The sequence below is a fragment of the Triticum aestivum genome, chromosome 4B (assembly GCF_018294505.1).
Source record: "Triticum aestivum cultivar Chinese Spring chromosome 4B, IWGSC CS RefSeq v2.1, whole genome shotgun sequence".
Classification (NCBI taxonomy): Eukaryota; Viridiplantae; Streptophyta; class Magnoliopsida; order Poales; family Poaceae; genus Triticum; species Triticum aestivum.
Window position 1 is genome coordinate 171,598,741 of NC_057804.1, and position 72,089 is coordinate 171,670,829.

The 72,089-nt window shown below is 44.0% G+C and overlaps 1 pseudogene; it reads right to left on the bottom strand.

Moving 5' to 3' along the window:
- Positions 1-41,008: 41,008 nt before the first annotated feature.
- Positions 41,009-43,102, bottom strand: LOC123094680 (serine/threonine-protein phosphatase 7 long form homolog; annotated as a pseudogene).
- Between the last annotated feature and the right edge of the window lie 28,987 nt (positions 43,103-72,089).

The window sequence follows — 72,089 nt, forward strand, 5'->3', positions numbered from 1 at the left end:
AATATAGATGGTCATAGCCTTGTAAATTGTGGTGGGTTGCGATGACTAGGCGCCATCTCATCAGTTTTGCCTATGTGTCATGTCCATGTGGCAGTTTTTGCCCTAGGTTGTGAAGCAACCTATATTTCTGTCATTCCCAAAATTCCCAACAAATCTCATAAATTCTTTGGGTCATATCTTCGTCAAATATGTAAAAACCTTCCTTTCCTAGTTCAAAAATAATTCAAAAATATTCGTTTTCCTATTCTGTTCAGAACAACAGTTTGTGAAGGAAGTACCACTTTGGCATGTCCAAATAATATCCATTTTCTACAGTGCTTTCCTATGCCCAAATAACCATCCTCCACCAAATGCCAGCTCAATCCATTCATTATTTTGAGCCGAGCTTCAACATTCGTATTTATGTCCAGTGTGGTGGTTTGCAAAGCAAGTACCACCTAGGCTCCTCCTTTTGAGCTGAAAATTTGTGAAGACGGTCTTCTTAGTAACTGATCATCCTCAGCCAAAACTCACGGCCATTAGCCATGTACATTTCCCGTACCGCTAATCAAACACTTGGCTGCTTATTCATGTTTAAGCATCGATCGGTCTCCTCGTGAGAATCTTATGTTGTGATTTTCTTCCTAGCACCTACCTGGGGAGTTCCCAAACCACTAGACATGCCTAGGCCGCCCAGAACACATGGCAACGCCACGGTCACGCGGTGACCACGCGGCGGGCATGCGAGCTTACGCGCTCTAGAGTTGGGGCCCTCGGCCACCGTCGAGACCTCGATGTCTCTCCATCAAACCATGTATTTCTGATTAAATAGGTACTTATGTAACTAGAAATGATTTTTGGAAAAAATAAATAGCAAACTATGAGGCAGCTGCAGTTCGAATTTGACCGGCTTCCAGCTGAATCGACGGGAATTTGTCTTTTTCACCAGAGGTGGATCAAAATTTTTGACACCCAACCATTTTGTCAATTGTGCATTAAATACGTCCTAATATTTTAGAAAATTGATTTGGTCCAATTTTGCAACAATTATTTGGTAGTTCCTTCACAAAAAAACCTCCTTTCGGGCACTCGGAAAATGAAAAATGGTTTTTTCGTCCAAAGAAAATGAAAAGTTCCTTAGGCAACATTGTTTGCCATTCCAATATGCACTCTTGTGCACAAATATGAGATCATTTGAATAAACTATGCCACGAATGTGGCCATAAGATTGATCATTTGGCTTGAAAGCCATGAATCTTCAGAGATGATATCTCATTTCTGAGAACACTTTTTTAAAATAATTGCCGTATTACAAGTTTGTTATTTTTCCTGGGAACTTGGCCACATATAATGACACAATGCGAAGGTTTCCCAATTTTTTGATTTTTTTTAGTTTTTATGCCTGTTTCAAAATGCGGTCAAAACGACGGGAATGACCGTTCCTAGCTAGTTGTTGAATCTTGGATTTTTTTTCGGTGTTTCTCTGGTTAAATATATACTTATGTACCTAGATATGATTTTTTTGAAAAAATAAATAGCAAACTATGAGGCAACTGCAGTTCAAATTTGACCCGCTTCCAACTGAATCGGCGGAAATTTGTCTTTTTCACGAGAGGTGGATCAAAACTTTTTACACCCAACCATTTGGTCAATTGTGCATTAAATTTGTCCTAGTATTTTAGAAAAATGATTTGGTCCAATTTTGCGACAATTATTTGGTAGTTCCTTCACAAAAAAACCTCCATTCGGGCACTCGAAAAATGAAAAATGGTTTTTTCGTCCAAAGAAAATGAAAACTTCCTTAGGCGACATTGTTTGCCATTCCAATATGCACCCTTGTGCACAATATGAGATCATTTGAACAAACTATGCCACGAATGTGGCCATAAGTTTGATCATTTGCCTTGAAAGCCATGAATCTTGAGAGATGATAGCTCATTTCTGAGAACACTTTTTTAAAATAATTGCCGTATTACAAGTTTGTTATTTTTCCTGGGAACTTGGCCACATATAATGAAACAATGCGAAGGTTTCCCAATTTTTTTATTTTTTTTGAATTTTTTATGCCCATTTCAAAATGCGGTCAAAACGGCGGGAATGACCGTTCCTAGCTAGTGGTTGAATCTTGGAATTTTTTTGGTGTTTCTCTGATTAAATAGATACTTATGTACCTAGAAATGATTTTTTTTTAAAATAAAGAGGAAACTACGAGGTAGCTGCAGTTCAAATTTGACCCGCTTCCTACTGAATTGACGAAATTTGTCTTTTTCACGAGAGGTGGATAAAAGCTTTTGACACCCAACCATTTGGTCAATTGTGCATTAAATATGGCCTAATATTTTAAAAAAATGATTTGGTCCAATTTTGCAACAATTATTTGGTAGTTCCTTCAAAAAAAACCATTTTGAGCACTCAAAAAATGATTAAAAATAGCTAGAAATATGAAAAATGCATACAAATTGGTCCTAATCCATAAAATGTGGTCTAACTCTAGTGAAAATTTGTGTGGTGCCCTTTTGCAAAATATTTTTGATAGCTACTTCATAAAATCTCTTTATTTTTAGTACTTAAAAACTATTCTACATCACTGATTTTCTGAACCAATCATAACTCTGTCCACGGATCGATGACATGGCGTCCATCCATCCATCCATCCATCTCTCCATCCCACATCCATCCATCCATCTATCTACAGAAAAGAAAAAAAAAGAAAAGAAAAAGAGATACCCACCACCCGCAGCCCAAACCCTAGCTCAGATCGACCCCTCCCCCGTCGCCCCCTTCCTCCCTCGTCCCCATCTCCTCGCCACCGCCCCCTTCCCGATCTAGCTTCTCTCTCTCTCGCTCTCTCTTGCAGCAAACCCCTCTCAACCCTAGCGCTTGCAGCCGCCTCCCACCGCTGCTTCCCGATCCAGATCCACCGCTGCTTCCCGATCCAGATCCACCGCCATCTCCCTGTCCCCTCGCCGCCGGTCTGCACCCTCCCATCCCCCACCTTTGCCGCCCATCCACCACCGCCGCCCCACCCACGTCGCCTCGCTGCTCCAGCCATCTTCGCCATCGGCGGCCGCCTGCCTCACCATCAACGAACACACCAACTACTCCGTTCGCCTCGCTGCTCCAACGAAGACGCCTGCCCGCGGAGCAGATCGGGCGAGATTCATAGGCAAGCGAGAAGAGGAGTCCCCCGACTACTCTACGCGTGCCGCCAGATCTTCAACGCCCAGCGCCGACGTCTTCCTCCTTGGTCCGCCCAGGCTCCCCCTCGGTCCGCGTCTCGGAGATGGTAAGCTGGTGCTGCGGGCTGGTTCGATGATTCGATTCGTGTTGGTACGAGCGTCCTGTTGATGATGTGCTGTTTGTTTGTTTTTTTACTCAAGCAGGGCGCAAGGAGACGACGCTCGACCTGGCAAGTTCGTCGACAAGGGCGTCCAGGTCAAGCTCACCGGCGGCCTTCAAGGTTGATCCGATTCGCACAGCCCAAATCCCCTCATTTTTCTTCTGTCCCTTCCCAGTGTTATGATAGATACATCGTCAGATCCACTAGAGGGCTCCCTATTTGTTTTACAAAATATGGTTATTTCTGGGTACATGTGCACTAGATAGGTTATGTTTCTTAGTACTCTGGACCTTGAAGATATGTCATGTTATAGAATGCAAGTCTGTATATCATGGTCGTCTCCTTAGTCTGCAAACAAATAAATCATTTCAAGTTTTTTGTCCATGTGTAGTCCATAAATATTAACAAAATTCAAATGATCAATTAATGAAAAGGATTAATCCCTAGATTCACTATATAGTCCATCAAGATTATATGTTTTTCCTATAAAAGAAGTATTTCATATCATAGGATAATTGTAGCTCGGAGACCACGGTTATGGTAGCTCATTTCATATCATTTGAATTTTTTCTATAAATATTACAATGACGCTAGATTGGAATGGATGCAGGTGGGTGGCCGAGGAGGACCACTAGCTATCTGTCAATCGGACCACCGTCCTTGATCAACTTCTCGCGGCAGTCAAGCCAGCCATGCATATACATGATGCTGCTGCTACAAGTATGGTATCTTCCATAGCAAGGTTGAAAGGATCCTTAAAACAAGCTAGCTAGGCAACATCTGATCTGAGAGTACATAGTTATGGGCATGCATGTATAAGTGCTGTAGGGAAGGGTTAATTAGCCATGGAGTAGTTGCCAGTAACCTCTTTCTGTTTATGGAGTGTAAACAAAATAAGAGCCCATATACACTTGCATCTTTTCTGAACATTCAGCCCGTCCTGTTTAGTCGAACGAAGAAAAAATGCAAGGACACCAAAAGGTGTGTAGATACACAGATAACAAATATGTGGTTCCATACTAGTTGGAACACTTTTCACTTAAATGATGTGCATGACAGATTTATCCAGCCGCTGCACTTTACTGAACAGTTGTTTCCTAGACATGTTGGGTTTTTCAAACCTTTTCTTGGGAGTAATTATACTTGTTAACTGCTGTCCTTTTGCAAGAAAAAGAAAAGCTGCTGTCCTGAATGAATGTAAAAATACTTTAACAAGCCCTTATTTGTTGCATTTAGGGGCATTGCGAGGCACTGCAATTACCTCGGAGATCTACTCTTGGCGCTGATTAGCTACAGAAGCAGAAGGCCATGTTGTATTGTTATTGTAGACCATGATGATCATGCAGAACTAAATGGCAAGTTCTTCTGTACATTGTTCTTTGATATCCAGTTTTGAATTGAAGTTGCATCGATCTCTAGCTTTGACGCCGCGCTGTGATCTAATCTGGTGCGTGCAGGCGCTGCGGGCCAAGGACCTGAACGAGATGTTCCCGGTGGTGGATGTAGAGGCGGCGCCCATGGAGGATGCCCCTCCACCACTGCTCCGACGCCATCCAGGTCTTCTTACCTTCAGTTTCTTCTTCTTCCCTTACCCTCCATTCCTTTGACTGAGATGTGATGTGGTTTCCTGCCATGAATGAGCAGTTGTCGCCGGATGGATGTAGGACGACCGACCATGGATGAGCAGCAGCAGCACCCCCATGGTGAGCCCCTCCACCCCTTTGTTCCCCTCTATTTTCTGTGATGCTATAGTTTGGCCTCGGTTCCATGGCTTATTACTTGTTGTACGCCACGTCGAGGACCGAGTGTTTGAGCTGATTTGTGTTGTTGGTGGTCATCTAGCTACTGATTTTCTGCTGCAAGTTAGAATGCCTATTGTTCTGTGCTGTAGATGACTACTAAATTATCTAGTTTGCATCCCTTTGATGTCATGTATGCTACTGATTAGTTGCAGGTAATTAGAATGTTGTAGGTTCAGTACTAACATGGCCTAATCCATTGGAATAAATTAGATGGGAATATATCTAGTTTGTTAATATAAATCTGATTAGTATGCTTGCTGCCATTTTGTATAAATTAGATGGGAATAAATTAGATGGGCATAATCTATAACAAGCCCTAATTGAACGAATCAATCTGATTAGTATGTTTGCTGCCATTTTGTTAGTCTGCAGAAGCATATCTAGTTTGTTAGTCAGCCACTTTTTTGCTAGAACCATAAATCCTGATGCATGCTGATTATGGTCTGGTCTGTTAGATCTGTTCTCCTGTTGCTTAAAATTTGACTGGATTCTGAATGTGTATCTGTTGTTGCCTGGATTCTGAATGAACATGTCACTATACTATATACCCAAAAAAACATGCTTACAGTTCTTTTCATTTCTATGATCAATTTAGTTAGAGTTGCACATGTCAGTATACTATATACCAAAAAAAATCCTAGCTAGTGAGAACATTTGTCACTCCATGAACACGTACTGGTTAGTGTTAGTCATACTATTTATCTACATGGAATTTGATGCCAATTCTTGCTTATAAGTTATTGGATCACTCCATGAACACATTCTTATTCTTATATTTTCATTCTTATTCTTTGCACAGGTGAAGTGTGAATCCAAGGCCGAAGCTGTGAATCATATCAACAAAGAGGAGCATATTATGTGTTGTAATTGTACGCATATCTGGGTTGTAGTATACTGAATTGTAATAGACTAATGTAGTCTTGTTTTGGACGAATTTCATTTGCTCTCTAGTATGTTCAAAACAATGATTGTGTATGTGATTTGAATACCCGTGAAATGGAAACATGACAAGAGGGTCCAAGTTATAATGGTTGTTTGACAAATTTCGAAATTTCTGACATGTGGGACATATTTTGAGATAAGCATGACATGTGGGGCTGGCTTACTAATGGTACCCCAATGTATAATGGCTGAAACTATAAAAATCAGTGGACTAAAAAGGCTACGGCCCAAAAATAAAATGGCTTAAATGTTGGGCCTGGCCCATGTAGTTGACCAAAATTAATCAAGAAAAAATATATAAAAAGGCAGAATTGTTGGGCTAGGCCCATGTAGAAAACCGAATTGGACCGGGCTGAATCTTGTGCCACATCAGCTTGCCACGCTGGATGCCTACGTGGCCTGGGGAGGTTGCTAGTGACCAAAACGAAACAATAGACGTATTTTGGTCGTAAACGTCTTCGACCATTCCAGAAGAAAGGTCGCTATAGTCAGTTTATGACGACCAGCTTTTGACCTTCTGTTTTTGGTCACAAAAAGGAAGCAAATGGAAATTTGTGACCTTTCAGTGACCAATAGTGGTGGTCACAAGTTGACATATTTCTTGTAGTGCAACCATGTCTTTCAAAATATCAACACTAAAGCAAGTTATCCCTTAGCCCATTATGCTCAATCATTGATCCATTCATGAAACACACTCGAATATTAGCTACACCCAATGCTCAAATACGATCATAGTGCCCCTTAGTCGGTGCTTTATAAGAGAAGATGGAGACTCAAATTCAAAATAAAAATTGCATAAGTAAAAGAAAGGCCCTTCGCAGAGGGAAGTAGGGATTTGTAGAGGTGCTAGAGCTCAAAGCTTAAATTGAGAGATAAATACATTTTTGAGAGGCATACTTTGCGACCAACAAAAACAACTTAGGGCTCCCAACACTTTCCATGCTAGATACATCATAGGTGGTTCCCGAACAGAAACTAAAGTTTATTCCTTTTTCCACCACTACTTTCATTTTCCATGGCTAACTGTATCCACGGGTGCCCTCCATACCAACACTTTTCAAGAAATTTATTATTTGACAACATAAAGTAAATTCATTTTTCATTTCGGGACTAGGCATCCTTAATACCTTTGTCGTACTCTCGTGCAATGACAAGTGAATAAACACTCATCGTGATAATAACACATCTAGCATGGAAAATATTGTCCACCATTCACTACCTCGCGAGTGGTAGAACACACATAAGAGAAATTTATTTCGAAAATTACAGATGGCACATGCAAATTTCCTTAGAACGGCATGGAAATACCGCATATAGGTAGGTATAGTGGACTCATATGGCAAAACTGGTTTAAAGGGTTTTGGATGCACAAGTAGTGATCATACTTAGTGCAAAATGAAGGCTAGCAAAAAGATTGAGAAGCGACCAACCAAAAAGCAAAAAATCTTGTACCCAAGCATTAAGCATAAGTAACATTGAATAATGCACCATAAGTATATAAATTTCATTGCATAACTATTGATTTTCGTGCTTGCATAGGGAATCACAAACCTTAACATCAATATTCTTACTAAAGCACAATTACTCATCAACATGACTCACATATCATATCTTCATATCTCAAAACCATTACTAAGAATCAAGTTTATTTTGTCCAATGATCTTCATGAAAGTTTTCATTATATCCTCCTTGGATATCTATCACTTTGGGACTATTTTCATATGTTGCTTTTGATAAGCTCAAACAAATTTAAGTGAAGAACATGAGCATAATTTGTTTCTTTCTCTCAAAATAATCTAAGTGAATTAAGAGAGAATTTCTGAAAATTTTACTAACTCCCAAATAAATCTAAGTGAAGCATGAGAGCATTTCTTCAAAAATAACAAAGCACACCATGCTCAAAAAGATATAAGTGAAGCATTAGAGCAAATCCATGGCTCTAAAAATTTAAGTGAAGCATAGGAGCACACATAACATAATTTTTGGCTTTGTCAAAAAGGTGTGTTCATAAAGTATTCAACACAACACAAATCAAAACAAGCAAAGACTCATATCATACAAGACGCTCCAAGCAAAACTCATAATATGTGACGAAGAAAAAAACTTCAAATAAAATACCGATGGTTGTTAGAAGAAAGCGGGGATGCCACTCGGGGCATCCCCAAGCGTACTTGCTTGCTACTTCTTGAATATTATCTTGGGGTGCCCCAGGCATCCCCAAGCTTAGCCTTTTGCTAATCCTTATTCCTTCATCCATCGTAAGATCACCCAAAACTTGCAAACTTCAATCACACAAAACTCAACAAAACCTTCGTGAGATCCGTTAGTATAAGAAAGCAAACCACTACTATAAGTACTGTTGCAAACCTATTCATATTTTTTTGCATTATATCTACTGTATTCCAACATTTCTATGGCAAAACGTCATCAAATAAAACCGTAGAATTATCAAAACAAGCACACAACGCAAGGAAAACAGAATCTGTCAAAAACAGAACAGTATGTAGCAATCTGAATATTTCGAATACTTATATAACTCCAGAAATTATGAAAAAATTGGATCAAAGTGAGAAATTTGTCCATTAATCTTCTGAAAAAAGAATCATCTCAAAAGCACTCTTCTGTTAAAAATAACAAATATTCGCGTGAGTGCAAAAGTTTCTGTTTTTCAGCAAGATCAAATCAACTTTTACCCAAATCATCCCAAAGGCCTTGCTTGGCACAAACACTAATTTAAACCACAAAAACACATATAACCAGAGGTATACTTGGGTATTTTATTGAAAACAACAAGAAAACCAAAAAGCAAAAAGATACAAGTTGGGTTGCCTCCCAACGAGAGCTATCGTTTTACGCCCCTAGCTAGGCATAACGCATAGGATCTAAGTGTTGTCATCTTTGGTTCTAGATCCATAAGATGCCCTCATGATTGATTCATATGGTGGCCTAATTCTTGTTCTAGGGAAGTGTTCCATACCCTTCCTTAGTGGAAATTGAAATTTAATATTGCCTTCTTTCATATCAATCACGGCACGAATAGTACGTAAAAGCGGTCTACCAAGAATAATTGGAAAGACCGATTGCAATCAATATCAAGAACAATAAAATCTATGGGCACATAGTTCCTATTTGCAAGAATAAGAACATCATTAATTCTTCCCATAGGCTTTTTTAATAGTAGAATCCGCGAAGTGCAAATTTAAAGAGCATTCTTCAATATTGGTAAGACCAAGCACATCACATAAAGATTTCGGAATTGTACAAACACTAGCACCCAAGTCACACAAAGCAAAACACTCATAATTTTTAATCTTGACTTTGATAGTAGGTTCCCACTCATCATGCAATTTTCTAGGAATTGAAGCTTCTAATTCAACTTTTCTTCAAAAGCTTTCATCATGGCATCAACAATATGTTAAGTAAAAGCTTTATTTTGTTCATAAACATGGGGTGAATTTATCATGGATTGCAACAAACAAATACAATCAACCAGAGAGCAACTATCATAATTAAAGTCTTTGTAATCCAAAATAGTGGGCACATCACTAGTTAAAGTCTTGACCTCTTCAAACCCACTTTTATCAATTTTCTTAACAAGATTTTCACCCTCCGAATCATAGGGACGCCTTCTAACTAAAGTTGACTCTTCTCCAGTCCCTTTTTCATCAATCTTAATTTTAATAAACAAAGAATAAATATAAGAAACACCAATCATTTTAAGATCTTCATCACTTTTATGAAAGTAATCACTAGAAAACACTCTTTCTAAAAAATTCTCTTTAGCTCTAAGCATAGCGGTTCTTTTCTTACTTTCATCCATAGAAACATAAAGAGCTTGAATTGATTCTTCAATTTTAGGCACGAAAATTTTCATCTTGAGAGTTTCTACATCATGAGAAATTTTATCAACACTTCTAGACAAATCATCAATTTTATTCAACTTTTCTTCTATCGAAGTATTGAAAGCCTTTTGAGTATTGATAAATTCTTTAATATTGTTCTCAACATCATAGGTGTTTCTATTATTATTATAAGTAGGATTACCATAGGAATTACCATAATTATTAGAGGAATTACTAGGAAAAGGCCTAGGATTAAAATTACCTCTATAAGCATTGTTATTGAAATTGTTTCGCGAGACAAAATCACATCTGTGGCATCACTATTTTGCTCAATCAAAGTAGACAAAGGCACATCATTGAAATCAATAGGAGAACTTTTATTAGCAACCAACTTCATAAGAGCATCAACTTTTTAACCCAAAGAATTTATTTCTTCTACCGAATTGACTTTTTTAGTAGTAGGAGCTCTTTCGATATGCCATTGTGAGCAATTCACCATAACATTGTCTAGCAATTTAGTAGCTTCACCCAAAGTAATTTCCATAATGGTACTCCCCACGGCGGAATCTAAAAGATTACGAGAAACAAAATTCAATCCCGCATAAAACTTTTGTATGATCATCCAAAGATTTAACCCATGAGTTGGGCAATTCCTTAGCATCAATTTCATCCTTTCCCAAGATTGTGGAAGATGCTCATGTTCAAGTTGCTTGAAATTCCTGATCTGGGTTCTAAGGGAAATAATTTTTGCGGGCGGAAAATATTTAGTAATAAAAGCATCTTTGCACTTGTTCCAAGAATCGATACTATTGCGAGGCAAAGAAGAAAACCAAATTTTTGCATGATCTCGCAAAGAAAACGGAAATAATTTCTACTTCACAACATCATTGTCCACATCTCTTTTTCTTTTGCATATCACATAATTCCACGAATGTGTTAAGATGGGACGGGGTATCCTCATTAGGAGTACCGATGTATTAATCTTTCATGACAAGATTCAGCAAAGCAGTATTAATATCACAAGACTCCGTACTAGTGGCGGGAGGAGCAATCGGAGTGCTAATAAAATCATTGTTGTTGGTATTTGAGAAATCACACAACTTGGTGTTCTCTTGAGTAATGATGACTTCACAACAAGATTGCACTCAAAACAGATCTGACGAGAAAACAGCGAACAAAAAAGAGGGTGACTAAAACGACAATTCTTGTGAAGTGGGGGAGAGGAAAATGAGAGGAAAATGGCAAATAATGTAAATTGCTAGGATATGAGATTTGTGATTAGGAACCTAGTTGATGTTGAAGATCCTCCCCGGCAATGGCGCCAGAAATTCCTTTTGATGCCTGCTAGAACTATGTCGGTATTTTCCCAAAGAGGAAGGGATGATGTAGTGTCAAGACCCCGACTCGATGTCACATCGATCTAGCCGGTAACACCTCATATCACTTTGCGGCCTCACGCATGGTATCCCCACGGGTGTCGCCTTACCTTTGCCCGGGACCGTTTGCGCCTTTTGGCTCACGTATATGATAGTGTCGCTAGCATCCATATGATAAGGAGCCCGGGCTGACATGACTAGTCGTAAACCCAAAGTGGCACAGACTTACAGGGACAGGCATCCATGACCCAGCTTCGAACGTGTCGGTCAGCAGCAAGTGGGTCCGGGCTGTAGCGCTGGGCTAGCAGGACTCCGGTAAACCGGGCTGTAGCGGGCTAACAGGACTCCGGTACTCAAAGCGTGACATTTCCCCGAAGGGACAGACACAGGAACGAAGAAGGACACATGCCGGCCAGCCTAAGTGTTCCAGAGCAGTAGCAAGCTACCATGGCTCAGCGGTAACACTAGGAGACATTTCCCGGTAAGAGAGGCTACTAAAGATAAACAACTAGATAGTCAGATCCCACACATACCAAGCATTTCAATCATACACACAATATGCTCGATATGTGCAAATACAACGAAGCATCACAACATGACTCTACGACACAAGTACTTTATTTAAGGCTCAGGGAGCCATACATAACATACACAAAGGTACGGGTCTCACGACCCAACATACAAGTCATACAGTCATACAAACCAGCAGCGGAAGTAACTTGTCTGAGTACAGACAACTAGTAAAATAAAAGAGGCTTGGAAAGCCTACTATACTACGTGGTCCTTCACAAGCTCAGGGTCACCACCTGGGCCTTTAGCCTACTCGTTGATGTCAACGTCTACATAGAACCCATCAGAAGGGGTTGCAGCGTCTTCTGTAAAATGTAAATTATAGCAACATGAGTACAAAGGTACTCAGCAAGACTTACATCAGATCCTACATACATGCATATTATCAAGAAGGGTTGGTGGAGTTATTGCAGCAAGCCAGCTTTGACTGTTGGCTAGGCTATCCTACGATACTTCAACTTGAAATGGTTTTGCGCACACGAGTCCACTACTCACCACTTAAATACACTACCGAGGATCCACCTCCGTCTTCCTACGGAAGAGCCATCCTCGACACTCACACTTATCTTGAGGCTTTTAGTGGTTTCCATTTACTTGTCTATGAACTGTATAGGCAACCAAGTAGTCCTTTACCGCGGACGCGGCTATTCGAATAGATCATGATAACCCTGCAGGGGTGTACTTCTTCATACATGTTTCCACCACTTAGCATCTGCACACGACATGTGCTCGGCAGACTTCAAGTGAAAGCCGACGTGGGTGTAGACCACGACCTACCTAAACACTTAAGCCTCTAGTCCAGGTTTATCGCCTATCCAGGTTCCATCCGCAGGGAGTCCGGCCGAGGTTTCCCATACGGCCCCGAACGATGTGAACAAGGTTCCCGAGATACCTAACGGGTATTCGGTACACCCGGCCACGTACCTACCGCATCACAGCCCACCCCTACGGTCAGCGCTGTCCATGGCCTCCAGTAGACTACAAACACCAGAAACTACTTGCAACTCCTGGACAGAGAGCTAGGGTGAATAAGAAGTCGAGCGGGGTCATATTTCAGGGCCCAATGCATGGTAGTAGTTGTATCTTAAATCACACATACAGATCTCAGTGCTTAGGGTCGGCTTCAATGAAACAACCCACCATGTACTCCTACATGGCCTCTCATCGATACCTTTACCAAATCGTGTTCACCACACCACTCTCATTACCGACATAACCATTTCACTCCAGCCCATCACCCAGATGAACCAGACCTGACACGACTCTAAGCATAGCAGGCATAGCAAGGTAGGAACAACACATACATATGGCTCACTCAACTCCTACACATGCTAGTGGGTTTCATCTAGTTACTGTGGCAATGACAGGTCATGCAGAGGAAATGGGTTCAACTACCGTAGCACACAGCAGTTTGAAACGCGTTGTCTTAATGCAGTAAAAGAGAGCAGGAGCGAGAACATGGGATTGTATCGATATGATCAAATGGTTGGTTGCTTGCCTGATGGTTCGATGCACTGATACGGTTCTTCGTTAGGGTAATCACGGTACTCCTCGGAGGCAGAACCTGTCGCAAAGGACATCGATACACAACCATCACCAAACAATGTGCAACAATATGATGCATGCATGAAACATGGCAAAATGAGTGTGTTGGGCTAATGCAACTAAAACCAGAAGGGTTTGAACAAATTTGAATCAAAGATTCAAATTTCAAATTCAAACATGGCCTTTTAAAGTGCTTTTCCTTGTTCTGCATTTAACATCAATTTAACTTGTTTGATCATGCATGAAAATAGTACAGATGGATAGATTGGATTTTTCTGATCATTTTTCATATATAATTTGTCTGATTTGGAGTTACAGAATAAAAGTTATGAATTTTTGAAGTTTAAATAATATTCTGGAATTTCCTGATTTAAATTAAATCCAGAATATAAATATTGCGCCAGCATGACGTCAGCATGACGTCAGTGGTCAACTGCGGCTGGCTGGGGTCAAACCTGACGTGTGGGGGCCACACGTCAGTGACAGGGGGGGTTTAACAGGGTTAAATTAATCCTAATTAGGGATTAGTGGCGCTGGGGCCCACTGGTCAGTGTCAGGGGGGTTAACTAACAGTGGTTAGCGCTAATCCTAATTAGCTACAGGGCTGGGCCCACCTGTCAGGGACACAGGGGGGTCCTGCCGTGGTCAAGGTGGGTCAAACCCACCGGCGACATGACGCCGGCGAGGCCCGAGACGGCGGCGCGGTGCGGAAACACGCTACAGGGCACGGGCGAGGCCGTGCTTGGGCTCGTTGGAGAGCCCTTGCTCCCGCGCGTCGAACGGTGGTGGTGGCCGAGCCTGGGGTGGCCGGTACCATCGACGGCGACGACCGTGGCGGCTGCCGGAGCTCGGTTGAGCTCGGGATCGAGGCTACAACGGCTGCGGAGATGCGGGGTTGGCACCTACGGCTTCTACGCGGTGCGGTGAAGACGTGGGTGTGCTCGGTTGGGCGCTACGGTGACTGTGGCCACGACGGCGACAAGGCACGGCGGCGGCGAGCTTCGGAGCTCAAGGGGGCGGCAGCTACAAGAGGCTAGGGACGACGGGGCAAGGGGGAATCGAGTCAGTGGCTCACCGCGGAGCTGCAGGGATGGTTAGCGGGCTCGGGGACGACCGGTAGCTCCCGATTCGACGGCGACGGTCTCCGGTGGCCGAGGAGGGGAACGGCGACGTGGGCGGCGATGCAGGGCTTCCGGAGGCTCGTGGAGCGGTGGGGAGGAAGAGGGAGTCGAGGCGGAGCCTCTGGGCTAGTCGGGGGAGCGAGGGGTGGCCGGTGTCGGCTGCTATGGTGAACGGCGGCGACGGTGGTGTTCGGCCGTGTGAGAGAGAGAGCGAGGGAGAGGAGGGAAGAACCGTGGGAGAGTGAGAGAGAGCAGGGGGGAGGGCGTGGCATCGTCCGGGGCATCGAGCGAGGAGGGGAGGGCAGGCAGGCAGGCGAGCAGGTGGCGTGGCGCGGTGGCGCGCGCGCGCGCCGGCCACACTCCCCTCCCTCTGTCGAGGACGAAGACGACAGAGGAGGGAGGCGGGCTGGGCCGCCTGCTGGCTGGGCCGGCCAGCTGGCTGGGCTGCACAGGGAGGAGCCCAGGTAAGCTTCTCCCTTTTATTTATTTTTCTTTTTCTAATTTCTGACATTTGTTTTGATTTAAATAAGATATTAAATCATTTATTTACCTTATGCCAATTTTTGCAGGAACTAGATATATTATTCCAAAGCTCCTTTATAATTGGCATAATATTTGGACATATATTAATATATATAAATAATATATTTCCAATGCAAATATTTATGCATTAATTCCAAATGCCCAAAATAAATACCTATGAGCTCTTAAAAATATTGGTTTGATTTTTATCTCTGTCCAATATTTTCATAGAGCAACATGAGCATTTTCTTGGACCCTTTTGGAGAAATTTTTATTTGGATCATTTTCAAAAATGATTCTGAGGGTTTCACAAATCCCCATTTCAAGTTAAATGGAAATTTAAACATGATGCACACACTCTGATGCATGACTAGCTAGGGTGTGACAACTCACCCCCACTCAAAAGAATCTCGTCCCGAGATTTGGGTTCCTCCGGGAAGAAGGCGGGATATTCAAGTCGAAGACGATCCTCCCTTTCCCAAGTTGCTTCATCCTTAGAATGGTGTGACCATTGAACTTTGAGAAACTTGATATTATGACGTCGGGTGGTACGTTCGGCCTGATCGAGGATACGAATGGGGTACTCTCGATATGTAAGATTATCTTGGAGATCAAGCGTTTCGTGGTCCACTTCACGGATAGGATCCGAGAAGCAACGCCTGAGTTGAGAAACGTGGAAGACATCATGGACTCTGGAAAGATGCGGAGGTAGTTCCAACTGGTAGGCAACTTCTCCTCGTTTGGCGAGAATGCGAAAAGGTCCAATGTAACGAGGAGCCAATTTGCCTTTGATACCGAAACGATGGGTTCCCTTCAGAGGGGTGACCCGAAGATAAGCCTTCTCGTCAATCTCGAAAGTCATAGCCTTATGTTTTCGGTCATATTGACTCTTTTGACGAGATTGGGCTGTTTTCAACTTTTCACGAACGATGCGAACTTGTTCTTCTGCTTCCTGAATCATATCCGGGCCAAAGAATTGTCTTTCCCCGGTCTCTGACCAGTTAAGGGGTGTTCGACACCGTCGTCCATAGAGAACTTCAAAAGGGGCTTTACCCAAGCTAGATTGATAGCTGTTGTTGTAAGCGAATTCGGCAAATGGAAGACACTTCTCCCAGTCCATTCCGAATGAGATAACAGAGGCTCGAAGCATGTCTTCTAGAATCTGGTTGACGCGTTCCACTTGACCACTCGACTGAGGGTGGAAAGCGGTGCTAAAGGAGAGACGGGTTCCCATAGCATTTTGGAAACTTTCCCAAAATCGAGAGGTGAAAAGACTTCCTCGATCCGAGTTAATTTCCAAAGGAACACCATGGAGGGACACTATTCGGGAGATGTATAAGTCTGCCAGCTGACTAGCGGTTATACTCTCGCGAACGGGTAAGAAATGGGCTACTTTGGAAAGACGATCGACCACGACGAAAATAGCATTATTCCCTCTCTTGGTCCTGGGAAAACCGGTAATGAAATCCATACCAATTTTATCCCATTTCCATTCAGGAATAGCTAAGGGTTGAAGGGTGCCAGCAGGACGTTGATGCTCTGCTTTTACACGACGACAGACGTCGCAATTAGCAATATACTGAGCAATTTCTCTCTTCATCCTAGTCCACCAGAACCTCTGGCGTAGGTCCTGATACATCTTAGTACTACCGGGATGAATAGTGAGAGGAGATTCATGAGCCTCCTTAAGGATCAACTGCCGTAGATGCTGGTTCTTGGGAACCACTAGACGGTTCTCAAAGTACACAACACCATGATCATTTGTGGAGAAACAACTAGCACCTCCGCTAGCAATGTTCTCTTTGATTTTAGATATTCCCTTATCTCGCTTTTGGGCAGCGATGATTTGATCCGTAAGAGTAGGTTTTGCCACCAAGGTGGAAAGAAAACCTTGAGGTACAATGTGAAGGTTAAGCTTCCGAAATTCCTCATGGAGAAGCGGTTGACTTTGTTGTAACATCAGGTTGTTACAATAAGATTTACGACTTAGCGCATCAGCCATGACGTTGGCTTTCCCTGGGGTGTAGGTTATTCCTAAGTCGAAGTCTGTGATCAATTCAACCCAACGTCTTTGCCTGAGATTCAGATCCGGTTGGGTGAAAATGTACTTCAGACTTTGGTGATCAGTGAATATTTCGCAACGATTACCGAGGAGGTAATGCCGCCAGGTTTTAAGTGCATAGACTACGGCTGCAAGCTCTAGATCATGAGTAGGATAATTCTCCTCATGTGGGTGCAGTTGCCGTGAAGCGTAGGCAATTACGTGTCGATCTTGCATGAGAATGCAACCTAGTCCTTGTCGCGAGGCGTCGCAGTAGATAACAAAGTCCTTGGAGAAGTCTGGCGGTACCAGTACGGGAGCCGAAGTCAGGCGTCTTTTCAGTTCCTGAAAGCTGTGCTCACATTGTGGAGTCCACTCGAACTTATTATCTTTCTTGAGGAGTTTGGTTAGAGGTTTAGCAACCTTGGAGAAGTTCTCGACAAAGCGACGACAATAGCTCGCTAAGCCTAGAAAACTCCGAACTTGCTTGACCGATTCGGGTGGAGTCCAATTAAGGACGGCTTGAACTCGCTCAGGGTTAACAACAATACCTTTACCAGAAATTACATGACCCAGATAGGTCACTTCTGACAACCAGAATTCACATTTAGAAAATTTGGCATAAAGGCGATGCTCTCGAAGTTTCTTCAACACTAGCCTTAGATGTTCGGCATGTTCTTCCTTGTTCTTGGAGTAGATGAGTATATCATCGAGGTAAACAACGACGAATTTATCCAAATACTCCATGAAGATTGAGTTCATTAACCGAGAAAAAGTGGCTGGAGCGTTGGTTAACCCGAAGGACATGACGGTGTACTCGTATTGGCCATAGCGAGTAACAAAGGCCGTTTTAGGAATGTCCCCGTTTCTGATTTTGATTTGATGGTAGCCCAACCTCAAATTCATCTTGGAGAAGACTGAGGATCCAGCGAGCTGATCATACAGGTCGTTGATCCTGGGAAGCGGATATTTGTTCTTGATTGTGACCAAATTGACAGGTCGGTAATCTACAACCATCCGGTCCGTACCATCCTTCTTCTTAACGAATAGGACGGGGCAAGCCCATGGAGAAGAGCTAGGTCGGATGAAACCCTTTTTCAAGGACTCATCGAGTTGTTTCTTAAGCTCGGCTAGTTCTAGTGGTGCCATCTTATAAGGTCTTCTAGCAATCGGAACGGTTCCTGGAATGAGGTCTATTACGAACTCAACATCCCTGTCAGGTGGAACACCTGGCAATTCCTCTGGAAAGACATCCGGGAAGTCACGGACTACCGGAATGTCCTCAAGGTCTGGCAAAGGGCTGGCGTTAAGAGAATATAACTGTCGCTTGGCTAATCGGGTCAAGACATTGACTATCTTCCCCGAAGGATGGGTGAGTTGAACAGTCCTAGAGAAGCAATCAATTTTGGCTTGATGAGCCGACATCCAGTCCATACCCAGAATGATATTAATATCTGAAGATTTAAGGGCTATCAAAGACGCGAGGAAAACAAGTCTGTCGACTTGGATTTCATTTCCATAACTTACCCTAGAGGTCTGCCATCTAGACCCGGGAGTAGAAATTTCCATAGTGGATGGCATGTCACAGAATGCAACGTTATGCAAACGAGCATAATTTTCGGATATAAAAGAATGAGAGGCTCCTGTATCGAAAAGAACAGATGCCGGGTGGCAATTAACAAGAAGCGTACCGAGAACGACGTTGGGATCCTCTTGAGCTTCTTCGGCAGAGATACAGTTGACATGGCCACGTGAAGCGGTGACCGGCTTGGCGTGGAATATTTTTCCTGTCGGCTTGCCACGGCCAACAGCTTTAGCAGACTGGTTGGGGTTGGTCTGGGGACACTCACGCATATAGTGACCAGATTCCCCACACTTGAAACAAGTCACGGAACTGGTACGTGGAAGAGCATTGTTAGTTGGACCCCCATAGGGCTTGGCTGGAGCAGACTGTTGAACCGGCCGAGGCGCCTGGAAAGGTGGCCTCGGTGTGAACCTGGGTGGCAGGGCAGTGTTGGGTACCCACACGCGGCGCTTCTGAGGACCAGCACCGGATGAGGAACCCATATCACGGCCATGCTTGCGTGTTGCGTCATAATCAGTCTAACCAGTTTCAGCACTGATGGCCTTGTTGACAAGTTTCTGAAAAGATGTGCACTCATGCAGACGGAGGTCGCGGCGAAGCTCAGGACTAAGCCCTTTACGGAACCTTGCTTGCTTCTTGGCATCAGTAGACACTTCCTCAGTTGCATACCGTGCGAGATTACCAAACTCCCTGCTGTAAGCATCCACAGAAAGTCGGCCTTGGGTGAAACTGCAAACTTCTTCATGTTTACGGTCCATGAGACCCTCCGGAATGTGATGTTCACGGAAAGCCTCGCTGAATTCAGCCCAAGTAGTGACATGGCCCGCCGGGCGCATAGCTCCATAATTCTCCCACCATAGACTGGCGGGGCCTTCAAGATGATATGCAGCAAAGGTGACTTTGTCAGCCTCCGCTACCAGCGCGGAACGCAGTTTGTGAGCGATACTGCGAAGCCAGTCATCAGCGTCGAGAGGCTCGACGGAGTGGGGGAACGTGGGTGGATGCAATTTGATAAAATCACTGAGTGACACCAAATTAGTCCTCTGATGGTGTGTTGTGTTCTGTTCAATACGCTCCAACAAACGGTTGGTCTCCCGCTTGTTTCTCTCAACTTCCATCATAACCTCGGCTAGGGAAGGAGGATGAGGCAGATTTGCATCCCTGACTTCACTGCCTTCGGCCTGCTCTTGAGGAGCAGGGTTAGTGCGCGTGTTGACCATCCTAGGTAAACAAGACAATGATTTAGTCAGGATGATAAAATTCCGACATAGGATATAAAATGTAAGGAATAACTCGAAATGCAAGATGATCATCCGTATGACATGGTAGATACAGAAACTGCTTCTTTATTCCATCGTCATACACACCATACAGGGTTTAGTACAAGACCAAACAAAGTACTATTATGGTGAAAAGAGGATTACATCTCATCGGAGGCATCCCAAGCTCCTATACATTATGTTTCTACTCCTCCGGAAAGAGTACAAACTAGGTCATATCCCACTAGTCACGCGGGACGATAGACGACACAACTAGTGCGAACTAGTGATACTACCGCTAACTCAGACCGATCCGTAGTAGTCCTCGTAGAAGTCACCTCCATAGCCTGGAAGCTCAACATGATCATCCGGAAACAGACGATCTCGCGGAGCTTGTGGACCATAGGGGCTAGGATGAGGTCTTGGACCAACAGACGGTGGCCTGCGGGGACCGCGAGGTGGGGTGATGCCTCCTACATCACGCCAACCCATCACGTCTGGCAGAGCAGATCTCACAAGATAGAGATCGCGCATATCCGAATATCCGGCTTGCACCGCCAGTGCAAACCGAGTCAAAGTAGCCCAGTGGTCAGCACGGGTATTGAAGAGCTCTAACCTTAAGGCCCGATTTTCACGGTCCTTATCCTCGAGCATCTCAGCAGTGGTGCGAGTCCGTGAATCCTCCTGGGTGGGATCAGCATAGATAGCCTGGAGATACCCTTGTGCTCCCGGAAGTGATCCTGGCATATACCAGAAATCAGAGTCCCGAAATAGACCAGATCTGACTCGCATAATGGTCATCATAGAGTAGGCGGCGTCCTGCACAGCCATCTCAATAGTAACCCCGAGTCCATAGGAGCAGTGAAGAGGCTCGGTGGATCTAGGATAAGATGGAAATATCCTGACAGTGCATAGCTACTGGCTTTGATTAAAGTCCCGAAATTGCTCTTCGACCGTGTACTCAGGATACCAGCGGTATCCAGCCTCAGTCATTACCCTGACCAACTTGGCAGTATGGCCGGGTACATCTAGGCATCGAGTCAGGCGAACCACTTGATTGGGGTTGCGAGTGGCCATCTGAAAGCACAATCATAATGCAAAGGCATTAGAATTTCTAGCAAAATTTCGGCAGCATAACAGCTGTAAATGCTCAAGAAGGATTTTGAGACATTTGACAAAGGATTACATACCCACTCAACATCATCATATCAAAGTTCTGAGACCATCCTAGCAACATAATATGGTAGAAGAACTGAACTAGGCTTGTATCCATCATACCTATAAGGTACTACTGATTAGTAACACGTGATCCTGATAGAGAGTATAGATCCTAATTCCTTAACCCCCGGTGGAAGAATGGACTGACTCAGATCAGAATGTCATAAGATAAAGGAGTAAAAAGAGCCTTACGTTCCAACCCACAAACAATTCCCCTACATATAACTAAAGGATTTCTAGACTCAACATCGACCAGTTTGGCTTGGAGAACCTACAGGCAGTCCGGCTCTGATGCCAACGCTGTCAAGACCCCGACTCGATGTCAGATCGATCTAGCCGGTAACACCTCATATCACTTTGCGGCCTCACGCACGGTATCCCCACGGGTGTCGCCTTACCTTTGCCCGAGACCGTTTGCGCCTTTTGGCTCACGTATATGATAGTGTCGCTAGCATCCATATGATAAGGAGCCCGGGCTGACATGACTAGTCGTAAACCCAAAGTGGCACAGACTTACAGGGACAGGCATCCATGACCCAGCTTCGAACGTGTCGGTCAGCAGCAAGTGGGTCCGGGCTGTAGCGCTGGGCTAGCAGGACTCTGGTAAACCGGGCTGTAGCGGGCTAACAGGACTCCGGTACTCAAAGCGTGACATTTCCCCGAAGGGACAAACACAGGAACGAAGAAGGACACATGCCGGCCAGCCTAAGTGTTCCAGAGCAGTAGCAAGCTACCATGGCTCAGCGGTAACACTAGGAGACATTTCTCGGTAAGAGAGGCTACTAAAGATAAACAACTAGATAGTCAGATCCCACACATACCAAGCATTTCAATCATACACACAATATGCTCGATATGTGCAAATACAACGAAGCATCACAACATGACTCTACGACACAAGTACTTTATTTAAGGCTCAGGGAGCCATACATAACATACACAAAGGTACGGGTCTCACGACCCAACATACAAGTCATACAGTCATACAAACCAGCAGCGGAAGTAACTTGTCTGAGTACAGACAACTAGTAAAATAAAAGAGGCTTGGAAAGCCTACTATACTACGTGGTCCTTCACAAGCTCAGGGTCACCACCTGGGCCTTTAGCCTACTCGTTGATGTCAACGTCTACATAGAACCCATCAGAAGGGGTTGCAGCGTCTTCTGTAAAATGTAAATTATAGCAACATGAGTACAAAGGTACTCAGCAAGACTTACATCAGATCCTACATACATGCATATTATCAAGAAGGGTTGGTGGAGTTATTGCAGCAAGCCAGCTTTGACTGTTGGCTAGGCTATCCTACGATACTTCAACTTGAAATGGTTTTGCGCACACGAGTCCACTACTCACCACTTCAATACACTACCGAGGATCCACCTCCGTCTTCCTACGGAAGAGCCATCCTCGGCACTCACACTTATCTTGAGGCTTTTAGTGGTTTCCATTTACTTGTCTATGAACTGTATAGGCAACCAAGTAGTCCTTTACCGCGGACGCGGCTATTCGAATAGATCATGATAACCCTGCAGGGGTGTACTTCTTCATACATGTTTCCACCACTTAGCGTCTGCACACGACATGTGCTCGGCAGACTTCAAGCGAAAGCCGACGTGGGTGTAGACCACGACCTACCTAAACACTTAAGCCTCTAGTCCAGGTTTATCGCCTATCCAGGTTCCATCCGCAGGGAGTCCGGCCGATGTTTCCCATACGGCCCCGAACGATGTGAACAAGGTTCCCGAGATACCTAACGGGTATTCGGTACACCCGGCCACGTACCTACCGCATCACAGCCCACCCCTACGGTCAGCGCTGTCCACGGCCTCCAGTAGACTACAAACACCAGAAACTACTTGCAACTCCTGGACAGAGAGCTAGGGTGAATAAGAAGTCGAGCGGGGTCATATTTCAGGGCCCAATGCATGGTAGTAGCTGTATCTTAAATCACACATACAGATCTCAGTGCTTAGGGTCGGCTTCAATGAAACAACCCACCATGTACTCCTACATGGCCTCTCATCGATACCTTTACCAAATCGTGTTCACCACACCACTCTCATTACCGACATAACCATTTCACTCCAGCCCATCACCCAGATGAACCAGACCTGACACGACTCTAAGCATAGCAGGCATAGCAAGGTAGGAACAACACATACATATGGCTCACTCAACTCCTACACATGCTAGTGGGTTTCATCTAGTTACTGTGGCAATGACAGGTCATGCAGAGGAAATGGGTTCAACTACCATAGCACACAGCAGTTTGAAACGCGTTGTCTTAATGCAGTAAGAGAGAGCAGGAGCGAGAACATGGGATTGTATCAATATGATCAAATGGTTGGTTGCTTGCCTGATTGTTCGATGCACTGATACGGTTCTTCGTTAGGGTAATCACGGTACTCCTCGGAGGCAGAACCTGTCGCAAAGGACATCGATACACAACCATCACCAAACAATGTGCAACAATATGATGCATGCATGAAACATGGCAAAATGAGTGTGTTGGGCTAATGCAACTAAAACCAGAAGGGTTTGAACAAATTTGAATCAAAGATTCAAATTTCAAATTCAAACATGGCCTTTTAAAGTGCTTTTCCTTGTTCTGCATTTAACATCAATTTAACTTGTTTGATCATGCATGAAAATAGTACAGATGGATAGATTGGATTTTTCTGATCATTTTTCATATATAATTTGTCTGATTTGGAGTTACAGAATAAAAGTTATGAATTTTTGAAGTTTAAATAATATTCTGGAATTTCCTGATTTAAATTAAATCCAGAATATAAATATTGCGCCAGCATGACGTCAGCATGACGTCAGTGGTCAACTGCGGCTGGCTGGGGTCAAACCTGACGTGTGGGGGCCACACGTCAGTGACAGGGGGGGTTTAACAGGGTTAAATTAATCCTAATTAGGGATTAGTGGCGCTGGGGCCCACTGGTCAGTGTCAGGGGGGTTAACTAACAGTGGTTAGCGCTAATCCTAATTAGCTACAGGGCTGGGCCCACCTGTCAGGGACACAGGGGGGTCCTGCCGTGGTCAAGGTGGGTCAAACCCACCGGCGACATGACGCCGGCGAGGCCCGAGACGGCGGCGCGGTGCGGAAACACGCTACAGGGCACGGGCGAGGCCGTGCTTGGGCTCGTTGGAGAGCCCTTGCTCCCGCGCGTCGAACGGTGGTGGTGGCCGAGCCTGGGGTGGCCGGTACCGTCGACGGCGACGACCGTGGCGGCTGCCGGAGCTCGGTTGAGCTCGGGATCGAGGCTACAACGGCTGCGGAGATGCGGGGTTGGCACCTACGGCTTCTACGCGGTGCGGTGAAGACGTGGGTGTGCTCGGTTGGGCGCTACGGTGACTGTGGCCACGACGGCGACAAGGCACGGCGGCGGCGAGCTTCGGAGCTCAAGGGGGCGGCAGCTACAAGAGGCTAGGGACGACGGGGCAAGGGGGAATCGAGTCAGTGGCTCACCGCGGAGCTGCAGGGATGGTTAGCGGGCTCGGGGACGACCGGTAGCTCCCGATTCGACGGCGATGGTCTCCGGTGGCCGAGGAGGGGAACGGCGACGTGGGCGGCGATGCAGGGCTTCCGGAGGCCCGTGGAGCGGTGGGGAGGAAGAGGGAGTCGAGGCGGAGCCTCTGGGCTAGTCGGGGGAGCGAGGGGTGGCCGGTGTCGGCTGCTATGGTGAACGGCGGCGACGGTGGTGTTCGGCCGTGTGAGAGAGAGAGCGAGGGAGAGGAGGGAAGAACCGCGGGAGAGTGAGAGAGAGCAGGGGGGAGGGCGTGGCGTCGTCCGGGGCATCGAGCGAGGAGGGGAGGGCAGGCAGGCAGGCGAGCAGGTGGCGTGGCGCGGTGGCGCGCGCGCGCGCCGGCCACACTCCCCTCCCTCTGTCGAGGACGAAGACGACAGAGGAGGGAGGCGGGCTGGGCCGCCTGCTGGCTGGGCCGGCCAGCTGGCTGGGCTGCACAGGGAGGAGCCCATGTAAGCTTCTCCCTTTTATTTATTTTTCTTTTTCTAATTTCTGACATTTGTTTTGATTTAAATAAGATATTAAATCATTTATTTACCTTATGCCAATTTTTGCAGGAACTAGATATATTATTCCAAAGCTCCTTTATAATTGGCATAATATTTGGACATATATTAATATATATAAATAATATATTTCCAATGCAAATATTTATGCATTAATTCCAAATGCCCAAAATAAATACCTATGAGCTCTTAAAAATATTGGTTTGATTTTTATCTCTGTCCAATATTTTCAGAGAGCAACATGAGCATTTTCTTGGACCCTTTTGGAGAAATTTTTTTTTGGATCATTTTCAAAAATGATTCTGAGGGTTTCACAAATCCCCATTTCAAGTTAAATGGAAATTTAAACATGATGCACACACTCTGATGCATGACTAGCTAGGGTGTGACATGTAGTATAGTGATGGTAGGTATTTCCCTCAGTGATGAGACCAAGGTTATCGAACTAGTAGGAGAACCTCCTCACACAACGTAAACAGCACCTGCACACAAATAACAAATACTCACAACCCGATGTGTTAAAGGGGTTGTCAATCCCTTTTGGGTACGGCACCTCTAGATAGGCAAATAACGTGAGGTAAAAGTGGTAGATAGGATAAATAGATTGCGGAACAAATAAATTGCAGCAAGGTATTTTTGTATTTTTGGTTTAATATATCTGAAAAGAAATGCAAAGGAAAACAGATCGCAAAGGCAAATATGATGAAAAGAGACCCAGGGGCCGTAGGTTTCACTAGTGGATTATCTCGAGAAAAATAGCAAACGGTGGGAAAACAATTACTGTTGGGCAATTGATAGAACTTCAAATAATCATGAAGATATCAAGGCAATGATCATTAGATAGGCATCACGTCCAAGATTAGTAGACCGACTCCTGCCTCCATCTACTACTATTACTCCACACATCGACCTCTATCCAGCATGCATCTAGTTTATTAAGTTCATGGAGAAACTGAGTAATGCAATAAGAATGATGACATGATGTAGACATGATCTATTTATGTACAAATAGACCCCATCTTGTTATCCTTAATAGCAACGATACATACGTGTCGTTTCCCTTTCTGACACAGGGGTCAAGCACCGTAAGATCGAGCCCATCACAAAGCACCTCTTCCCATTGCAAGATAAATAGAACAAGTTGGCCAAACAAAACCCAAATATCGGAGAAGAAATACGAGGCTATAATCAATCATGCATATAAGAGATCAAAGAAGACTCAAATAACTGTCATGGATAAAAACGTAGATCTGATCATAAACTCAAAATTCATCAGATGCCAACAAACACACCGCAAAAAGACTTACATCATATGGATCTTCAAGATACCATTTTATTGATAATCAAGAGACAGAGAGAGAGGAAGCCATCTAGCTACTAACTACGGAACCGTAGGTCTACAAAGAACTACTCACGCATCATCGGAGAGGCACTAATGGAAGTGGTGAACCCCTCCGTGATGGTGTCTAGATTGGATCTGGTGTTTATGGTCTCTGCGGCGGCTGGAATTGATTTTCGTCGAGTCCCCTAGGGTTTCTGGAATATTGGGGTATATATAAAGCAAAGAGGTGGTTCAGGGGGCACCCGAGGTGGGCACAACCCACCAGGGCGCGCCTGGGCCTCCAAGCGCACCCTGGTGGGTTGTGCTCTCCTCGGAGCACCAAAGGTGCTTTCCTGTCCCACTAGATGTCCTCTGACCCAAAAAAATCCCCAAGAAGTTTCACCGTGTTTGGACTCCGTTTGATATTGATTTCCTATGATGTAAAAACATGGAGAAAACGGCAACTGGCACTGGGCACTATGCCAATATATTAGTACCAAAAAATGATATAAAAAGACTATAAAATGATTGTAAAACATCCAAGAATGATAATATAACAGCATGGAACAATAAAAAATTATATATACATTGGAGACTTATGAATGATTGCCCCGGCGGCGCTCTGGTGCCGTTTGGAGAGAGGGGGAGAGACCCCTTCTTCTTCTTGTTTGGCATCCTCCCTAGATGAGAGGAGGTTTTCCCCTCTGGTCCTTGGCCTCCATGGCACCCGGAGGGGCGAGAGCCCCTTCAAGATCCGATCTCTCTCTCTCTCTCTCTCTCTCTCTATGTGTGTGTGTGTGTGTGTGTGTGTGTGTTTCGCGTTTCTGTTTTCTAGCATTTCACTGTTTCTTAAATTTCCGAGATCCATAACTCCAATTGGGCTGAAATTTTTAGGGAATATTCTCTAGGATATTATCTTTCTTGCGGCAAAAGAAGGGCGCCAACCGCCTTACGAGGTGTCCACAAGCCCTAGGGGCGTGCCCTATGAGCTTGTGGGGCCTGTGGACCACCTCTTGATGTCTACTATGCAACTTTATTCTTGTAGACACGTGTTGGGCCTCCAAGCGCAGAGTTTTGTAGGAGAGTAGCAAATTTTCCTCAAGTGGATGACCTAAGTTTTATCAATCCATGGGAGGTGTAGGATGAAGATGGTCTCTCTCAAACAGCCCTGCAACCAAATATTAAAAAGTCTCTTGTGTCCCCAAAACACCAAATACAATGGTAATTTGTATAGGTGCACTAGTTCGGTGAAGAGATGGTGATACAAGTGTAATATGGATAGTAGATATTGGTTTTTGTAGTAAGAACAATAAAAAATAGCAAGGTAGCAGTTGATAAGACGGAGCACAAACAGTATTTCAATGCTTGAAAATGTGGCCTAGGGTCCATACTTTTGCTAGTGCAATCTCTCAACAATGCTAACATAATTGGATCATATAACCATCCCTCAAAGTGTGATGAAGAATCAATCCTAAGTTCTTACTAGCGGAGAACATAAGAATAAACTGTAAGTAGGGTACGAAACCACCTCAAAGCTATTCGTTCCGTTTGATCTATCCAAGAGTTCATACTAAAATAACACCAAAGCAAATTCAGATTCATAATACTCATTCCAACACAAAGAACCTCAAAGAGTGCCCCGAGATTTCTACCAGAGAAAGAAAGACAAGAACATGCATCAAGCCGTACGCATAGATTAGCCCAATGTCACCTCGGGAATCCGTGAGTTGAGTGCCAAAACATATATCAAGTGAATCAATATAATACCCCATCGTCACCATGGGTATCCATAAGCAACACATATATCAAGTGCTCCCAAATCCATAAAAGTATTCAATCCAATAAAACAAAATCTCAAAGGGAAAACTCAATTCATCACAACAAGATATAGAGGGGAAAACACCATATGATCCAACTATATTAACAAAGCCCGCGATACATCAAGATTGTGCCATCTAAAGAACACGAGAGAGAGAGAGAGAGAGAGATTAAACACATAGCTACTGGTACAAACCCTCAGCCCCGAGGGTGGACTACCCCCTCCTCATCATGGTGGCCTCCGGGATGATGATGATGGCCACCGGTGATGATTTCCCCCTCCAGCGGAGTGCCGGAAAGGGCTCCAGATTGGATCTCATGGTTTTGGAACTAGCGGCGATTGGGACAAAATTTTCATCGACTACCCTAGGGTTTTTGGAATATTTGGGCATTTATAGAGCGAAGAGGCGGTGCGGGAGGCCACCAAGGTGGGCACAACCAACCAGGGCGCGCCTGGGCCCCCAGGCGTGCCCAGGTGGGTTGTGCCCCCCTCAGGGCACCCCTCTTGTACTTCTCTGGCCCATCTTGGGTGTTCTCGTCCAAAAAAATTCTCCAATTTTTTTGCTGTGTTTGGACTCCGTTTGATATTGGTTTCCTGCGATATAAAAAACAAGCAAAAAACAGCAACTGGCACTGGGCACTATGTCAATAGGTTAGTCCCAAAAAATGATATATAGTTGCTACAAAATGATTGTGAAACATCCAAGAATGATAATATAAGAGCATGAGTACTTCATAAATTATAGATATGTTGGAGACGTATCAGCATCCCCAAGCTTAATTCCTACTCGTCCTCAAGTAGGTAAATGATAAAAGAAATAATTTATGAAGTGTGAATGCTAGCAAAGTGCATAAGTTTGATCAATGATAATTTCAATCACTTTCCCTAGCATCATAACAACAATTATTTCTTATAAAATCTCTCATTTTAAATTAGCAACCAATCCACATGTAAACGTTCAAACAATAAATTCTCTTGAAACTCAACAACCTATGTTCTTAGTCACCAAGCAATTGCAATTCAACTTACTCAAAAAATTCTAAGTAAGAGATCCACATACTCAATCATCATATAGTCTTCCATGATTGCTACTACTTGCAGCATATTCTTTGAACAAATGACATCCATCAAACACAAAGAAAGATAGTGGCTTAATATTTTGCCTCCCAACTCATTTATCATAGAGATAATTGTCAACAATAATAAATCATGATCAAATATATTTGTCTGGTCATATGTGCCTAGATCTTTCCCCACACATGATGCTTGCCAACTAGAGAATAATCGAGGTTGAAATGAGAATTTATACTATTGACTCTTTGCATAAAAGTAAATACTGAAAAGTAAAAGTTAGGCCCTTCGTAGAGGGAAGCAGAGCTTGCCATGCGCTTTTTATTTGGATCCCCAAACGCTTAATGCAAAGGAACATCATGTTATATTGCCCCTTATGATAGCAACCTTTAATATGCAGTCTGTCGCTCTTATTACTTTTCCATCAAAAGTTCGTACAACACTCTATTTTCCCTTACTATAAAAGATCAAACATATTTAGGAGCAATTTTTATTGCTTTATGCACCGATGACAACTTAGTTGAAGGATCTTATTCAATCCATAGGGAGGTATGGTTGACACTCATGGCAAGAAACTGGGTTTAAGGGTTTTGGATGCACAAGTAGTATCTCTACTTAGTACGATTTTTTGGCTAGCAAAAGATCCTAGGCAAACATCACATGTTGGAGGATCTATGACAATATAACTTCCATGCAAATATGCACAACCATAACTCATTACATTGTCTTCCTTGTCCAACTTCAACTAATTTTCTCAAGTTTGAAAATAATTAATGGGTATTCACAATCATAGAAGATGTCCAAGATAATATATTTGCATGTGAAAGGTCTCTTCCTTCTATTAATCATTCATGAATTGCTTGTATGACCAATATTGTGATTGTCAAGCTTCAAAAGATTTCACTTTCTAAACACAATGTGAAGCCACTACTAGGCATGATATGAACTTATAATTTCAACTTCATGATATTCAATTCATTCAACAATTTACTCATAGGATATAAGTGAAGCACAAGAGTAAATGACAAGCTACTCCAAAAAGATATAAGTGAAGATCAAGCGAGTAGTTAAGTAAATAGGTAGCTAATTGTGGACTATCTCTTATTTAAAAACTTTCAGATCAAAGTATTTTATTAAAACAGACAAAATAAAATGGCATTCCAAGAATAGCACAAATCATGTGAAGAAGCAAAAACTTAGGCTCAACCAATACTAACTGATAATTGTTGGAGAAGAAAGGTGGGATGCCTACCGGGGCATCCCCAAGCTTAGATGCTTGAGACTTCTTGAAATATTATCTTGGGATGCCTTGGGCATACCACAGATTGAGCTTTTTAGTCTCCTTAATTCCTTCTATATCACAGTTTCCCTAAATCTCAAAAACTTCATCCACACAAAACTTAACAAGAACCCGTGAGATAAGTTAGTATAAATCAATGCAATAACCTTATCATTCTCTACTATAGCAAATCACTAAAATATTACTTATTTAACATTGTATACTAAATGCCTCTACATATTTAATACTCCTATCCTCAAATAGAATCATTAAACAAGCAAACATATGCAAACATAACAGAGCAATCTGTCTAAATAGAATAGTCTGTAAAGAGTGTGATATTCATCATACTTCCCTAGCTCCAAAAATTCTGAAAATTCACCACACTATAGGAAATTTATTATAGCTTACTATGAAAAATGTTTCAACATTTTATCACATTCTTACTTTTCTAGAGAATTTTTGCAAAAAAAACAAACTTTCTATTTTGAAACAGCCACAAGTAGACTCGCAAAATAAGCATGGAAAAGGTTATACTTGACATTTTTATTGAAATAAAAGATGCAAAAAATTATTATGAATAACAATAAGTAAATCCCAACAAAAGAAAATGACGCTCCAAGGCAAACACATATCATGTGACGATGAAAATATAGCCTCAAGTAAGGTTACCGATAATGTTGGAGATGAAAGAGGGGATGCCTTCCGGGGCATCCCCAAGCTTAGTTGCTTGGATATTCCTTTAATATTACCTTGGGCATCCCCAAGCTTAGGGTCTTGTCACTCCTTACTCTCCTCATATCGATATCTCACCCAAAACTTGAAAACTTCAATAACACAAAACTTAATGGAACTTTGTGAGATAGGTTAGTATGATAAAGAGCAAACCATTTACTTTGGTACTGTCAAAGAAAAGATTCATAATTGTTCTCACACAATGCCTACTATAGCCTATCATTTCCACAATTTATATTAAGCAATATAAGCCATAGAAACTAGGAAACAAGAAAACTATGCATTGAAAATAGAATATGCTCCGAGCGGTTTGGGAATCACAAATCCTAAGCTTATGAATGCCGCCCTATTGACCAAATGGTGGTGGAGGTTAGTGAGGGAGTCCTGGATTATGGGGTATCCGGACAGCCGGACTATATACTTTGGCCGGACTATTGGACTATGAAGATACAAGACTCAAGACTTCGTCCCGTGTCCGGATGGGACTCTCCTTTGCGTGGAAGACAAGCTTGGCGAATTGGATGTTAGATCTCCTTCTTTGTAACCGACTCTGTGTAACCCTAGCCTCCTCCGGTGTCTATATAAACCGGAGGGTTTAGTCCGTAGGACAAGATCAATCATAATCATCATAGGCTAGCTTCTAGGGTTTAGCCTCTATGATCTCGTGGTAGATCTACTCTTGTAATACTCATATCATCAAGATCAATCAAGCAGGAAGTAGGGTATTACCTCCATCGAGAGGACCCGAACCTAGGTAAAACATCGTGTCCCCTGCCTCATATTACCATTAGCCTTAGACGCACAGTTTGGGACCCCCTACCCTAGATCCGCCGGTTTTGACACCGACATTGGTGCTTTCATTGAGAGTTCCTCTGTGTCGTCGCAATAAGGCTTGATGGCTCATCTCATTGTCAAGGACAACATCACCTCTGGGGGAGCCCTGGCGGTAGGCCAAACTCTCCGACTAGGTGGCTTCGTCGTGACCGCCCGATCGCCTGCCGCGCCGACGATGACTTCTCGGGTCATCAAAAATAGCCTCCACATCAATTCGGAACTCGCCGAACAGATGGATCCAATGGAGCTCTCTTCCCTTAATGAGCTCTTGGATCGCATCGCCGCTCTAGGAGTCGCTAAAGACTATGATCGGATTGGGCTTAGACCCGACCAAAGGGATATTAAATCCCCACCGGTCACCCACGAGATAGCGGTAGTGGAAGAGCGACACATGGATTATCCCTCTACTTTGAGGACGAACTATGTCCAGATTACCAAGCTCTCTGAGCCGAATACCCATTCGCGGGAGGACATGACCCAGACCCCAAACTTAGAACCGGGCAGCGGGCCGGAATAATCAGGCAACATCCTAGAGCCCGAGCTGCCATGCCCGGAAGCTCCTCTGCCCCAGGGTGCTAGATCGGATCAGAATCCGTATTTAACTACGCCCACCCACCCAGACTTATGCCGTCAGACAAGAGCCCCAAGAGACAGTACATCGCTACTGGGCCAGATTCCTCCTTGTGATAAACAGGGCCAAGGACTGTCGCGAGGAAGACGCAATCTCACTTTTCTGCAAAAATTGCACGAACAAAGGGATACTTAATGTTATAAGTCGCCGTGACATAGTACACTTTGCCGACCTAGTAGCCATAGTACAGAAGTACTGTGCAATGGAAAGCGCCTGGAAAACCCAAATAGACTTTTGGGATAATCCGGCTTTCACTAAACCCTTCGTCCGAGCTAAAAGGGCAAACTCTCGTAAGTTACCCGATCCAATTCCCAAAAAACCAAAGCCCACTCCAGGGCGTGGAACCGTATTGGAAGAATGGCTCAATGGGCCATTCAAAATTCATAGCACGCCGGATACCACGCCAACGCATAGCCTTAGAGCATGTTGGATACTCCGGCAGGTAGCAAAAAGCAGCACGAATCTTCTTGTAAACCATAAAGCAGAGCAACATCCCGCCGAAGACAACAATGTGGTACTGATAGTCTTCAAGACTTTGGCCTCAAATAATAGGCGCAAGCAAGCTCATCGAAATTTCGCTAAAATCTGCCATGTGGAAAAAATAAATCCGTGGAGCGACACTGCTATAACCTTCAGTGCCAGTGACGAACTTCAATTCCAGACAGTCCGGGCACCAGCCGCTTTGGTCCTTAGCCCAATCGTGGACGGCTTTCGGCTCACTAAAGTACTCATGGACGGCGGAAGCGGATTAAACCTGATCTATGAAGAAACGCTCAATAAGATGGAAATTGATAAAAGCCGCATTGAGCAAAGCGGCACGACCTTCAAGGGAATCATCCCCAGTCGGGATGCACGGTGTGCGGGAAAAATCACACTCGATGTCGTATTCGGCACCCCGGAGAATTATAGGTCCGAAGAAATCACATTCCAAGTGGCCCCATTCAGCAGCGGATACCATGCCCTTTTAGGGCGGGACGCATTCACGAGCTTTCAAGCTATACCTCATTACGGGTACTTGAAGCTTAAAATGCCCGGACCCAATGGAATCATCACTCTAGCCAGTGATCCGGACATCGCACTCCGCGCCAAAAATAAAACTGCCGCACTAGCCCTGGAAGCATTATCCGAAGCCCTAGCGGCCGAAGAACTAACAACGCTGCGCGCCATAGTGGACAGGGACGACGTGAGACCCAAGTCCACCTCATTCAAGCCTGCGGACGAGATAGTCAAATTCCAGGTCCATCCAACGGACCCCACAAAGACAGCTTCCATCGAGACACAGTTGAACCCCACAATGGACGCTGCACTATGAGACTTCCTACGCGAGAATTGGGACATTTTCGCCTGGCATCCTTCAGACATGCCGGGCATCCCATGCAGGCTGGCCGAAAACAACCTCAATATACTGAAAGGATACAAGCCAGTCAAACAGACTCTTAGGCGCTTATCAGAGCCTAAACGGCAAGCCATGGGAGAAGAGCTAGCCAAGCTACTTGAGGCCGGATTCATCAGAGATATAAAACATCCGGATTGGCTGGCAAATCTGGTGATGGTACCAAAGAAGGATAAATCCTGGCGCCTATGTGTCGATTTCAAAGACCTCAACAAAGCCTGCCCCAAGGATCACTTCCCCCTCCCTCGCATTGACCAAATCATCGACGCCATCGCAGGACACAACTCACTATGTTTCCTTGATGCATACTCCGGATACCATCAAATAAAGATGGCGGAATCTGACCAAGCCGCAACGGCCTTCATATCGCCATATGGCCCCTTCTATTTCAACACTATGCCTTTTGGGTTCAAAAATGCCGGCGCAACCTATCAACGTATGATTCAGACATGCGTGGAGAAGCAAATCGGCAAAATAGTGGAGGCATACGTGGACGACGTGGTCACAAAAACAAGATACGTCGAAACTTTAATAGATGACTTGAGACTCACGTTCGACAACCTCCGAACATATGACATCAAGCTCAACCCGGAAAAATGTGTTTTCGGCGTACCCTCCGGGAAGCTGCTCGGCTTCAGCGTTTCCAATAGAGGAATCGAAGCAAATCCGGAAAAAATCTGAGCTCTGTCGTAGTTGGCTATCCCAACAGACCTCAAGCATATCCAGAAACTAACTAGATGCGTGGCTGCCTTAAGACGCTTTATCTCCCGATTAGGAGAAAAGGCACTACCTCTTTACCGCCTTCTTCGACGCACCGAACACTTCGTGTGGACGGACTCGGCTGCGGCTGGACTGGATGAAATAAAGACCCTATTGGCCAGCAATCCAGTCCTGACCGCGCCAAATACTGGCGAACCTATGCTATTGTACATAGCTGCAACACATCAAGTTGTAAGCGCAGTGCTCGTCGTCGAACGAGAAGCATACGGATACAAGTTTCCGCTCCAAAAGTCGCTATATTACGTGTCCACTGTCCTCACCCCATGCAAATCCCGATACCCACACTATCAAAAGATAGCATACGCGGTCTTCATGGCATCCCAGAAGCTATGACACTACTTTCAAGAATGTTCGATTACGATGGCCTCCGAAGTACCACTCAACGACATAATAAACAACCGCGACGCCACGGGACGGATTGCTAAATGGGCTATCGAGCTCCTTCCGTTCGACATAACATACAAACCATGGCGGGCCATTAAGTCGCAAGTATTGGCTGACTTTGGCGCCGAATGGACAGAAGCCGAACTCCCTAAAGAGTACGGCGCATACTCCAATTGGATCATGCACTTCGATGGCTCTAAAATGCTGGCCGGATTGGGAGCGGGTGTAGTCCTGACATCCCCCACAGGAGACACGGTCGAATACGTACTCCAAATATTATGCACAGACTCCAACAACGCAGCTGAATACGAGGCTTTGTTGCATGGTCTTCGGATGGCAGTCTCTATGGGCATTCAACGCCTAGAAGTGCGCGGGGACTCAAACCTCACAATATCACAAATAAATGGATATTTTGATGCCAAGGATCTGAAAATGGCGGCCTACCGTAATGCCGTCCTCAAAATGTCAGCTCGGTTCGAGGGGTTCGAATTCCACCATGTGGCCCGAGAAAACAATCAAGCGGCGGACATCCTCACCCGCATCGGTGCTAAACACGATCCGTCCCACCTAATATATTCCTAGAAAGGCTGTTCAAGCCATCCATGGTATGGGAAGGGGAATCCAGCAACACCAGTCCGGCTCCGAATACAACCCCAGATTCCGAACCATCTGACGTAATCGGGGGCTCCACCACCGAAATAACACCTTCGGCCCATGAAATCATGGTCGTAATCGCCCCGTGGACCGAGCCCTTCTTGGCCTACCTAAATAGGCAGGAGCTCCCCGAGGACCAAAACGAAGCACATTGTTTTGTGCGGCGTTCCAAGGCCTACAAAGTCCATGAGGGAGAGCTCTATAAGAAAAGTGCCACCGGTGTGCTCCAAAGATGCATCTCTTAAGAGGAAGGGTGGCAGCTCTTGCCTGAAATCCATGCCGGACTCGGCGGGCATCACACTGCGGCTCGGGCACTTGTCAGCAAAGCCTTTTGTACAGGTTGTTATTGGCCGACAGCCCGAGCAGATGCATAGGACCTTGTCCAACATTGTGTAGGTTGCCAGCTCTTCGCCAATCAGAGCCACATGCCCCCTACCGCTCTCCAAACAATCCCCATAACTTGGCCCTTCGCGGTCTGGGGGCTGGATATGGTCGTACCTCTTAAAGGGGGAAGTCATAAGAAAAAATACTTATTGGTCATGGTGGACAAGTTCACCAAGTGGATAGAAGCCAAACCAGTTAAAACGGCCGAATCTGGACCAGTGATAGACTTCATATCAGGGGTTGTACACTGTTACGGTGTCCCCCACAGCATCATCATTGACAATGGCTCAAACTTCATAGCCAATGAAGTGAAAACTTGGTGCGGCAACATGGGCATTAAGCTCGATTATGCCTTTGTCTATCATCCCCAAACAAAACTGCCAGGTCGAACGTGCAAATGGTCTCATCATGAGCAGCATCAAACCCAGACTAGTGCGATCCTTGAAAGAATCAGACACGCACTGGGTCGAGGAGCTCGACTCCGTACTCTGGGGGCTGCGGACCACGCCGAATCGCACCACCGGATATACACCATTTTTATGGTGTACGGCGCAGAAGCAGTACTACCCTGCAACATAATCCATGACTCACCTCGCGTGCGCATGTAAGAAGAGAAGGAAGCCGAGTTAGATCGGCAGGACAACTTAGATGCCCTGGAAGAGGAGCGCGACCTCGCCAAAGCCCGTTTCGCATTCTATCAGCAGGAGGCTCGAAGGTATCAAAGCAGAGGAGTGCGGGCCAAAACTTATAACATTGGCAAACTCGTTCTATGCCTACCGGAGAAGAAGAAGGACAAGCTCAAACCTAAGTGGGAGGGTCCCTTCATCATTGATAAAGTTCTCACCGGAGGAGCATACCGCCTGCGCAATGCATCCCGAATTTTTTATTAATAGTAATTAATAATCCAGTAATTCTAAAACTAGTCAAGGGTGGACGAAAATTTGAAAAATAGGAAGGACGCCATTGAGGACAGCGTCCAACTCCGGATGCTATTGTAGACAGCGTCCAGGCCTGGACGCTATGGCAAGCGACGTCCAATTAAGAGGTTGGCCTACCCCTTAGATCGGACTAAACCGAGTCGTTTCGTACTGACTTATGGAACTTCCATGGGCTATAAACCCTAGTACGCATGCAGTCGTTGATCCTTGACCACGACGTACGGTAAGCACCCTCCCGCAGCTGACAACACTGAGGGGCGGCATTGTCCCACCACCCACTCTCCATTAGGATCCTCCAATCGATCTTGTTGTTGATTCATGTTAGTTGTTCTACGATCCTACTGCATCTTTCTTGTTTGAATCCTCTATACAACTGATTCAATGATTTACAAGTGGATACTTTATACATTATTGGATTGTTGTTCCTAGGTTATGGTTCTTAATTGGCTAGTCCATGAGAAGCCAAATTTTCAATCATCAGTTTATAGTAGATCAATTTAAAATTGGGTTATTCACTTCGTACACGTTCATGTTTGTAGGTGATTATAAGAGCATGTTAATCGTTCTGGTTTACGTAGATGGTGAAGTGCAACATGGATCCATGGGTGTGGAGCATAGTGTTCCTCCCAAATTAACATTTCCAGCATGCGAGAAAACCACTTTTGAAGACATCAAGAGTGAGACATGTCGAGGGCTTGGGCATGTTAATGTCAGTGCTCAAAACAACCTAAATATCCAAGCTCGTTATGATATTGGATCTCCCGGACCACATTATTTTCAATTTAATTCCATTATATGAGGAAAGAAGGTGGAACATGATTTTTGAGAAGACCAAGTCCCGGACAACGTGGCAAGTGATAGAGTTATATGTTAATTTCACGCCAAATCAAGACATGTTGAGCCAAGTCAGCGGTGGAAGCAGCATACCAATAATTGAAAGGCAATCACAAAGGTATGGAAGTGCAATACAATCACCATTTCATCAAACATCTGTTAGTGCCTTCTCAAATAGTAATACACGTGGTCCTGATTTTTACAGGGAAAATGCTCCATCTTCCACTCATGGTAATATGACAAATGATTTGCCAACAAGTACTGTTAATGAATCATTTGACCAGGAGGATACAGATCCAGAGGAGGACTTGATGGGACATGATGATGACGATGAGCATGATTCTGATGCCGCACCGAGCCAGAGTTCAGATGAAGATTTAGAACCAAGAGTTGCGCATCATGTTAATGCATTTCCGTTCATGTATAGATGTGGACATAATGGTGTGAGATCCTTTAGTGACATATCTATACTAACGGAGACGACATCAGATGAAGGTTTTTTTGGATGTAAGAAACACTTTCAGAGCCCATTGTCAGAGCATCAGATTTTTGATTCAAAAGAGCACCTCAAAATTGCGATTGGTGAATTTCACATAAACGCAAACTTGGAAGTGAAGTACAGCACAAGTAGTCAATCTAAACTTGTAGCAGAGTGTATTGATGACAGCTGCATGTGGAGGCTGTATGCAACACCAACAAAAATTGGTTCATATTGGCAAATAAGGAAGTGTCCTTATTCTCACACTTGTCGTGCACCGGCTAATAGAACTGACCATTCTTAGTTATCGGCCTCTATAGTGGCAGATGTGATCCGTGAAGCACTAAAGGATGACCTGGAGTTGAGTATAAAAATGTGCGGGCATTGGTGAGACAACGTTATAGAAATGTGAAACCATCATATAATAAGTTGTGGCGTGGAAGGGAGAAGGCTATAGCACAACTGTTTGGTAGCTGGGAAGGACCATACAATCTTCTCATCCCATTCCTCGAGGCTATTAGAGTTAAAAATCTAGGTACAAAGTATGTTCTTCTATCGAAACCCATGTCACAAGAAGGGAATAGAGAATTTTGATGTGTTGCTTGGGCATTTGGACCTTGCATTGCAGCAGTTCCCCACCTTCGACCAGTAATAAGTGTGGATGCATCATTTCTATCGGGAAGATACAAGGGCAGATTGATAATGGCTTGCGGATATGATGCTAACAACAAGTTAATACCTCTTGCATTTGCCATTGTGGAGAAAGAGGATGCAACTAACTGGGGCTTGTTCATGAGATGGCTGCAAAGGGAGGTAATTGGTGTTGGAAAATTCATGTGTGTGATTTCAGATCTCCACAAAGCAATCAAATGGGTGTTTAAGCAGCCGCACCTTGGTTGGAACGAAAGTGCTGGTGAGTGTGTGCATCGTTTTTGCTCTCAACATGTCGCGGAGAATCTGTACAAAGCTTTTCGTGATGATGATGTTTTGAAAACATTTAAGTGGGCAGTAAAGAAAAAGAAACCTCGTAGATTTGAGGAGGGCATGTCATCTATTGAACATACTTGTCCTGATGCAATAACATATCTTAGAAAGGTCGGTAAGTATTTGCAGGAAGATACAAATGAGGAAGATAAGCCTGAGAAGGTATTTCAATGCAAGGATGGGGGTTACCGTTGGGGGATCATGACAAGCAATGGGTCCGAGTCCTTAAACAATGTGTTCAGGCTTTCTCGAAGGCTACCAGTGGGAGCAATTGTGGAGGAGACATTTTCAAAGTGCGTGGAGTGGTTTGTAGAAAGAAGGCGAGGTGCTCATAACTTGGTTGACGAAGGCAAGCAATGGTCCGAACGGGTGGATAAACTATTGGTGAAAAGGGGTGACAAGGCAGGACATATGCATGTTATTTCGTATGGTGATGAAGTTGGAATATTTGAGGTCAAGGTTGACAATGAGAGGGTTACATTACGCAATGGGGATCATGTTCTTTTTATTCATAAGGACTTCAAGTACAAGGTCACCCTTCAACCAAATAGTACTCCATCTTGTGACTGCCTAAAGCCAAACCTAACTGGTGTGCCATGTGCGCATTTGCTTGCTGTTTGCAAGTATAGGAATCTAAATGAAAATCAAATAGTTCATCCATATTACTCTTCTGAAGTACTTGCAAACACATGGGCTGGACAATTTTATCCTTACGGGAACCAAAATGAGTGGCCAACATATAGTGGCCCGATTATTGTTCCTGATGAGAATTTGATAAATCTTGGGCGGCGTCAACACAAAAGAATTCCGATGTACATGGATGAAATGCAAGGAAGGCAAATGGGACACCAAGCCCGACGTTCAACAACAGACAATAATCTCGCATGTATCTAAACTAGTTTTGTGGTATTGGTGTATATGTGAACTTATTTTCATGTAATTTTACTTTGTTGCATTCACCGTAGGTACATCGTCTAGCCAGAGACAGACCATTCCATCGAGTCGAGGACAGACCACATCGTCGAGTAGAGGAGAGAGGCCGAGTCAAGCGAAGAGAATATCTTCCAAAGGAAAGAGGCTGAGTCAACCAAATAGCACATCATCCAATGGAAAGAGGACATGTCAGGGGAAGAGCACATCATCCAGAGAGAAGAGGTGGAGTAACTAGAAAGGCATAATACAATCAAGGATGGACATGATTGATGATTTGCATTTGTGGTACCACATTTTCCTTTATATGTAAAAAAATTATACTGGAGATGAACTTATCAAATAAGGAGTAACAAACATTTTTTTGGGGAAATATTACAATCCATATCTGCCATAGCAGAAACAAAATTCCTGAACTGTTTTTTTGGGCCAAATACAAAATGATTTGGTCAGCTACACCTCCAGGTCGCTCTAGAGATGGCCATTCTAACCAACTATTCGCTACGAACTCCTTTATGCAAGCCTACTAGCTCTACCAAGCTTATTTGAGTTGGTTTATTGGGTAACTTGAACTACATCTTGTGTTGTCGGTTCCCCATCTCTCATCGCTTCACCAGCCTTAAGGTATGTTGTAAAACCTTTGCCGGAGTATATCCATTCATTGAACACATCAGAGTTGCTCTCTTTTGGGGGGCTTGGTGGTTTAGCAATATCAGAAACCTCTTCATCAGATGGAATATCTTCAATATTCAGTGGTAACCTAGCCTCAGTAAGCATGCTTTGCAGCCTAGGCTCCAAGTTCAAATCCAACAAATTTCCTACACAGGACCTCAATATAGTTTTCCCTATCTTCTTGCATCCACTAGTAATAGCACATTTAATACCCCATGCGGCATTCTTTATCTCACGTAACCCCTGCAAGTGACAAAACAAATACTGCATGACACATTTATTACTATATGTTGTAAATAATACAATGAAAATGTAACGCACACTTACAATTCGAGCCAGTGGCGGACCACTAGTCATGTAGCCAGTCCATTCGATGTTATCTCGAGGATATGGGATAGGTTTATCTAAGCCTCCCAAGCATTGAGAATTGAAGAATACTGTGTACATACCATTTTGTTGGAACCAATGTCTGTAATCAGGTAAACTAGCTTCATCGAAGGGAATATCGTCTGGCCACACTCTTGCATCAACACGGTTGTATTCTTGAACATAATTGGCGTGGACTTCCTCCCAATTATGCGATTTTCCTGCAGAATGTTTAATTTTTCGAAGTTTTTGAACCTCTGCCTCACCACGTGGAAGAGAAGGGGGAATGGGTTGTCTTAATCCAAATTGTCGCATCACCCTATGTGGATAGTGGAACTCCACAATCCAAAAATGCATGAGTGGTACTCTAGCAAACCACCAATTAGAATCTTGATGAACTTCAAAAGGCATCTGCTCCAGAAGATCATCATATGGTTGCCAATCAACTGCACCTTCTTGAATCAAGTCAATCTGATTTCGATAATATTCAGTACCTATATATTTCATTTGCAAGTTAATAAAATTGTTTGTCATAAAACAAATGATGCCAACACAAATTTGGTGAGGAGAATACAATACCAGCATTATGAGGGACATCAAACGCATGTGCAGCACACCACTTTGCTCAAAAATAGGGTTATAATCCAAGTGTACTTATTGTTCTTCTTCCTCTTCATCAAGTTCCTCTCCTTCTTTGGGCTTCTCAAAAATAACTTTAGGGCAACCAAGTGGCAAACGGGACCAAGACCATAACTCTAGCAACAATAAAGGACCTGAAATTTCTAGTCTCTCCTTCTCAGCACCTATGCTCAGTTGTCTATACAATAGAGCAAGAGCAGCTGCTCCCCAATTATACTCTATTGGTTGTCCTAAATCCTGCATAAATTGGAGATACATAGCTAGCACTCCATCTCCAGATGTATCAGTAAAGACTATGGAGCCAAGAATTTCTAGAACAAGTGCTCGAGCATGCCAATTAATCTCCCTGTCCATTGGATTATCCGGCAACACATGGAAGTGTTCCTGCAGTTTTCCCAGATTTAGAGAGTATTGTGAATTCCTCACAACAGCATTATCATCACCTTTTCGCCTTTTCTTTTGTTTCATGTGTTTTTCATCCACAGGAATCCCAAGCAACCTCTCAACTATTTCTGACCACTGTGCATCAGCTTTTCCAACAAGTGGTTTACCATGGATAGGCAACCCCCACAAACAACTGACATCTTGCAACGTAATAGTCATTTCTCCTACATGTAGGTGAAAACTGTTTGTCTTGGGCCACCAACGCTCCACCAATGCCGATATCAAATATTTGTCGACATTGATTTTCCTCATCTTAGCAATCCGATAAAAACCAAGGTTCTCTAAAGCTGATGTATATAGGGGGTCAAATGGGATGCCAACACGATGACATAGTACATTCAAGCAAATGTTAGGCTGCATCAAATACACACAACAATTAGTCTTTAGTTAATTGCTAAGTCTAATAGATGACATGAGAATTTAAAAGATACTCACATTTTCCCAAGTTTTGGATATTTTGTGTTGGCTGTGAGGCATCCATAGCAAATCACTGAAACATCCATTTGTATCCATTTCAAGACCCTGTTGCGGCATAAAAGGAATGAGTAAGATGTTGACGTGAAAGATCAAAGCAATCAATTGAATTTATTCTTCACAATACTACACTGATAAATAAAACTCAAACAATCCAATGTTTTCAGCTATGCCTACACAGTCAGTGTAATCAGTAAAGCTACAAGAAAATAGCATAGGAATCAATTATGCTCAGCTGCTCAAGTACTATGTTATTTCGTAATAGTTCTGATATTTATAATATTTTCGTTCGATGCACAATACCTTTTATGAAAGACAAGGAACTAATTTATATTATTTCATAAATGTTCCTTTCATATGAATCTATTAGACAAAATAAGAGACAAGTAGTAAATCCTTAGTCAGAAGTAATTTGAAAGCGTCTGCTCCTTGTACAGTTTAATTTGAAAGCATCGACACTATAATCACTAATTAGGAGCTAGTAGAATGCGTGGCCCAAGTACTGTTGTTTAATTGGGGGATAGCACAATGCGTACCTTCTATGACAACAAATTACAGTGTAGCACCCAGGAAGATCCAACAATGATAGGGATGGCGTACAGAGGAGCAATGGAGATAAGGGAGAGGGACGAACACCTCCGGCCAACTTGCTGATGCCGCCACAGCGGCGTCCTCCGCCCACCCCCTTTGGCCCAGAGGAGGTCGGGGCCAGCTGTGAGGATGTGGGCGTCGGGGATGAGCCGGAGGGAGGGGCGGTCGTGAGGAGGCGGGGGACGAGGTGGAGGCCGAGCCAGTCGTGAGGAACTGGGGGGCGAGGCCGAGGCGGTCCGAGCAAGGTGGGCGGCGGGGATTTGCCGGAGGCTAGGGCCGGCCGTGGTAGGAGAGGAGATGAAGGTGGGCGACAGGCATGAGATGGATGCAGCAACCACGAGCAGGCTCGACCCAACCATATGGTGAATGGATGCTATCCAAAACAGCGTCCAGGGGTGGACGTCATTAGCCTGTGCGTCCATAGAGGGAAGCTAGTGTTGTCCGCGTCCTTACTATATTTAAAATTTCCATTTACACTTTATTACTTTCCTAATTACTGGATTATTAATTACTATTAATAAAAATTTCAGCAATGCATCCGATAACAAACTCGAGCCGAACCCATGGAATGCGGCCAGACTCCGGAGATTCTACGCCTAGTGCCGAACTCAGTTGCAGATGCTCGGATCACTTCGGCCGCACTATGTGTGCTCACCATACCTGGGGGCTTCCTATACGGAAGCTAAATATAATTACTTTTATGGCTTCCTGCCTACCACATATGCGTCCTTTTTCCGTATGTGCCTTTTCTTCACCATTATATGCATCAATATGACTTAAGATTTGGCCATGCTGGGTTGCCTGGCTGTTGTGTTTATGCCCTACATTCCCGTTAATTCGGCTAGGGCATAAGGGGAGCACCTCTGTGATTGTTACTGTCGGTTCAGCCGGATGTATACCTCAGACTGGCTGAAGCCAAAAGTAGTGTTCTTAAGGGAATATTCGGTCGATGAACAAAATATGTTTCTTTCGTTTATTACAACGTGAATCCCTAGATGTTTTGTATCCTGCGTTTCTGTTCGCAGTTCAGACATGCACATCGATGCATGCGTACCCAGGGAAAGGAACCCCTAATGGAACTATTCTCCGTGGAAGATGTTGTTACTACCCATGTAATATAGCATAACTAGTTGGGTACTTGTCTGTTCAAGCACTTATGACCCCTACGCCTGGTTCCCACGCATACCCCGGTTTTACATAACTGAGCGGGTATTCGGATACACCCCGGACTATCAGATCCGGGGGCTGAAGCAAAAAGGTCCGCCATGGCAAATGATTTTTTAATCCGGCTAGGGACTACATATGTCCATTGAATTACATAGTCACTTGGACTGGCTATATTCTTCCTCTATACCATCCAACAGGCTATCTAGCTTACAATCCTGTTGGGAATACTTTGCGGCTAACACTACTTGGTCATACACCAGACTTACGGGAATCTCTTGTCCATCTGGCCCCGTCGGTCCAACTTCGGCCATATGGTTCGGGTCAATCTTGGCGTATCGCGTCTTCACCATGGCCCAGGCTTCCCTCGCACCTTGTCGGCAGGCTGATACCTTCCATAGCCGGAAGCGCCGCTGTGCTCCTTTGAGCATATCCACGAGCTCCTCCATGCCTCCTGGCAGGGGAGCGGATGGCCACAAGGCCTGGGCAATACCCTGCATCACTTGTCGAGCTCGTCCGTGCAGTTGTGAGAGATCTTGCAGCAAATCGCTTGTGGACCCGGGCATCTCCTCTTCAGGACGGCCCGTTAGCATACCTACAGACATAAAACTCTTTTAAATGTGCTTCCTCGCCGAACTATACTGCAGTTTGTTTAGGCACTTACCATAAATGCCGCGACGAAGCCTCCTGTTCTCCTTCATGGAGTCCGCAAGCTGAGCTCTAACATCTGCTAATTCGACGCCCAGCCGGACGTTGGCATCTTGGATATTGTTTTTCTCCTGCCTAACCTGCGTAAGCACACACTCGCTAGCCTTTAGCTGTGTTTGGAGATGTGACTCACCATCTCTTACGATCTCCGGATTCTCCCCAGGATTGTCTGCAGAATTTTCTGTTAGACTTATAAAGCAAGCCAACTACTAACTGGTATATTTCCTTAAAATTTCTCTATTGAGACAAATGTTACCAGATGAGGCCTTCTGGGATTCCTCTAGTTTGGCAACCACGGCCCTCACCTGGGTCTTGCACTCCTCTAGCTCTTGAGATAAATGGGTATTCTTCTCTACAAGAACCTGTGCATACAATGATCCTTAAATCAGTTGTTCCAACTGTTTCAAGTCTCAGGGGCTACTGCTATACATGCTTATCAAATTCTCTTACCCGTATATCTTTTGCATACTGGTCCATTGCTCGGGCGAGCCCATCTTGGGCAGCTCGGATGTATGCATCTCCTGAATTGAAGGCATTGAATGCCTCTTCGGAAAAGATGCCATCACGAAGCACAGCCCGTCGGCGCCGATGATTCATGGCGCTCTCTACTTCTGAATTGGTGGCGGAGAGCCTATCCACATCCTCTATCGGAGGACAATTCGGCATCGGCCCCGCATTGGCCTCCTCTCTTGAAGCCGGTTCTGGAATCCGGCTGGTGGAGGCGTGACCGGCAGGATCTCTGGATATAGTTCGGCGACTACTCTTTCTGCCAGGACACAATGGACGCTGTTACATTTCAAACGTGATAATCACAGAGCAGATTTTAACTATACCTCTGTGACGGTGTTTCAACCCTAACCACCTTCTTCTTGAGCCTGCCTGGCCTGGATGCCCTTTGCTAATGAGCCCCCAGGGGCTCGGCGCCGCATTCCGATGGTCGTCTCTATAAAAATAAGATATTTGTGCATAAGGCACGGTATAAGAAAGGAATCCTCTCCAGAAATGAAAGCTTCAACTTTGCTTACACGCGACGCAGGGAGCAGTCCGGGATAATCGGCGATAATAGCCACCAAGGTGTCGTTGCAGCTTGCCTGATAAAATGTCCCGTCGACAAGCTCCACAGATATATTCGGATCTTCTTCAAGTCCGGGGTCAAGGGCCCAGCCTGGATCCTCTGGCTGCAGAGGAGGGTTGTTGAACTCTTTCACGGCCTTCCTCAGTTCCTGCTTAGAAATATCAAGGTAAATGATTGTGATGAAGGGCGCCAGAATGGATAGAATTGGGTAAAGAGTAACGGCTTACCCAGCTGGGGGAGTTGTACAGGGAAAACCATCCCGCGGTTTGATACGAAGGAATTCTCCTTCTTCTCCTTTATATAAATCAGACAATATTCTCGCTAGAGCAGTGGCGGAGTCCGGACCTTTACGACCATAGCGGGTGGCATTGTCTTCCCCATTGAAGTGCCACATGGGCTTCCCCCGATATTGAAGTGGCTGCACCCCCGCATTATGCATATTGATATTACCTCGACTATTGTCAGTCCTGATTGGGCCAGTGTCTTTATCCTGCTCATTAGGAAGTGGACTTCTCTGGTATCTTCCTCCTGGGGGCTCCGAGGGTGCCAACCTCGGCGTTTCTTCAGTGGAGCGTTATTAAACTCAGGAAGGCCCGTCCGGATTAGGTCCGGAAGGGGAACGTCATCTACATAAAACCACTCCGAGGGCCAGCCTTCAGATGCCTTCTTTGGAGTGCCAGACAGGTATCCAGTCTGGGTGACACGCCATATTTCGGCTCCGCCCACTTGATATATAGATTCCCCCTGATTGCGAGGGACGAGGCAGAATAACTTTTTCCATAACTCGAAGTGAGCCTCGCAGCCTAGGAATAATTCACAAAGGGCAACGTATCCTGTGATGTGCAGCACGGAGGTGGGGGTAAAGTTGTGCAACTGGAGGCCATAGAACTCCAGGAGCCCGCGAAGGAATGGGTGGATTGGAAACCAGATGCCTCTTAGCAAATATGGGATGAGGCATACCCGCTCCCCCTAAGATGGGTTAGGAGACCTCTCCGCTTGCGCCCCGCCATTGTGGGTGGCTAGTCCGGCTCGGACGGGGACCATGTACGCCGGTGGAAGAAACCCTTGGGTTTGCAACTGTACTAAACGGTTGTAGGGAACAAAACATTCTTCCCAATCACCTGGCCTAGAGCTACGGGAGCGAGAAGAGGAGCTGCGGCGACCGGCCATGATGGAATGGTTTCTTCCGGATGCGCTCTGTTGAATGCTTGCTAAAGGGAAGAAGGTGAGATTTGGATCTGAGGATCCCCGTCTCTTCAAATAGACGGTTTGCCTGCAGGGTCAGGGTGGCAAATGTAAAAATGCTCCGGCTCCTCATATTCGCTCGACACGTGGAGATGGCCATTATTGCAGCATAGAAGCCGAGGAGTACAACATTGATGGGAAGTCGGACACTGTTCGCTACAACAGGTACTCTGGATTCGGAGATGGAACCTGCCTTGCAGTGCCGAAACCAATCTGCATGCCAGACTCATCGTCATTGAAGCCTGGTTCAGGGGCTACTGAGCGAGTCCTGGATTAGGGGGTATCCGGACAGCCGGAGTATACACTTTGGCCGGACTGTTGGACTATGAAGATACAAGACTCAAGACTTCGTCCCATGTCCAGATGGGACTCTCCTTTGCGTGGAAGACAAGCTTGGCGAGTCGGATGTTAGATCTCCTTCTTTGTAACCGACTCTGTGTAACCCTAGCCTCCTCCGGTGTCTATATAAGCCGGAGGGTTTAGTCCGTAGGACAAGATCAATCATAATCATCATAGGCTAGCTTCTAGGGTTTAGCCTCTACGATCTCGTGGTAGATCTACTCTTGTAATACACATATCATCAAGATCAATCAAGCAGGAAGTAGAGTATTACCTCCATCGAGAGGGCCCGAACCTGGGTAAAACATCGTGTCCCCTGCCTCCTGTTACCATTAGCCTTAGACGCATAGTTCGGGACCCCCTACCCGAGATCCGCCGGTTTTGACACCGACAGTTAGCAAATGTTTAGTCAGGTCTATGGGCGGACCTGCTCCGAGCTAAGTACTTTCCGAACGGTAACGTGTTCAACGCCAAGTACTCGGGATCAGTGTTTTGGAACGGCATCCAGGCGGTGCATCTGGCATTTGTGTTAGGTGCGGGTTTTGAGGTGAAAGACGGCATGTCCACGCGGTTTTGTTTAGACAAATGGCTCGAGGATAGACCCCTCTGGCAAGTGTTTCTGCAGTTGTACAATGCAGCCTCGGATACCAACGTGTTGGTGGGGGATGCCCTGTGATGCTCTCCACCGGCGGTCCACTTTTTGTGGCAATTAATGATGCTAGAAGCAGCAAGTTGGGACTCGCTACAGGCCCAGATCGCCCAACGCCAACTCAACTTGGGAGATGATAAGGTGTCCTAGGACTTGACTGCCACAAGTTTTCGGTCAAGTCTTTATATAGCAAACTCGCCGAGGGAAGCACGCTAGACATAGCTAGGGGGCTATGGAAGGCTGGGCTTCCGCTCAAGATTAAGATCTTCCTTTGGCAGATGTTTCGGAATCGCCTTCCGATGGCCGATAATGTAGCCAAGTGCAATGGCCCGTCCGATGGGGCATGTGTAGTCTGTGAGCTCCACGAGGATGCGAACCATGCTGTCTTCCCGTGCGCGTTAGCTAAGTTTGCATGGTGTGCCGTGAGGGACGTGTTCCAACAAAATTGGAACCCTAGATCGGGAGTGGAACTCTTGGTTGTGCATAAGTCGCAGCACGGAGCCAACGCTAGGGTACTATGGTGATGCGTGGGAGCATTGCTTTGGTCCCTTTGGACGATTAGAAATAAGATGACAATCGAGAATAAGTTTCCTTCTCACCCGGCTGACGTGATTTTCAAATGCCATCTTTTTCTTCAGATGTGGACACCTTTGGGGAACCAACATGATGCTGAGCTAATGAAGACAATGATGGAGAAGATCAGTAGTAATATCTCGCGTCCCCAACACTCGGCTCGAGATGGCTCATGTCTCTTTTGGCTTCGACGGCGTGAAGGTGACCTCAGGTGTGGGTTGTCTTGTGGACACCTAGGTTGGGGATGTATTCATCTAAACTTTGAACTTATTTTTTATGATATTTTGGCTGGTGTGGTCTGACTTTGTTTGGTTTTTAAGCTATGTGAACCTTGTGATGCTGCCAGTTGGCTTTATTAATTTAAAGCCGGACGCTTCTAGCGTCTCCGTTCCAAAAAAAAACAGAATCTGTCAAAACAGAACAGCCTGAAGTAATCTATACTCCAACCACACTTATATACCTCCAAAAATTCTGAAAAATTAGGACAACTTAAATAATTTGTATATCTATCACCTGTAGAAAATTCAGACCAAAAGCACATCCCAGTGAATTTTCAAATTTCCTGGACTGAGTGCAAAAGTTTCTGTTTTTGCACAGATTCAAGTCAACTATCATCCACACTATCCCAAAGGCTTTACTTGGCACTTTATTGAAACAAAAGCAATAAAACATGATTACTACAGTAGAATAATCATGTGAATACACAAAAACAGTAGGTAAAGTGTTGGGTTGTCTCCCAAGAAGCGCTTTTCTTTAGTGCCTTTTAGCTAGGCATGATGATTTCAATGATGCTAGCATAAAAGATAAGAATTTAAACATGAATAGGAGCATAATGAATCACACGGCAAGAACATTTAAGCCTAACCCACTTCCTATGCATAGGGATTTTGTGAGCAAATAAATTTTGGGAGCAAGAATCAACTAGCATAGGAAGGCAAAACTAGTGCAACTTCAAAACTTTCAACACATAGAGAGGGAACTTGATATTATTGAGATACGTAGAAGCATATGTTCCTCCATCATAGTAATTTTCAGTAGCATCATGAATGAATTAAACAATATAGCTATCACATAAATCATTCTTTTCATAATCTACAATCATAGAAATTTTGTTACTCTCCACATAAACGAATTTCTTCTCATCAATAGTAGTGGGAGCAAACTCAACAAAATAACTATCATGAGAGTGAAAATAAAAATCATGATGACAAGTTTCATGGTTATCATTATTCTTTATAGCATACATGTCATCACCATAATCATCATAGATAGCAACTTTGTTATCATAGTCAATTGGAACCTCATCCAAAATAGTGGATTCGTCACTAAATAAAGTCATGACCTCTCCAAATCCACTTTCATCATTATAATCATCATAAATAGGAGGCATGCAATCATTATAACAAATTTGCACATCAAATCTTGGGGGACTAAACATATCAACTTCATCAAACATAGCATCCCCAAGCTTCTGGCTTTGCATATCATTAGCATCAGGGATATTCAAAAAATCTTACTAACAACATGCAATCATGCCCATCATTTATACCAAACATTCTATTGAATTCTTCTTCTATCAATTGAGCACAATTTTCCTTTCCATCATTTTAATGAAATACATTATAAAGATGAATAATATGATGCAACCTCAATTCCATTTTTAAGTTCTCTTTCAACCAAACTAGTGATAAAACAAGAAACTGTGAGATTCAATTGCAACATCTAAAAATATACCTTCAAGCACTCACCTCCCCGGCAACGGCACCAGAAAAGAGCTTGATGTCTACTACACAACTTTATTCTTGTAGACACGTGTTGGGCCTCCAAGCGCAGAGTTTTGTAGGACAATAGCAAATTTCCCTCAAGTGGATGACCTAAGGTTTATCAATCTGTGGGAGGTGTAGGATGAAGATGGTCTATCTCAAACAACCCTGCAACTAAATAATAAAAAGTCTCTTGTATCCCCAACACACCAAATACAATGGTAATTTGTATAGGTGCACTAGTTCGGCGAAGATATGGTGGTACAAGTGTAATATGGATAGTAGATATTGGTTATTGTAGTAAGAACAATAAAAAACAGCAAGGTATCAATTGATAAAACAGAGCACAAACGGTATTGCAATGCTTGAAAATGAGGCATAGTGATGTAGGGCAGAACCCTATGTGGTCGATCTTTCACGTTTGGAGGGATCCTACGGGGAATCACGAAGAACACGCGGAAGAACTAGAGGGAAAATACGGGGAGAACAAGAGAAACAATCAACCGACATAGAATCAATCACACGAGTGCTAGATCACCAAACACAAAGAGATGCATATGATCCACAATCAACAAAGGTAAGGATACAAAGGACAGTTCATCTCCTAACAGAGGTCTTGGGGGTCTTCCCTAGAAAGGGGTCTTGAATCCGCTTGGGGGATCTTCTCCGAAGAGGTCCTGAACTCCGAGGAGAAGTATCCAAGTGGATGAGCAAAGGCTCTCTCACAAATATGAGCTAATCCAGTGCTAACCCTAATACGAAGCTAGGAGACGAGTATATATAGTGTTAAGTCACGAAGGGGTAAGTGCACTGCGCGCAGGCAGGCCGGTAGTACCGCTGAGAGCTCTTGAGGGGCGGTAGTTCCGGTCGAGGAAGGCGGTACTACCGCTGGGGGTTCGGGCGCTGGCTTCTGAAGGTGGGCGTTGAAGGCGCCAGCGGTTGTACCGGAGGTTGGGGCGGTTGTTCTGGTCTTTGGGCAGAAACTGGTAGAATCGGTGCTGTACCGGCCTTGCACCGCTTGCTCGCAGAATAGCGGCCGGTTGTTGGGCGGTGGCTGGCCGGTTGTTCCGCCCGGGCGGTGGTTGGGCGGTTGTACTGGTCCTCCTAGGCTGGGTGGAATGCCTCCTTGATCTTGATGTCCATCTTGCACCACTCCTTCTCCTTGGCTGCTTTCATGGTACCTGAGCACACAAAGTGTCTCTGTTTGAGGTAGTAGCCATGTCTCAAATGGGTCAAAGGGAAATTCAACAAGGAGAGAGTTAACCTCAGATTGGATGGCACGTGCTCGGACTCTTGTCATGGGTCCTCTTGGATCAAGTGTAGTCGAAGTAGAGTCCATGGGGATGATGGAAGGATGCTCCGCATCATCTCCCCTCCCTTGGGAAAGATCCGACCGCGGATCAAAATCTGCATCACCATGGAAAGGCGCGAGGTCTTTGACGTTGAAGATGTCACTCACGGTGTACTTGTCTCGTGGGAGTTCAATCTTGTAGGCATTGTCGTTGTAGCGTGCTAGCACCTTGAAGGGTCCGTCGGCTCGAGGGAGAAGCTTAGACTTGCGTTCGTTGGGGAAGCGGTCCTTGCGAAGGTGTAGCCACACGAGGTCACCAACGTTGAATACCATGGGTTGCTTGTTGATGTTGAGCTTGGTCGCTAGTCGTTGTACTTGGCGCTTGATGGTGTGTCTTGTATCTTCATGCATCTTCTTGATGTAGCTTGCCCGTGCACTCGCATCCATGTTGGTGCGCTCTTGTAGAGGAAGAGGTAGAATGTCCAATGGTGACAACGGGTTGAAGCCGTAGACGACCTCGAAGGGAGACTTGCCGGTAGTCGAATGTCTTGCACGGTTGTAGGCATACTCGGTGATGGGTAGACACGCCTCCCACTCCTTGATGTTCTTCTTGATCAACACGCGAAGTAGAGTGGATAGTGTCCGGTTCGTCACCTCCGTTTGGCCGTCGGTTTGAGGATGGTATGCGGATGAGAACAAGAGCTTGATTCCGAGCTTGGCGCATAGCGTCTTCCAAAAGTAACTCAAGAACTTGACGTCACGGTCGGAGACGATCGTCTTTGGCAATCCATGAAGTCGCAAGATTTCCCTACAAAATAGATTGGCAATATGTGAAGCATCGTCTATCTTGTTGCAAGGAATGAAATGTGCCATCTTAGAAAATCTGTCCACAACAACAAAGACGAAATCCTTGCCATTTTGAGTTCTAGGCAAACCAAGTACAAAATCCATGCTAATGTCTTCCCAAGGTTGATAAGGAATAGGAAGTGGCATGTAAAGGCCATGGGATTGAGCTTTTGACTTAGCTTTGCGACATGTAGAGCAATGGTTGGTGAAGCGTGAGACATCACGAAACATCTTGGGCCAAAAGTAGTTCTTGGAGAGCGTGGCGAAAGTCTTGTCGCGTCCAAAGTGTCCCATGAGTCCGCCTCCATGAGCCTCTTGCAAAAGTAGCAAACGAAGAGAAGACTCGGGAATGCAAAGTTTGTTAGCTCTCATAAGATAATCATCCTTTAAGTAGTATCGTTCCCAAGACGTGTGTGTCAAACACTTAGCGTAAGGAGTAGCAAAAGAAGGATCATGCTCATACAAGTCTTTTATATGCTCAAAACCAATAACATTCAACTCAAGTTGAGTGGCAAGCATGCATATGCGTGAAAGTGCATCCGCAACAACATTTTCTTTACCCTTAATGTACTTGATCACATAAGGAAAAGATTCAACGAATTCACTCCATTTGGCATGACGCTTGTTCAATTTAGTTTGACCTTTTAAGTACTTAAGCGTTTCATGATCGGTATGGATGACAAACTCATGAGGTCTATGATAATGTTCCCAAACATGTAGCACACGCACTAAGGCATACAATTCTTTGTCATAGATGGGATAATTAAGTTGAGCACCGGAGAGTTTTTCACTAAAATAAGCAATGGCTCGTTTTTCTTGCATCAAAACTCCGCCAATTCCGATACCACTTGCATCACAATGAACCTCAAAAGTTTTGTCAAAATTGGGTAAAGCAAGAATCGGAGCATGAGTAAGCAAAGACTTGAGCTCATCAAAAGCGGTGGATTGCAAAGATCCCCAAACAAAAGGAGCATTCTTCTTACTCAAAGCATGTAAAGGAGCGGCAATTGTGCTAAAGTTTTTCACAAATCGGCGATAAAATCCTGCAAGGCTATGGAAACTACGCACTTGTTGCAAATTGGTTGGTTGGGGCCAAGTTTTAATTGCCTCAATTTTAGTTTCGTCTACGTGAACACCTTTTGAAGAGACAACAAATCCCAAGAAAACCACTTTGTCAACACCAAACGTGCATTTTTTCAAGTTTGCATAAAGGCTTTCCTTGCGAAGGGTTTGCAAAACAGATTTAACATGATTAATATGGTCTTTCATTGTTTTGCTAAACACAAGAATATCATCAAAGTAAACCACAACGAAGACTCCTATGTAAGGTCTAAGCACATGATGCATAAGACGCACGAAAGTTCCGGGAGCTTCGGACAAACCCATAGGCATCACTAACCACTCATATAAACCAAATTTAGTTTTGAAAGCAGTTTTCCATTCATCACCTTCTTGAATGCGAATTTGATAATAGCCACTTTTAAGATCTATTTTTGAGAAAAAGTTGGCTCCGCTAAGTTCATCAAGCATATCCTCTAAGTGAGGAATGGGGTGCCTATAACAAACGGTAATAGCATTTATAGGTCTACAATCGGAACACAAGCGGAAACTTCCATCGGGCTTAGGCACAAGTATAACGGGAACGGCACAAGGGCTTAAGCTTTCACGTACATGACCGTTGTCGATGAGTTGTTGTACTTGCCGTTGGATTTCCCTTGTCTCTTCGGGGTTGACACGGTATGGAGCTTTGTTTGGAAGTGGCGCTCCGGGGATGAGGTCGATTCGATGCTCAATGCCTCATAGGGGAGGTAGACTCGGAGGTAGCTCATCGGGGAAAACATCTTGAAATTCCTGCAAAAGAGATTGAAACACCAAAGGTAGCTCGTGAATGGTGTTAGTTTTTGGTTCTCCATCCTTGCACACAAGGACAAAATGCATCACACTCGATGGGTTCTCACACACTTCTCTCATCTCACTTTTGGTGGCAAATAGGATGAGGTTTTTCTCTCTAGGCGAAGAAGCGCTCATATTTGGCTTGTGGCTCTCACTCGCTTTTGGGTGGGTCACTTTCTCACTCTTCTCGCCATGGTGGGTGGTTTGCTTGTCGGCTCTCACTTGACTAGGAGACATAGGCCGTAGCACATACTCCTTCCCTTTCATCTTGAAGCTATAGTGATTGGTTCGCCCATTGTGGATGACACCACGGTCGAATTGCCATGGTCGACCAAGAAGGAGGTGGCAAACGGTCATTGGGACCACATCACATTCCAAAGTGTCTTCATAAGCACCTATTTTGAAAGAGACTTGGACCATATGCTCGACTCGTATAGTGCCGGAGTCACTTAGCCATTGAACCTTGTAGGGGTGCGGGTGCTTCTTCTTGACCAATTGAAGTTTTGAACATAGATCTTCACTTGCCAAGTTGTGGCAACTACCTCCATCGATGATGACCTTGACGGACCTTCCATTGATGCCGGCCTTTGTGTGGAAGATGTGGCATCTTTGGTCTTCTTCTTGTTGATGTTGAAGTGTCAAGACTTTGGAGACAACGAGAGCGGGGCTCGAATCCTCATCACAAAAGACTTGATCATCTTCGTCTTCGTTCACGCGCCGGTGCATGGCCACTTGCTCAAGGGCTTCCATCTCCTCTTCGCTCATTGAGTCATATGTGCCGTCATCGTTGAGGATCATGGTGCGCTTGTTCGTGCATTCATAGGACTTGTGGCCTCGGCCGCCGCAAGTGAAACACTTGAAGGAGCTTGTTTTGACGGTCTCATCGGTCGGAGTAGATGATGAAGCACGCGTCTTGAAGTTGCTTGTAGTAGGAGGAAGACGACTTGAACTTGTCGGATTTTTCTTGTAACTTGACTTGTCGTCATTGCTTTGAGAAGGTTTTGTTGACGTAGATGTTGGAGGAGTCGTTGAAGCTTGGATGTTGGAGAAGCCGTAGGTCTTGGATGAGTACTTGGCGTACTTGAAGTCATCTTGCACTTGACGTTCCGCCTTGGTTGCTTGATGCACGAGCTCAATGAGGTTGGAATATGGTTTGAAGTCGGCGATCTTCTTGATGGGATGATTGAGTCCATTCAAGAAACGTGCCATTGTTTGCTCATCATATTCCTTGACATTGGCTCGAATCATGGCAATCTCCATTTCCTTGTAGTATTCTTCAACACTCTTTGTTCCTTGCTTGAGGAGTTGTAGCTTCTTGAAGAGATCGCGGTTGTAGTAGGTTGGTACAAAGCGTGCCCGCATGACATCCTTCATTTGAGTCCAAGTGGTGATTGGTGCTTCACCTCTTGCTTCACGGCTTTCAAGTACTTGTTCCCACCATATGAGCACATAGTCTTGGAACTCAAGTGATGCCGTAGCTTCTCTTCCTCATAGTTGTGCAAACGAAAGATTTTGTCGACCTTCAATGCCCATGAGAGGTACTCTTCCGGATCATTGTTTCCTTTGAACTTGGGCATTGTGAACTTGAGCTTGCCATAGCATTGCTCTTCATTGTGTTGTTGGCGATGGTGATGATGACGTCCTTGACGTGGGGGATATTCATCCTCATGTTGCTCTTGGCGCGGAGGAAGTCTATGATCAACTTGCTCTTGTTGAACTTGAGGTTGAAGTGGAGCTTGATGTGCTTGAGGAGGGGCTTGTGGAGCTTGACGTTGCACACGCGGTAGGTAGTTCCTCTCTTGGATTTCTTCTCGAAGAGCTTCCTCTTGATTGTGCCGTTCGCGATTGCGGTTGGCGATGGCTCGACTTGATTCTTGAAGGGCACGTTGCGCCTCAAGCGCTTGCGCTTCTCATTGTTGTTGTTGAAGACGTTGAGCCTCGGCGTCTTGTTCTTCTTGGTGTAGACGCGCTCGTTCTTCTTCTTGGCGCCGAAGTCGTTGCCATTCTTGAGCTTGAGCAAAAGCCACTTGGTTTGATTGAGGATGAGGGACTTGCTCATTGTCTTGCTCTTGTGAATGCTTGTCATGTAGCGGGTTGCGAGGTGCATGATGGTCTTGATGCGCGGCTCGTCGAAGAATGGTCGAAGACGGTGTACTTGAGCCGGAGAAGGTGTCATCGGAGTGTCGACTCGAGCGGCTCCGTCTTGAGGAGGAAGAAGTGGAATGATGTTGGTTCCTCATCAAGGCGCGGATCTCCTCCATTCTTGCATCATTTTCTTGCTTGTGAGAGTCGAACTTGTCGTCGAAGTAGTCTCTTGTACGTTGTTCGAAGAGTCGCAAGTCGGTGGCGAGGTTGTCGATGCGGTCGCTCATAGCTTGTTGCTCTTGGTGTAATGCCCTTTGAGCACCAAAGAGGTGGCTCTTTGTGACGAATGATGACATGTCGTCGCCGTTCTCGATGAGAGGTGGATTTGTAGAAGAACTTGGCCTATCCATCATACCAAGCAAAATGTAAGTGGTAGAAGGAAAAGAACGTGTACCAAATGTACCTTGACCGATGTTGAAGATGAATCAAGTTCACTCAAATGCGGACAATGAAATAGCACTGTTGGTACCAATTCTTGTCGGTTCTCACACCTACACAAGTAAAAGCTTATGGTGGAGCTTGGTTAGGATGGTGGCACAAAATTGATTGCAATCGTTAGTTTGACTCAAAGATGTTGAAAAAGATTCGCAAATTCACAAATGTAACAAGTAGACCAAGTAAGTAATGGTACACGGAAACACACACGCAAATAGATAAGTGGGATTGTGCAAACCAAAGGTGAGCCAAAATGTGGAAACCACAAAATGCTCTTGTTGCACAATACTAGAGAGACGCTAGCATGATTGCACAATAGGTGGATACGCAAACTTGTGCACAACCTACTAGACAAAAATGCTACGATCTCTATCCCAAGTATGCTATATGTATGATATTTCGGTGCTATGATCTAAGATGATCGGATATGACAATCTTAATGCTGTATGATGCTATGGTTCTCGCTTATAAGCTCTTTGCTTATCTTTCTCTTTTGCTTAAAAGCTTGGGTGGCTCTTCACTTTTGAGCTCTTTTCTCATGCAAAACTTCACGAACCAAGATAGCAATTGTGTATGCTATGACAACTTTGTGACACACAAGTTGATCTCAAGATATGCACCACTGTGGTATGATATGTATGCTATGTTGTATGATCACTAATGTGCACAAGTCACGTTGCCGGCAATACTCAATGGCTAGTCTCGATGGGTAAGCAATGCAAAAGTAAGGCTATGTGGTTATCAATGCAATTGCAAGAGATGACAAAGATGTCGTCGATGTTACCGTCCTTGACGATGATGAGTCCTTGGCGAAGATGAGCGGTGGTGATGTTGACGTCGAACCGTACCTACATAGCCAAAACACAATAGGACACGGGAACCACAACTCAAAATCTCAAAGACCGAAACAACAATGGTGGAAGCGGAAAGTGGAGGTGGATGTGGGACTTATGTTGGAAATGTCCTGGCCGGTAGTACCGGACAGAAGGCCGGTTGTACCGCTTGTGGTACTCAGCGGTGGTACCGCTCGTGTCGGGATTCGACACAGCGCGAAACTGGGCGCGATTTTGGGGCGGAATTGGATGGTTTCGGGGGCAAAATTCGGAGGGTTTCGTGGATGAGAAGATGGGAAACTTGGGGGAAGGCTAGATCCACTTGAAACCAAGCAAATCCATGGATCAAAATCAACAAAACATCATCAAACCAACAAATCACAAAAAAATTTGGGGCTATTTTTGGTGGGGATTTTCGGAATTAGGGTGAAAACAACAAAATCAAGCTAGAAAACACGGGGTAGGGGCTCCAAAAACGTGATCAACGTGGCTCATGATACCAAGATGATGTAGGGCAGAACCCTATGTGGTCGATCTTTCACGTTTGGAGGGATCCTACGGGGAATCACGAAGAACACGCGGAAGAACTAGAGGGAAAATACGGGGAGAACAAGAGTAACACTCAACCGACATAGAATCAATCACACGAGTGCTAGATCACCGAACACAAAGAGATGCATATGATCCACAATCAACAAAGGTAAGGATACAAAGGACAGTTCATCTCCTAACGGAGGTCTTGGGGGTCTTCCCTAGAAAGGGGTCTTGAATCCGCTTGGGGGATCTTCTCCGAAGAGGTCCTGAACTCCAAGGAGAAGTATCCAAGTGGATGAGCAAAGGCTCTCTCACAAATATGAGCTAATCCAGTGATAACCCTAATACGAAGCTAGGAGACGAGTATATATAGTGTTAAGTCATGAAGGGGTAAGTGCACTGCACGCAGGCAGGCCGGTAGTACCGGTCAGGGGGCCGGTAGTACTGCTGAGAGCTCCTGAGGGGCGGTAGTTCTGGTCGAGGAAGGCGGTACTACCGCTGGGGGTTCGGGTGCTGGCTTCTGAAGGTGGGCGTCAAAGGCGCCAGTGGTTGTACCGGAGGTTGGGGCGGTTGTTCCGGTCTTTGGGCAGAAACCGGTAGAACCGATGCTGTACCGGCCTTGCACCGCTTGCTCGCAGAATAGCGGCCGGTTGTTGGGCGGTGGCTGGCCGGTTGTTCCGCCCGGGCGGTGGTTGGGCGGTTGTACCGGTCCTCCCAGGCTGGGTGGAATGCCTCCTTGATCTTGATGTCCATCTTGCACCACTCCTTCTCCTTGGCCGCTTTCATGGTACCTGAGCACACAAAGTGTCTCCGTTTGAGGTAGTAGCCATGTCTCAAATGGGTCAAAGGGAAATTCAACAAGGAGAGAGTTAACCTCGGATTGGATGGCACGTTCTCGGGCTCTTGTCATGGGTCCTCTTGGAGCAAGTGTGGTCGAAGTAGAGTCCATGGGGATGATGGAAGGATGCTTGAAAATGAGGCATAGGGTCCATACTTTCGCTAGTGCAATCTCTCAACAATGCTAATATAATTGGATCATATAACCATCCCTCAAAGTGCGATGAAGAATCACTCCAAAGTTCTTATCTAGCGGACAACATAAGAATAAATTGTTTGTAGGGTATGAAACCGCCTCAAAGCTATTCTTTCCGATCGATCTACCCAAGAGTTCGTACTAAAATAACACCAAGAAAATTTGGATCCATAATACTCAATCCAACACAAAGAAACTCAAAGAGTGCCCCAAGATTTCTACCGGAGAAACAAAGACAAGAATGTGCATCAACTCCTATCCATAGATTACCCCAATGTCACCTCGGGAATCTGCGAGTTGAGTGCCAAAACATATATCAAGTGAATCAATATAATACCCCATTGTCACCAGGGGTATCCATAAGCAAGATATATATAAAGTGCTCCCAAATCCATAAAAGTATTCAATCTGATAAAATGAAATCTCAAAGGGAAAACTCAATTCATCACAACATGATAGAGAGGGGCAATGACCCACAAGTGTAGGGGATCTATGGTAGTCCTTTCGATAAGTAAGAGTGTCAAACCCAACGAGGAGCAGAAGGAAATGATAAGCGGTTTTCAGTAAGGTTTTCTCTGCAAGCACTGAAATTGTAGGTAACAGATAGTTTTGTGATAAGATAAATTGTAACGAGTAACAAGCAATGAAAGTAAATAAAGTGCAGCAAGGTGGCCCAATCCTTTTTGTAGCAAAGGATAAGCCTGGACAATTTCTTATAATGAGAAAGGAGCTCCCGAGGACACATGGGATTATCATCAAGCTAGTTTTCATCACGCTCATATGATTCACGTTCGGTACTTTGATAATTTGATATGTGGGTGGACCGGTGCTTGGGTAGTGCCCTTACTTGGACAAGCATCCCACTTATGATTAACCCCTATTGCAAGCATCCGCAACTACAAAAGAAGTATTAAGGTAAACCTAACCACAACATTAAACATATGGATCCAAATCAGCCCCTAACGAAGCAACGCATAAACTAGGGTTTAAGCTTCTGTCACTCTAGCAACCCATCATCTACTTATTACTTCCCAATGCCTTCCTCTAGGCCCAAATAATGGTGAAGTGTCATGTAGTCGACGTTCACATAACACCACTAGAGGAAAAGACAACATACATCTCATCAAAATATCGAACGAATACCAAATTCACATGACTACTAATAGCAAGACTTCACCCATGTCCTTAGGAACAAACGTAACTACTCACAAAGCATATTCATGTTCATAATCAGAGGAGTAATAATATGCATTAAGGATCTGGACATATGATCTTCCACCAAGTAAACCAATTAGCATCAACTACAAGGAGTAATCAACACTACTAGCAACCCACAGGTACCAATTTGTGGTTTGGATACAAGATTGGATAAAAGAGATGAACTAGGGTTTTGAGAGGAGATGGTACTAGTGAAGATGTTGATGGAGATTGACCCCCTCCCGATGAGAGGTCATTGGTGATGACGATGGTGATGATTTCCCCCTCCCGGAGGGAAGTGTCCCCGGCAGAACAGCTCCGCCGGAGCCCTAGATTGGTTCCGCCAAGGTTCCGCCTCGTGGCGGCGGAGTTTCATCCCGTAAGCTTGCCCATGATTTTTTCCAGGGTAAAAGCCTTCATATAGCAGAAGATGGACACCGGAGGGCCACCAGGGGGCCCAGGAGACAGGGGGCGTGCCAAGTAGGGGTGGGCGCGCCCCCACCCTCTTGGCCAGGGTGTGGGCCCCCTGAGGTGTTTCTTCTGCTCAATAATTCTTCTTAATTCCAAAAATAAGTTTCGTGGAGTTTCAGGATTTTTGGAGCAGTGCAGAATAGGTTTCCAATGTTTGCTCCTTTTCCAGCCAGAATTCCTACTGCCGGCATTCCCCCTCTTGATGGTAAACCTTGTAAAATAAGAGAGAATAGCCATAAGTATTGAGATATAATGTGTAATAACATCCCATAATGCAATAAATATTGATATAAAAGCATGATGCAAAATGGACGTATCAACTCCCCCAAGCTTAGACCTCGCTTGTCCTCAAGCGGAAGCCGAAATCAAAAAATATGTCCACATGTATAGAGATAGAGGTGTCGATAAAAATGAGATACAGACATGAGGGCATCATGATCATTCTTATAACAACAACATAAATAGATTTTATCATATGATTTCTTATGCTCAAGTAACGATCAATTCACAATGTCAAGCATGGTTCAGAAACTTCATTGGGAGCTAACAAACTATAATCTCAGTCATTAAAGCAATTGCAATTTATCATAACATCCGAAAGAGTCAAGAATAGAGCTTTTCAGCAAGTCCACACACTCAACTATCATGTAGTCTTCTACAATTGCTAACACTCATGCAATACTTGTGGTTATAGAGTTTCAGCCGGACACTGAGAAAGATAGGGGCTTATTGTGTTTCCTCCCAATGTATTCACCTTTAGGTGATGTCAACAATAATAATCCATGCTAACTTACATCCAATTGGATATATATATATATATCATGATCTTTCAAACACGAGGAGCTTGCCAAAGGATAAAATGAAAAAGGGAAACGTGAAGGTCACCTTGACTCAAGCATAAAGTAAAAACATAAAGTAAAAGTTAGGCCCTTCACAGAGGGAAGCAGAGGTTGTCATGTGCGTTTAGGGTTGGATGCATGAAATCTTAATGCAAAAGAATGTCACTTTATATTGCCACTTGTATATGGACCTTTATTATGCAGTTCGTCACTTTTATTGCTTCCATAACAAGATCGTATAATGCTTATTTTCTCTGCACTAATAAGTCATACATATTTAGATATCAATTTTTATTGCCTGCAACATGACAACTGACTTGAAGGATCTTACTCAATCCATAGGTAGGTATGGTGGACTCTCATGGCAAAACTGGGTTTAAGGATATTTGGAAGCACAAGTAGTATATCTACTTGGTGCAAGGAATTTGGCTAGCATAAGGGGGAAAGGCAAGCTCAACATGTTTGGAAGGTCAATGACAATATACTTTAACTCAGATGTGAGAAAACATAAACCATTACGTTGTCTTCCTTGTCCAACATCAACTCTTTTAGCATGTCATACTTAATGAGTGCTTCACAATCATAAAATATGTCCAAGATAATATATTTGTATGTGAAACCTCTCTTTCCTTATTACTTCCTATTAATTGCAACAATGACCAAAACTACATTTATCAACTCTCAACAACTTTTATGCCTCATACTTTCTATGTGTGAAGTCATTACTATCCATAAGATCAATATGAACTCTTTTATTCTTTCTACTTTCTCAAGATCATAGCAAGATAGCAAAGCCCTTGACTCAACACTAATCTTTATTATAGATAGCTCACGGACTCGATTACATAAAGAGATCACAAAGCAAAACTAAAAACTACTTGATACTAAAACTTCAATCTACTAGATCAAGATACTACTAAAAGGATCGAACTAAATAAAACGGTAAAGATAGGAGTGTGATGGTGATACGATACCGGGGCCCTCTCCCAAGCTTGGCAGTTGCCAAGGGGAGTGCCCATACCCATGTGATTATGTCCTCGGACGTGATGGAGGTGGTGATGATGATGGTGGATAATCGCACATCAAGCGTAAAAGCTCCTCCAACTTGCGGATAATGCCCTTGAGTCAGGTGATATGATCCTTCAGCAAAATATTCTCCTGTGTAAGATACTTATTCTGTATGCGAGCTAACTCAGTCATCTTGAAAGCTTCAATCTTAGTTGGAGTAAAGAGGTTAGGTAAGGATTGAGGGATGTCTTCTTCTTTCACTGCCGGAGCTTGAACCTCCATGGCCTTCTTGATCCCTTCATCCTTGTTGATCTCTTCCGATTCTTCCCTTTTCAGCTCTATCTTCAATAGCCAAGCATCCTTGCCTTCGTTGTTGAAGGAGGGTGACGTCATAGTGCTCTAGATCTGCAACAGAAACAGCTCGAAACGAAAACATAGGATATTTGCGTGATACGGTGGTCAAAACCTTCGGGAGTTTATATAATGAATTTTTACCGACCAAAATATGTAACGTGCAAGAAAACGGAGTCTGGGAGGCACACGAGGTGTCCACGAGACAGGGGGCGCACCCAGTAAGGGTGGGCGCGCCCTCCACCCTCATGGAGGCCTGGTGTCCTTCCCGGACTACTTCTTTCCTCCTAAATTTCTTAAATATTCCAAAACTGATAAAAGTTGCCATTAGAATTGTTTTGGAGTCGGTTTACTTACCGTACCTCATACCTATTCCTTTTCAGAGCCTGGAACGTTCTGGAAAGTGTCCCTTATGTATTCCTCCGGGGTTACGGTTTCAATAATATTAGTTTCAACATTAATAGGATTACCTGAGATATAATGTTTAATTCTTTGATCGTTCACCACCCTTGGACTTGTGCCTTCGAAGTTGTTGATTTTTATGGTTCCAGAACGATAGACCTCCTGGATAATGTAAGGACCTTCCCATTTAGAGATAAGTTTTCCTGCAAAAAATCTTAAACGAGTGTCGAATAATAACACATAATCACCTACATTAAACTCACGCTTTTCTATCCTTTTGTCATGCCAGCGTTTGACTTTTTCTTTGAATAGCTTGGCATTCTCATAGGCTTGGGTTCTCCATTCATCAAGTGAGCTAATATCAAACAACCTCTTCTCACCGGCAAGTTTGAAGTCATAGTTGAGCTCTTTAATAGCCCAATATGCTTTATGTTCAAGTTTAAGAGGTAAATGACATGCTTTTCCATAAACCATCTTATACGGAGACATACCCATAGGATTTTCGTAAGCAGTTCTATAGGCCCATAATGCATCATCAAGTTTTTTGGACCAACTCTTTCTAGATCTATTGACAGTCTTTTGTAAAATTAATTTGAGTTCTCTATTGCTCAACTCTACTTGACCACTAGACTGCGGATGATAAGGAGATGCGATTCTATGATTAACATCATACTTAGCAAGCATCTTACGGAAAGCACCATGAATAAAATGTGAACCACCATCAGTCATAAGATATCTAGGGACTCCAAACATCGGAAAAATAACTTCTTTAAGCATTTTAATAGAAGTGTTATGATCAGCACTACTAGTTGGAATAACTTCTACCCACTTAGTAACGTAATCAATAGCAAACTAAAATATGTGTATAACCATTAGAGGCAGGAAAAGGTCCCATTTAATCAAAGTCCCAAACATCAAATGGTTCAATAACAAGAGAATAATTCATAGGCATTTCTTGGCGTCTACTAATATTACCAATTCTTTGACATTCATCACAAGATAAGACAAACTTACGAGCATCTTTGAAGAGAGTAGGCCAATAAAAACCAGATTGCAGTACCTTATGTGCAGTTCTATCTCCAGCGTGGTGTCCTCCATAGGATTCAGAGTGACACTTGCGTAGGATCTGTTCCTGTTCATGCTTAGGTACACAACATCTAATAACACCATCTACTCCTTTATAAAGGTGTGGGTCATCCCAGAAGTAATGTCTTAAATCATAAAAGAACTTTTTCTTTTGCTGGTATGTGAAACTAGGTGGTATAAATTTAGCCACAATATAATTAGCATAACTAGCATACCAAGGAGCAGTACGAGAAGCATTAATGACCGCCAATTGTTCATCAGGAAAGCTATCATCAATAGGCAGTGGGTCATCAAGAACATTCTCTAACCTAGACAAGTTGTCTGCAACGGGGTTCTCAGCTCCCTTTCTATCAATAATATGCAAATCAAATTCTTGGAGCAAGAGAACCCATCTAATGAGTCTAGGCTTAGCATCTTTCTTTTCCATAAGATATTTAATAACAGCATGATCAGTGTGAATAGTAACTTTGGAATCAACAATATAAGGTCTAAATTTATCACATGCAAACACAACTGCTAAGAATTCTTTTTCAGTAGTAGCATAATTTCTCTGGGCAGTGTCAAGAGTCTTACTAGCATACTGGATAACATTCAATTTCTTATCAACTCTTTGCCCTAGAACAGCACCTACAGCATAATCACTAGCATCACACATAATTTCAAAGGGTAAATTCCAATCAGGTGGCTGAACAATAAGTGCAGTGATCAAAGCTTTCTTAAGTATTTCAAATGCTTCTACACAATCATCATCAAAGACAAAAGGAATATCTTTTTGCAATAAATTAGTCAGAGGCCTAGAGATTTTAGAAAAGTCCTTAATGAACATCCCATAAAAACCGGCATGACCAAGGAAACTTCTTATACCTTTTGTGTCCTTGGGACATGGCATCTTTTCAATAGCATCATTTTTAGCTTTATCAACTTCAATACCTCTCTCGGAGATCTTGTGCCCCAAGACAATGCCTTCATTAACCATAAAGTGGCACTTTTCCCAATTCAAGATGAGACTAGTGTCTTCGCATCTCTGCAAAACTCGATCAAGGTTTCTCAAGCAATCATCAAAAGAGGATCCATAAATGGAGAAATGAACCATGAACACCTCACAAATCTTTTCACAAAAGTTAGAGAATATAGCCATCATACATCTTTGAAAGGTAGCAGGTGCATTACATAAACCAAAAGGCATACGTCTATAAGCAAATGTACCGAAAGTGCAAGTAAAAGTAGTTTTCGATTGATCCTTAGCTGACACAGGTATTTAAGAGAAACCAGAATAACCATCTAGAAAGCAGAAATGTGTGTGTTTGGATAGTCTTTCTAGCATTTGATCAATAAAAGGTAAAGGGTAATGATCTTTCTTAGTAGTTTTATTTAATTTATGGAAATCAATTACCATCCTATAACCTGTAATAATTCTTTGCGGGATCAATTCATCTTTATCATTAGGAACAACGGTAATACCTCCCTTTTTAGCAACACAATGGATAGGGCTTACCCAATCACTATCAGCAACGAGATAAATTATACCTGCCTCAAGGAGCTTTAGTATCTCCTTTCTTACCACTTCTTTCATCTTGGGATTCAGTCGTTGTTGAGGATCTCTAACTGGTTTAGCATCGGCCTCCAAATTAATTTTGTGTTGGCATAATGTGGGACTAATGCCCTTAAGATCATCCAGAGTATATCCAATAGCAGCGCGGTGCTTCTTCAGAGTTTTCAATAATCTTTCTTCTTCTTGCTCTGAAAGGTTAGCACTAATAATAACAGGATATATTTTCTTTTCATCAAGATAAGCATACTTAAGATTATCAGGTAATGGTTTGCGTTCAAGCACGGGATCACCCTTGGGTGGAGGAGGATCCCCAAGAATTTCAACGGGAAGGTTGTGTTTCAGCATAGGTTCCTATTTAAGGAACACTTCATCTATTTCCCTTCTTTCCTTCATAAACATATCATTTTCATGGTCTAGCAAATATTGTTCTAACGGATCAGTAGGAGGCACGACAATAGAAGCAAGACCAATAATCTCATCCTTACTAGGTGATTCTCTATCACAAGGTTGTCTACGAAACTTAGCAAAATTAAACTCATGAGACATACCATCTAAGCCAATTGTGACAGTATCCTTTTCACAATCAATCTTAGCATTAACAGTATTCAAGAAAGGTCTACCAAAAATAATTGGACAAAAGTCATCTTGTGGGGAACTAAGAACAACAAAATCATCATGGTATTTAACCTTCCCACACAAGACTTCAACATCTCTAACATCCCAACTGGTGAAATAGTATCTCTATTGGCAAGCTTGAAATTAACATCAATACCTTCCAATTCAACGGGTGCAATGTCATGCATAATTTATTTATATAAGTCATAGGGTATTGCACTAGCACTAGAACCCATATCACATAAGCCATGATAACAATGATCTCCTATTTTAACAGAAATAACAGGCATGCCTACAACAGGTCTATGTATCTTAGCATCTGGTCTAACAATATTAGCAATCTCATCACAGAAATAAATAACATGCCCATCTAAATCATCATCCAAGAGATCTTTAACCATAGCAATACTAGGTTCAACTTTGATTTTCTCATGAGGTGTATAAGTCCTAGTATTACTCTTACGAACAACAGTCGAAGTTTTAGCATGATCCTTTATCCTAACAGGAAAAGGAGGTTTCTCAACATAAGTAGTAGGAACAATAGGATCACTATAGGTGACAGTCTTTTCTTCAACTGTAATAGGTGCAACTACTTTTACTTCAATGGGGGGGGGGTTATATTTAAACCACTTCTCCTTAGGGAGATCAACGTGAGTAGCAAAAGATTCACAGAAAGAGGCTACTATCTCAGAGTCAAGTCCATATTTAGCGCTAAATCCACGAAAAGCATCGGTATCCATAAAAGATTTAACACAATCAAACTTCGGTGACATACCTGACTCCTTACCATCGTCGGAACCCCAATCTTCGGAGTTGCGTTTAATTCTTTCCAATAAGTCCCATTTGAATTCAATAGTCTTCAGCATATAAGAACCAGCACAGGAAGTATCGAGCATGTTGCGATCATTGAGAGAAAGACGAGCATAAATTTTTTGAATAATCATTTCTATGGAGAGCTCACGATTGGGGCATGAATATAACATTGACTTAAGCCTCCCCCAAGCTTGAGCGATGCTTTATCCTTCACGAGGCCAGAAATTATATATGTAATTACGATCATGATGAACAAGATGCATAGGATAGAACTTCTGGTGAAATTCCAACTTCAATCGCTTATAATTCCAAGATCTCGTATCATCACATAGCCTATACCATGTCAATGCATCTCCCTTCAAAGATAAAGCGAAGACCTTCCTTTTGACCACATCATCGGGAATACCTGCAAGATTAAATAATCCACAAACTTCATCCACAAAGATAAGGTGTAAATCGGGATGCAATGTTCCATCTCTTGCAAATAGATTAGCTAGCAGTTTCTCTATCATACCCGAAGGAATCTCAAAGTAAATATTTTAAAAAATTTCAGTAGCTTGAGGAGCAACTCTTTGCTCTTCTGGTAGGGGTGAAGATACCCCGAACAAGCCCCTCAAAGGATTAGTTTCCATAGTGACAAGTAACAGAAATTTCAGCATACTATATAAATGTTTCCTTACCAAGTTCCACTCACCAAAAGCGCTACACTCCCCGGCAACAATGCTAGAAAAGAGTCTTGATGACCCACAAGTGTAGGGGATCTATCGTAGTCCTTTCGATAAGTAAGAGCGTCGAACCCAGCGAGGAGCAGAAGGAAATGATAAGCGGTTTTCAGTAAGGTTTTCTCTGCAAGCACTGAAATTGTAGGTAACAGATAGTTTTGTGATAAGATAAATTGTAACGAGTAACAAGCAATGAAAGTAAATAAAGTGCAGCAAGGTGGCCCAATCCTTTTTGTAGAAAAGGATAAGCCTGGACAATTTCTTATAATGAGAAAGGAGCTCCCGAGGACACATGGGAATTATCGTCAAGCTAGTTTTCATCACTCTCATATGATTCACGTTCGGTACTTTGATAATTTGATATGTGGGTGGACCAGTGCTTGGGTACTTCCCTTACTTGGACAAGCATCCCACTTATGATTAACCCCTATTTCAAGCATCCGCAACTACAAAAGAAGTATTAAGGTAAACCTAACCACAACATTAAACATATGGATCCAAATCAGCCCCTAACGAAGCAACGCATAAACTAGGGTTTAAGCTTCTGTCACTCTAGCAACCCATCATCTACTTATTACTTCCCAATGCCTTCCTCTAGGCCCAAATAATGGTGAAGTGTCATGTAGTCGACGTTCACATAACACCACTAGAGGAAAAGACAACATGCATCTCATCAAAATATCGAACGAATACCAAATTCACATGACTACTAATAGCAAGACTTCACCCATGTCCTCAGGAACAAACGTAACTACTCACAAAGCATATTCATGTTCATAATCAGAGGATTAAGAATATGCATTAAGGATCTGAACATATGATCTTCCACCAAGTAAACCAATTAGCATCAACTACAAGGAGTAATCAACACTACTAGCAACCCACAGGTACCAATTTGTGGTTTGGATACAAGATTGGATACAAGAGATGAACTAGGGTTTTGAGAGGAGATGGTGCTGGTGAAGATGTTGATGGAGATTGACCCCCTCCCGATGAGAGGATTGTTGGTGATGACGATGGTGATGATTTCCCCCTCCCGGAGGAAAGTGTCCCTGGCAGAACAGCTCCGCCGGAGCCCTAGATTGGTTCCGCCAAGGTTCTGCCTCGTAGCGGCGGAGTTCCATCCCTTAACCTTGCCCACGATTTTTGCAGGGTAAAAGCCTTCATATAGAAGAAGATGGATACCAGAAGGCCACCATGGGGCCTAGGAGACAGGGGCGCGCCCAGTAGGGGTGGGCGCGCCCCCACCCTCCTGGACAGAGTGTGGGCCCCCTGAGGTGTTTCTTCCGCTCAATAATTCTTATTAATTCCAAAAATAAGTTTCATGGAGTTTCAGGATTTTTGGAGCAGTGTAGAATAGGTTTCCAATATTTGCTCCTTTTCCAGCCAGAATTCCAGCTGTCGGCATTCCCCCTCTTCATGGTAAACCTTGTAAAATAAGAGAGAATAGCCATAAGTATTGAGATATAATGTGTAATAACAGCCCATAATGCAATAAATATTGATATAAAAGCATGATGCAAAATGGACGTATCAAGGGGAAAACACCATATGATCCAACTATATTAACAAAGCTTGCGATACATCAAGGTCGTGCCATCTCAATAACACGAGAGAGAGAGAGAGAGAGAGAGAGAGAGAGAGATTAAACACATAGCTAATGGTACAAACCCTCACCCCTCTGGGTGGACTACTCCCTCCTCATCATGGTGGCCGCCGGGATGATGATGATGGCCACCGGTGATGATTTCCCCCTTCGGCAGAGTGCCAGAGAAGGGCTCTTGATTGGATCTCATGGTTCTGGAACTGGCGGCGGTTGGAACAAAATTTTCGTCGACTCCCCTATGGTTTTTGGAATATTTGGGCATTTATAGAGCAAAGAGGCGGCACAGGAGGCCACCAAGGTGGGCACAACCCACCAGGGCGCGCCTGGGCCCCCAGGCGTGCCCAGGTGGGTTGTGCCCCCCTCAGGGCAGCCCTTTGGTACTTCTCTGGCCCATCCTGGGTGTTTTGGTCCAAAAATATTCGTTGCGTTTGTACTCCGTTTGATATTGATTTCGTGTGATGTAAAAAACAAGCAAAAAACAGCAAGTGGCACTAGGCACTATGTCAATAGGTTAGTCCCAAAAAATGATATAAAGTTTCTATAAAATGATTGTAAAGCATCCAAGAATGAAAATATAAGAGCATGACTACTTCGTAAATTATAGATACGTTGGAGAAGTATCACCTCTCACGCCGATTCTTCTTCCCAATAATCACATATATTCCAGAATAATTCTCCATAAGTTTTTATCACGTTTGGACTCTATTTGATATGGATATTCCACGAAACAAAAGACATGCAACAAACAGGAACTGCCACTGGGCTCTGGATCAATACATTACTCCCAAAAATAATATAAAATATTGCCAAAAGTATATGAAAGTTGTAAAATATTGGCATGAAGTAATAAAAAATTATAGATATGATGGAGACGTATCAACATCCCCAAACTTAATTTCTGCCCCTCCTTGAGTAGGTAAATGATAAAAAATATAGATTTTGATGTGGATTGCTACCTAGCATAATCTTGATCTATTCATGGCATGAATATTAAGACACGAGTGATTCAAAGAACTATTCTATAATTTGACATAAAGACATCAATACTAGGCATCCCAACAAAATATCATGTTTCCCAAAT